Source organism: Vigna angularis, chromosome 7, assembly GCF_016808095.1.
Source record: "Vigna angularis cultivar LongXiaoDou No.4 chromosome 7, ASM1680809v1, whole genome shotgun sequence".
Taxonomy (NCBI): domain Eukaryota; kingdom Viridiplantae; phylum Streptophyta; class Magnoliopsida; order Fabales; family Fabaceae; genus Vigna; species Vigna angularis.
Genome location: NC_068976.1, coordinates 20,422,412 through 20,483,841, shown reverse-complemented (window position 1 = coordinate 20,483,841; position 61,430 = coordinate 20,422,412). Strand labels below are relative to the sequence as shown.

At 31.5% G+C, this 61,430-nt stretch overlaps 9 protein-coding genes across 17 annotated transcripts; 3 read left to right on the top strand and 6 right to left on the bottom strand.

The window, feature by feature from the left end:
- Positions 1 to 3,177: 3,177 nt before the first annotated feature.
- LOC108337211 (septum-promoting GTP-binding protein 1) lies at positions 3,178 to 5,808 on the bottom strand. Its single transcript, XM_017573682.2, has 6 exons — positions 5,200 to 5,808; positions 4,753 to 4,873; positions 4,516 to 4,612; positions 4,369 to 4,408; positions 3,960 to 4,043; positions 3,178 to 3,641 (listed from the first exon to the last, which is right to left on the bottom strand). Exons 1-6 carry the CDS (start codon positions 5,536 to 5,538, stop codon positions 3,477 to 3,479), a joined length of 846 nt encoding a protein of 281 aa, XP_017429171.1. The 5' UTR covers positions 5,539 to 5,808; the 3' UTR covers positions 3,178 to 3,476.
- A 4,425-nt stretch (positions 5,809 to 10,233) lies between these two features.
- On the top strand, positions 10,234 to 12,879 carry LOC108337243 (chloroplastic lipocalin). The gene is made up of 5 exons (XM_017573727.2): positions 10,234 to 10,368; positions 10,923 to 11,049; positions 11,403 to 11,645; positions 11,946 to 12,236; positions 12,462 to 12,879. Exons 1-5 carry the CDS (start codon positions 10,310 to 10,312, stop codon positions 12,738 to 12,740), a joined length of 999 nt encoding a protein of 332 aa, XP_017429216.1. The 5' UTR covers positions 10,234 to 10,309; the 3' UTR covers positions 12,741 to 12,879.
- A 2,601-nt stretch (positions 12,880 to 15,480) lies between these two features.
- On the bottom strand, positions 15,481 to 18,338 carry LOC108336385 (uncharacterized). 5 transcript variants are annotated; one of them, XM_017572819.2, is made up of 2 exons: positions 17,997 to 18,338; positions 15,481 to 16,972 (listed from the first exon to the last, which is right to left on the bottom strand). In XM_017572819.2, exon 2 carries the CDS (start codon positions 16,931 to 16,933, stop codon positions 16,412 to 16,414), a length of 522 nt encoding a protein of 173 aa, XP_017428308.1. In that variant the 5' UTR covers positions 16,934 to 16,972; positions 17,997 to 18,338; the 3' UTR covers positions 15,481 to 16,411. The 5 variants fall into 5 exon arrangements, with proteins under 5 accessions (XP_017428308.1, XP_017428309.1, XP_017428310.1 ...); XM_017572820.2 differs by having other exon boundaries at positions 18,157 to 18,332; XM_017572821.2 differs by lacking the exon at positions 17,997 to 18,338 and adding an exon at positions 17,853 to 17,992.
- Positions 18,339 to 20,241: 1,903 nt separating this feature from the next.
- LOC108338257 (DNA polymerase I A, chloroplastic/mitochondrial) lies at positions 20,242 to 27,847 on the bottom strand. Of its 4 annotated transcripts, none has more exons than XM_052880294.1 (12): positions 27,696 to 27,847; positions 26,277 to 27,150; positions 25,939 to 26,187; positions 24,378 to 25,057; positions 23,705 to 24,146; positions 23,088 to 23,183; positions 22,723 to 22,815; positions 22,448 to 22,642; positions 21,770 to 21,862; positions 21,475 to 21,687; positions 21,233 to 21,322; positions 20,242 to 20,877 (listed from the first exon to the last, which is right to left on the bottom strand). In XM_052880294.1, exons 1-12 carry the CDS (start codon positions 27,794 to 27,796, stop codon positions 20,716 to 20,718), a joined length of 3,288 nt encoding a protein of 1,095 aa, XP_052736254.1. In that variant the 5' UTR covers positions 27,797 to 27,847; the 3' UTR covers positions 20,242 to 20,715. The 4 variants fall into 4 exon arrangements, with proteins under 4 accessions (XP_052736254.1, XP_017430519.1, XP_052736255.1 ...); XM_017575030.2 differs by having other exon boundaries at positions 25,939 to 26,130; XM_052880295.1 differs by lacking the exon at positions 22,723 to 22,815.
- A 1,300-nt stretch (positions 27,848 to 29,147) lies between these two features.
- On the bottom strand, positions 29,148 to 31,560 carry LOC108337206 (probable serine/threonine-protein kinase PBL23). The gene is made up of 5 exons (XM_017573678.2): positions 31,065 to 31,560; positions 30,691 to 30,872; positions 30,394 to 30,583; positions 29,926 to 30,317; positions 29,148 to 29,560 (listed from the first exon to the last, which is right to left on the bottom strand). Exons 1-5 carry the CDS (start codon positions 31,186 to 31,188, stop codon positions 29,309 to 29,311), a joined length of 1,140 nt encoding a protein of 379 aa, XP_017429167.1. The 5' UTR covers positions 31,189 to 31,560; the 3' UTR covers positions 29,148 to 29,308.
- Positions 31,561 to 36,661: 5,101 nt separating this feature from the next.
- LOC108337521 (disease resistance protein LAZ5) lies at positions 36,662 to 38,566 on the top strand. Its single transcript, XM_017574069.2, has 3 exons — positions 36,662 to 37,378; positions 37,574 to 38,077; positions 38,164 to 38,566. The coding sequence occupies exons 1-3, from the start codon at positions 36,921 to 36,923 to the stop codon at positions 38,369 to 38,371; spliced, it is 1,170 nt and encodes a 389-aa protein (XP_017429558.1). The 5' UTR covers positions 36,662 to 36,920; the 3' UTR covers positions 38,372 to 38,566.
- A 2,927-nt stretch (positions 38,567 to 41,493) lies between these two features.
- LOC108338489 (uncharacterized) lies at positions 41,494 to 47,825 on the top strand. 2 transcript variants are annotated; one of them, XM_017575395.2, is made up of 7 exons: positions 41,494 to 41,880; positions 43,326 to 43,466; positions 43,568 to 43,933; positions 45,296 to 45,541; positions 46,017 to 46,109; positions 46,652 to 46,852; positions 47,314 to 47,825. In XM_017575395.2, exons 1-7 carry the CDS (start codon positions 41,563 to 41,565, stop codon positions 47,527 to 47,529), a joined length of 1,581 nt encoding a protein of 526 aa, XP_017430884.1. In that variant the 5' UTR covers positions 41,494 to 41,562; the 3' UTR covers positions 47,530 to 47,825. The 2 variants fall into 2 exon arrangements, with proteins under 2 accessions (XP_017430884.1, XP_052735924.1); XM_052879964.1 differs by having other exon boundaries at positions 41,500 to 41,880; positions 47,278 to 47,825.
- Positions 47,826 to 50,587: 2,762 nt separating this feature from the next.
- LOC108337123 (taxadiene 5-alpha hydroxylase) lies at positions 50,588 to 53,155 on the bottom strand. Its single transcript, XM_017573582.2, has 4 exons — positions 52,506 to 53,155; positions 51,656 to 52,097; positions 51,151 to 51,338; positions 50,588 to 51,067 (listed from the first exon to the last, which is right to left on the bottom strand). The coding sequence occupies exons 1-4, from the start codon at positions 52,995 to 52,997 to the stop codon at positions 50,765 to 50,767; spliced, it is 1,425 nt and encodes a 474-aa protein (XP_017429071.1). The 5' UTR covers positions 52,998 to 53,155; the 3' UTR covers positions 50,588 to 50,764.
- Positions 53,156 to 54,370: 1,215 nt separating this feature from the next.
- Positions 54,371 to 57,282, bottom strand: LOC108336436 (protein FATTY ACID EXPORT 5). Its single transcript, XM_017572888.2, has 3 exons — positions 56,928 to 57,282; positions 55,296 to 55,383; positions 54,371 to 54,765 (listed from the first exon to the last, which is right to left on the bottom strand). The coding sequence occupies exons 1-3, from the start codon at positions 57,124 to 57,126 to the stop codon at positions 54,693 to 54,695; spliced, it is 360 nt and encodes a 119-aa protein (XP_017428377.1). The 5' UTR covers positions 57,127 to 57,282; the 3' UTR covers positions 54,371 to 54,692.
- Positions 57,283 to 61,430: the final 4,148 nt, after the last annotated feature.

The window sequence follows — 61,430 nt, the reverse complement described above, 5'->3', positions numbered from 1 at the left end:
CTTTTCTCCTTCCCTGACTGGAGCTTCTCCTTCCTTGCATCTTCGTCTCGTCCACCGCCCTCGTCAACTCTTTTTCCACCTCATCATCTTTGTTCCTGTCCACTGCACGTCTCCTTCATGGCACAACTTCTATGTTTGGGAATAAAAGTAACCAACTTTGCATCCATTCACAAGCAGAAAAAGAAACTCAATGAAAAATTAACCAAAATTGAAGGGACAAATTGTGGAATTGGATCACGAGTCTAATTGAAGGAAATCCCACAAATTCAATTTCAGACAGACAAACAAAATAAAAATAAAAAACAGACCTTTGGAAAAAAAAACCTAATTTGCAAATTGGGGGCAAAAGCAACAGCTCCTTCAATTGAACCCGTGAATTGGGACAATGAGCTTTCAAATGATTCTAGTGTAATTAACATGTCACCACCGTGGATTTTGAATGAAAATGCAAATTACGCATGCATCGTTACCGATTCCGAGATTGAGCAAAGCATATAGCGAAGCGATTTGCAAATGAGCGTCTTCCAAATCGAGCATTCCGACGAGAGGAGGAATTGTTCCGAGCATTGCGAGATTCGCTCTCGCTTCGGCATCCTCCTTCACCAGCGACCTCACTCTCTCCACCCCGATTCTTCGCATCGAGAGGTCTTCTTCGTGCAAATCCTTCACCACTTGCTTCAGCTCCGCCAATGCCTCCTCTTTCCTCTCCGCCTCCACCTCCACATCCGTTTTCGTCTCCGTCACGTTCAGCAGGTTTGACAGATTCTCCGATCTCTCCTCCTTCTCTGCATGGCTACCACCAAGCTAAAGTCATCAATGTTTCCTTCGTCGCTGCCATGCTGGCGATAGCGGTAGCGGAAGGTGTCGCCGCAGCTGACGACATCGTAGATCAAGCGACGCAGCACATGGAAGTTTGGAAGAAAACACCTAAGAGAAGAATGTGCAGAAGATGCAAGGAAGGAGACGGTGCGGAGGGAGAAAAACCGGAAAAAATTTACTGGGTGTCAGAAAAAAAAATTTTAACGCCGTTAGTTTTGGAGGACGAAAATTATAGTTTTCTTAAATAAAATGATCAAAATGTAGCTTATTTTGAAAGAGGGACTAAAAACAAATTCGCTTAATAATTTAGGGACTAAAAACATATTTAACCCTTCAATTAAAAATCATAGCTTTTTTAAGTACTCAATAAACTATTAAAATTTAATAAGGGTTTATTTTTGAAAGTTTTAAATTTACGATGAACTTGAAACTTAATTAAACTTTAAAATTTCGAATTGGACATAACAATAAATAAAAGAAAAATTATAATTAAGTTAAAAGTATAATCATGAGCAAGAGTGTGATTCAAATTGAAGTTAAATTAGTTCAGAAAAAAAAAACTGAACTTGATGGAGAAAGATATAATTTTCTTTTAAATATATAGAATTTGATTCAATTAATTTGTTGGTTAAATAGGATCAAATTAAAAAAAGTGAATTGACACTTAACTCAAATAGCAATCATTTATCATTTTATTTTAATTATAATTATTTACTATTTTTAATCACACATGTTAACACCTTAACTTTTTTAAGACTAGGATTTTATTCAGTAACATTTTAAACTTTTTATCACTTCTCACATATGATTAATATTTATTAAAATAGGTGAACTTAATATCATGAAAAAGAAAATTCAATTAATTTATTTTAATTGTATTCTAATAAATATATGAAACATGTCAAAAACTCTGAGTTAATATATATATATATATATATATATATATATATATATATATATATATATATATATATATATATATATATATTATCATAATGACACTTTAATTAAACTTACAAGCAAAAAGGTAAAACATATAGATATTCAATACTTAGGTTTAATTAAGTTTAAAGTTACTCATAAATTTGTATATTTTGAACTGATTTCATGTTAAATTTTTTTATTTATTGTATACTAGAAAAATTTATATTTTTCAATTGAATACATGTATTTAATATTTTTCATTAACTGAGTAACGTAGTTGTTATCCTATTCATTATTTTGTTTTCTTGTATCTATTATGAGATAATTTTGTGATTAATATAAACAATATAAAAGTTTAATGTTGCTTTATATTAAGGTTTAATTATTTGGAGATCTTCTCTTCAATAAAAAAAAAGTGTCAACTTGGTCTTCAATCAATTTTGTCGTCAAATTTGTTAATGTGTATTAATTAAGTTGTTTTTTTGTTGATATAATTAAGAACTAAGTAATTATACACTATTAGTGGTAATTGATGTTGATGTGAAACATAAGTATATTGTCATGTGAAAATTTAGACTGATAAAAACAATTAAAAACAAATTGAAATTAAAACTTTGTTTATCTATGAGAAGATGATTTAGGGATAAATGAAGTGTGGAAAATTTTGTGCGATTTTGGAGTAAAGCTTAAAAATCAAGCTTAGTTTGATTTTCAATTGAAGGTATGAATGTCTTGAACACGTAGAATTGTGTGTATAAGTTTTGTGTTTTTCTCATTATTTGTATTGTTGAGAACATCGGTGGGTTTAGGGTTAATATTTTTTATGTTTTTCGTATATTTTAATACTTGAATAAATTAAGGTTTAAAAACGAACATACTTTTAAAGAACTGAAGAAGATAAAAACATCATATCAAATATATTTTTTTCTCACTTTAAAAATTAGTTAAGTAAATGATTACGTGTTTGATTTCACTTAAAGTAATTGATTTATAATTAATTCATAGTTTGTTTTAACGTTAAAACAGTTTTAAATAATTGTGTTACATAAAAAAAACATCATCCTTTTCCATATCAAGTTAATTTGCTTTTAGTAGAAAAACATTCAAAACATAAACTACGTCTCTTCAAAAGTGAGTTGTCTATCACAATCAAATTTTCAAGGCTCAAATTTATTATATAACACTTTCATTAGACAAATACCACCAGCATTTATCTAATAATTATAAACTACACATTCATGGAAATTTTAAGTTTAATATACACTTTTACAAAATTTATTTACAAATTAATTTTTTTTATCAACTTGTAAATTGATATTATGTTTAATCAAAATAAAACATTCAACATCAATCATAATTATACAATAATAAAAAAAATTGTTAGATATTATATTTCTAGCATTGGAGAAACAAAAAAGAATTACAGAAAAAATATGCAGAAATAGAACTTCTCTTTCTTTATAAGTAGAGGTGGAAAAATATGAATGCCTGTGGGCTTTGACCTCAGCCACAACAGGGGAAGATAGACAGAAAAACCGAGACACAACATCTCACGTTATCACTCTCTACAGAAGTGAAGTCAAAATGGCCCGTTGAAACATGGAATTTGTAGGTACCTAGGTAGTCATAGATTCCTAGTCAATAAGAAAAACTGGACATGTTTTCTTTCTCATTCTATTTTTTTATTCTCCTTTTCCCTGCTATGTACACATAAATAACTATGTAAAGACAATTTAGAAGTCAATTATGGGTTCTCCAACTCTCAGATTTCTTTCCACTGTCCATGGCAGGTTAAAGAGCTTGGCCATGATGAACTTGAAAATTTTGTTCACATTTATGTTGTGTGTTGCACTTGAAAAGAAAAGGGTTGCCTTCATTGCCTTTGCATACGCCCTTGCCTGTAGGAATAATGTGTTAAATTTCAAAAAGCCAAGGAATGTGATTGAAAGTAAGACTTCAATTAAAGTCATAACTCGTAATTTGTGCCAAAAAAGGAAAGTAATGGAATTTGAACGTCACTGATCAGACTTTAACAGCATGTAGGTCCCAAAGTTAATGCTAAACGCGGAAACACACAGGTTGATAAATTTCATGCCGAGGTTTCAAATATGACTAGCATTTATTACAACAATTTTTCTCTGTTTCTGAGTCAATCAAGGATTCATCAATAGGGGAAAATGAAAAATGACCAAACCTGGTAATTATTATTCATCTACCTGTGTTACAATTGTCCACTGCACATCTGGGGGTAGTCTAACAAAATCATCAAACTTGGTTCCTATCAGAATCGGGATTGCACTCTGTAAAATGAACAAAATGACATAAAAATGTGCCAAAAATTGTCATTATGGTATCTTAATTAGTATACCATCAGATCCTCTCTCTGTTTAGTGTTGATGCAAAAATCAATGCTTCTGACAATATGCAGTTATAATGTAATAATGCAGATACTGTATCTATATATGCACTACTTCGGATCTTGTCTCGTTTTTTTAAAAAGAGTTTCCATGCGAAAAGACTTTGGAAACTACACTTTAATTTAAAAAGTGGCAATCACTTTATGAAATAAATTGAATTCAAACAGTACTACTACTGTACAAGCCCTGCAAAATTAAATTATGGTACCTGATTCCACTTTCTTGCTTCACTATACCATCCAACAACACTGCAGGAACATTGCAAAGGACAAGAAACGCAGAATCATTATTTCTGAGTTACGTTTCTAAAAGCACTACACCAAACTCATCACACAGATAATATCTCTCAGCCTACCTATTTAGTGTACAGCGACTGGTGAGATCGAACATAATCAAAATTGCAACTGCATCTTTACAAGCCATGGGAATTTGATCCAGGGACCTTTTATCACCTACACACGCCACATGATACTTCACCATCAATGATCAATTAACACAACACACCCAGAAAACTAAAAAGAATAGAAACAGGAAAAGCAAAATGTAAAAAGTACACATAAAGGAAAAGAAAGGTAAAGTTTAAGCAAAGCACCTGCAACATCCCATATTCTAAACGAAATGCGTGCTCCTTGAACAGACAAAGTTTTGTCCATCAGATTCAATCCTTCCATCTGTAGACTCATCTTTTCTTGTTCATTCCCTACATACTTGATCTGGTAACAGGAATTCACACAACAACCGCAAGCTAGTTAGACCCTTTCACTGCTACCACACTTGACCCATTTCAGAAGAAATAAATAGCTATCTATGTACGCAAAATCTAACCCGCAAATAACTTCAAAATCACATCAAAGTTAAATTCTAATCTATCAATACGATAGAGTTAAATTTTTTATCTTCAACCCAAATACTGATTCTCGTATTCAAATTATTCTTTTACAGACATACGCATAACCTAAAATCGAAACCAGACCTTTAAGAAACATAATTATATCTGAATCATACGATGTTTTGAATGTAAAGTTAGAAACAAGCGTACCACAAAAGTAGTTTTCCCAATATGGCAATCACCCAACAAGCTGATCTTGAGGTTCACCAAATCGGAGTCGGAGTCATAGCCGCAAGTGGCGGCAGCGAGGAAGGTGTCGGAGTCGGTGGCGAGAGGCAAAGAGGACGATGGGTCCCGGAGCGGTAATTTCCGGTAGTGGGGTGGCCTTCCGGCGACGGAGCAAACGATAATTCTATTCCAAATGAAACGAAAAAATTGGCCGACGAAAGATACCCTTTTTAGGACACCCCACCGGACGTCGACCTGAACGAACTTGCGGCAGAGCTGAGACATCTTTCTAGTGGTTCGGTGAATGATCTTGGCCATCATGGAGCATGGTTTCCTGTGGGCAAAATCAAAACTTTCGCAAAAACAGATACTACTCAGTACCTATTATCTTCTTCTTTCGTGTAGTTGTTCTTCGTTGATGATGTTCCTGTTGTTGCGGTTCGTTTGGTCTTGTTTGGGTTCTGGTCCCACTGTTTGATATAGGGGACAGTTGACCGGTATTTTTCACTTCGCTTTCCCAAACGCTCCCTATTGCCGCCTTCTTGGTTTCTGCGTAGGGAGGCCTTACTGGGTGAGTACTGATAAGAGCAAAACACTTCACGTAATTTATACTATTTTTCACACAAAAATACTATTTTTACCAAAATATTCTTCAAAGATCTAAACCATCATTTCAGTTCATCACGCACAAAATTTCTCACAAGTTATAGCAATATCAAAAGATTCATTAAATAAAAAGTGAGACCAATTAAAATTTTCCATTTTTAATCAATTTCAATAATTAATTAATAAAAAAAGACCATCAATTTTAGAAACTAATTTATTACATGCCACTGTGTGTTACACTTTTAAAAGCTAAAATGATGACTTACTTACCTTTTTTTTATCACATCAATTACTTTTTGTGAAATTTATGTCTTCTTTTGTCATGGTTTGTTGTATAAGAAAATGGAACAACTGTGTTATGGAATGTGGTAAGAGAGAAGTATATTTATGTCTGTGAATCGGAGCATCTTGTGGAGTGTGGTGTTTAAGGATAGGATAAGGCCACGTGGCTTTATTTAATTTTTAATCCTTATTCGTTAATAATAATAATTACAACAACAACATCCATTGATGACTGAAAAAGTAGGAAATAATATTAATTTCACGTATTCTTCTTCATTATTATTAGCATTCTAGTAACAGTTTGAATCGAAAGCCTAAAGAAAATGATTACATGTCTTAGAGTCTATCAATCAATATTGTAATGACTTCATTTGATGCTAAAATGACAAATTAAACAAACAATTCAAAACAGGTATTGAACCATTTTTATAAATTTCAAAGTTGAAATTTAATTATATGCGATCTAGTTTGAAAATATTTACTATATTCAATAATGGTAGTAAACTTAAACACAAATATATACCAAAAAAGGTAAACATTTAATATTTAGCGTGTTAATAACACAAGAATATTTAGCATGTTGGACACGTCTAATTATATTTGAAGTTAAACGCGCTTTTGAATTAGATTTGGAAAAGTCAATTAGAAATGATAAAGGTAAAATTAGTTAAAAATAAAAGTGACGATAATTGGGAATTTGCAATGGTAATTATATGATTAGTGGAAGTGGGTATAGTAGAGCATCAATTTGGTTGTATGATTAGTGACAAATTACAGAAATGATAATGTGATTGGTGGATCTGAATCTACAGAATATAAAAGTTAAAACTATTTGATAAAGGAAAAAGGCTGCCACACCTTCTTTAACTTTTCTCTGCAAATTTAAAACATTCTTATTTTGAAATTAAAATATATACCATAATAGAGAGACCGTATAATTTCAGTATTTGAATGATTCTATATGTATATACGGTGTCGTCCGAGGAAGTTGACGTTGATTTGATCACCGCAACTACATAGGAAAAACCTTCGTACGAGATAAGTTAGTGGAAATCAATTTCACTTTGTCGTCGCTTTTGGAGAGATGGAGAACACCACATGAGATCTTAAACCTATTATTTAATTAACTATGGAATCTTGGTAATTCCAAAAAATGTTACCCTAATCCAACCTAAATCCATCACTAACCTTAGACTTCAACTAGGAAAATGCTACATTCTTTTTAACGTGGTCCACATATATATATAAAATAAAAGTGTAGCTATGGAGCTAGAGCAAGGCATCTAAAGTTTTATTGATTAATTAAATTAATCCACCAACCTATCTTTCTATAAGAATTTTTTATAGTTTTTAATATGAATTTATTTTGTTAGTTACACAGATGATGGGTTTGGGATAATGAAATAAATGGAAAGCTTCATACCAAACTGATCATACTCGTAGAGCAGTATGTAACCACCGCTAACCACTGCCAATATAATTCCACTAACTTTTTTTTATATATAATAAATATCTTAATGAATATCTAAAATTTAAGATATTGTTTTAGTTAAATTATGCTAACTTGCACGGAACTATGAGGAGTGTGGTTGATAATGTTTATTAATTATGATACAAAGTGAACCAACTTCAGTGTAGGTTTATTATAGATGTTGATGGATAGTAGTAGCAGAAGAAGAAGATGACGAAGACACGTGGCAGAAAGAGAAAGAAGATGAAAATCAGACGGCTTGAAATTATGGTAATTGGATGACGTGTGATTGAGTGAGTATGGTGTTATAGGGTGATTGATTTTTGATGGTGGAAGTTTGGTAGAGTTTGAAAGTGGGTTTTGCAAAGTTGGGGTGTTCCTTTTCCTGAAATTCTATCATGCGTCTACTATACGTGAAATGCTTTTGCTCCATTTGCATACCATCTTTCTACAAAATCGTCTTAAACTTCCACGTTTAATTTCTCATCAAGCGTTTATATTTTATTAAACTTTCACATTAAATGTATTTTTCCCTTTTTATGGCTTTAATCTATAAATGTATTTTATCCAATTCGAAAAATAGTTATGTTTTGATTTAAATTTGGGATCTATTAAATGAAAATCGAAAAATACTAAGTTAATAGAATAAGAAGTTCTTAGTAAAATTAGTTAGCCGATGAATATATATATATATATATATATATATAAATATTATAAACAAAGGTATATTTTGAGATAGTTATAATCATATGTTTTTAAGTAGATTTTGAACTCTTGTTATATTTTTCAAGAGTAAAAATATATAAATAAATAATATAATGATTAAAATAAATAGTGAATTATAGAAGGAAGGATATATGGCTTTTCTTAATTAAAATAAATAGTGAACATAAATATGTATATTGTATGTAATTAATTATGTATTTTACAAGCAAACAAAACATATAACGTTGATTCTCACTTCATTTTATAATAAGACGTATTATATTTGGAATCGTGTTGAACAAACTTTTGTATATTTATTATACTGTTTTCAGTTCAGCACACAATTTTTGTTGTTCATTGATTAAGATTGGATTACATTGACCAATTCGAGGAAAGTATTGAACTATTGAAGAAAAGTATAATCTTTTTTTAGATAAATAATTATTTTCTTAAAAAAATGTGGGGTAGTAATTTATTTTGAAGGGATTCCCTCAACGAACTTGATCGAAGTATTGAAGAAAAGTATAAATCTTTTTAAAATAATAATAATTTTCTTAAAAAATATGCATGAATTTATTTTTAATTGAAAACAAAAATAATTATAATAATATTGAGTTATATTTGTGAAAACTGTTAAATTTATTATTGTATTAATTGAAGTGTTATAAAAACAAATTTATAAGAGTTTGAGAAAAGAAACAATATCTTATCACTATGAAACCTGTGTAAAATTCATGCATTGAAGTAAGTTTATAGAGTATATAATAAAGCAAAAACCACATTTTTAGAGGTTTTTTACGTTCAAAGGTTGTCTATATAACCAATTTTTTCCCATATTTTCTTCAATTATTTCACACGTTGTCTACAAATTTAGGTTTAGCATTAATTTTCCCGTTAACTTTTTGGTTTTGATCTGGTCGGTTTGATAGAGACTGAGATTGTGCTTATTATTTATTTCCTTATATAACCCAAAATAAACAATGTGATTAGCAACTGCAACAAATTCACTTACTAAGCTTAAATTAAATATAATTTTGTTTATAAATTAAAATCAACTTACACAAATTTCCAAGGTAGTTTGATATTATTCTTATAATTTAATCTTGGTTGTTTGTGTGATAATATTTACGTATAAGTTATAAGCCTTCGATTTTAATCAGTAAATAGGACAAAAAAAAACTAGGAAAAATGTACCTAAATTATTTGTTTTTATATATCTCATCTAAACTTCGCGTTTGAAAATCCAAGCAAAATATTTTTTTATTACACTTTTTCGAAAGTAAAAATGTACCTAAATTGTTTCCTTTTGACTTTTTTTTTGTTACTAAATTTATAAAATTGTGTTGCTCTATTTAATTTGACAATTTTTTTAAATAAATTTAACGAAAAATACTTATTGAATTTAGTATGGGTGTTAGGAGGAAGTCATTGTTCAATACCAACTGTTAGTTAACTTTAGAAGAAGAGTAAAGTAGCAAGCTAGTTAATAATGAGGTTGTATAGTTTGTTCAGGCAATTTCTTCATATACCTCATAAATTTTTTAACATATTTTCATAATTTTTTTTATTTTTTTAAACATAATTTTTAGATTTTGGATTTTATATTTTGAATTACAAAATAAAAATTCATTATGAATTGAATAATTTGAAATATAACATATTTTGAATTATACAATATAGAATATAATTATTTTTAATTTAGTTTGTACATTTTGAAAATATAAAAAAATTATATTTTTGATTGTATATTCTGGTATACAAAATAAAAAAGGCATTCTGGAAATACAAAATTTACATTCTAAGGAATACAATAATTCATTGAGGTGCAGGAAGAAACTGCCGTTGATTGATAGAATGGGCCTTGAAGTGAAGGCCCAGAAATATTAGGCAGGCCCAGTTTCATTCATGGGACCTTAGAGGACGATGTTTCAAGAGGATCTTTTGTCACAGAAACCAAACCTTGGACATTAGAAAGAAAGTTCAGAATGGGGCAACTTTGGACAAGACAACTAGTGAAAACACAAAGACATGGTAGAGGTTCTTCTACGAGCATCACCTCCTCCACCTCACTCTTCTTCTTATCCCAGGTAACAAATTTTACTCTTTTATCTCCTTTACACTTAATTGATCCTTGTAATCAATCTGTTTGCTCAAAAAGCTTTTCTCTTTGTTATTATGTCCCTTTATTTGTTTTACAATTCTGGAACACCCCTTATGTTTTTCTCCTAATTTGAGGTATTTTAGTAATTAGTTGTGTTTTTTTTTCAATGTTTGTCGAAGAAGACTCTCTTTTTGTGCTTCAATTTCCTGATCATGTTATGTAGCTTTTCAATGTTCATGTACTCACCATTACTGAATGCATTTTCCATTTTGTACTCCCAGAATTTTGTCTTGTAATAACCAGCTTTTAGTTAGTTAGATGGTACACTACTTTATCTTTTTTCCCTCTCATTGTGGTCCTCCTCTTTCATTGGGATTTTGATGGCATTTTCTGCCACCTTAAAAGTAGATGCTGTTAAATATCAACTCTTGATTTCCAAAACAAGATGCGCAATCTGGGACTGTTTGAGTGATTTTTTTGTAATTTGTTTTTCGGTTTCATTATTGTTCAAATGGGATGACATTTTTTTTTTTGTTCCAGACAATGCAGGACAGTTTCAGGAAGAACATCGGTAAGGTGCTCGTTGGAAGTCCCAAGTAAGGTTCTGACCAAACATGTCTTATCTGGGCTTGCTGCTTCTTTGATCTTTGTTTCTCCAGCAAATCAGGTTTGTATCTTTTTGTATTCAACAATCCAAGAGTGTTGCGTTTTACAACTCAATTGAGCACGCAATTCCATGAAGTCATATCTCAAATACCGATCAGGAAGACTTATCTAACATTTTCACAATATTGTTTTCCTGAACTCATGATAACAAGGTTTTAAATCACGGTCACAGTTTTTTAAAACATGGCATGACAGTAGTTTATAGAGATAATTTCTGTTACAAAGGTGGGATATTATTATGTAATTGTGGCAAATAGAGAATATTTTTAACTCAAAAAAAAAATCTAGAAATAGGTGTTTATTATTATGACGAATGAGTTGTTTTAAGTATTTGTTTATTTATTTCATCAACAGTCTGTTGCAGCAGATCTATCTCGTGCTCAAAATAATATATGTCAAATTGCCAGTGCCAGAGATGCTGCACTTACTTCACCATTTGAGAATGGATCTGATGAAAAGGGTGCAAATCTAATGATGATGAGAGGTATGACAGCCAAGGATTTTGACCCTGTAAGATATGCTGGAAGATGGTTTGAAGTTGCTTCACTTAAACGTGGATTTGCTGGACAAGGCCAAGAAGATTGTCACTGCACTCAGGTAATGCAAAAATAAATATAGCAGTGAATACACTGTACAATATTTGGTTTAGAAAAGAGCTGATTTTATTTATGATCTTCCAACATCTTTCCCTAGCCATCTTCATATTATTCATAACAAACTGTTGAATTTGGAGGCACTGACAGAATCCTAAGTTTGGCTGTTCATTATTTATTATGCATGTGTTGAATGTTCTGTCATTCAGTAGTAGTATACATCTTAGAGATAAGATTTGTCATTTACCTTATTTGGCATTTCAAGCTTCTTCATAGTAATTTGCGTGTACTAATTATATTTCAGGGTGTATATACATTTGATAGGGAAGTACCATCTATTCAAGTTGACACCTTTTGTGTTCACGGAAGCCCAAATGGGTTTATAACCGGAATTAGGGGAAAGGTTCAATGTGTTTCGGAAGAAGATTTGGATAAAAATGAGACACAGCTAGAGAAGCAGGAGATGATCAAAGAAAAATGCTATCTCCGCTTTCCTACATTGCCATTCATTCCTAAGGAACCTTATGATGTGATTGATACTGATTATGACAATTTTTCTCTTGTTTCAGGAGCTAAGGATAAAAGTTTTATCCAGGTATTTACTGAACCTAAAAATACACTTCAAATATTCTTGAATCTTGAACCGTGTGTTAAGCAAACATTATAACTTTGTAGTCATTGAACTTCATTCATAAAAGCTTTATCTGAATTTTCAACGATGTCATGTGTGACATCTAATGCTATTTGTTAGTTTAGATAAAGAAAAGAAACAACACTGCATCACCCAGTTCTTTGATTAATAGTTATTAATGAATATCAGATATATTCAAGGACACCTAACCCTGGACCTGAATTTATTGAGAAGTACAAGTCGTACCTTGCAAAGTTTGGATATGATCCAAGCAAAATTAAAGATACACCACAGGATTGTGAAGTCATGTCCAATAGTCAGCTGGCTGCTATGATGTCTATGTCTGGAATGCAGCAGGCACTTACAAACCAATTTCCTGATCTAGGACTGAACTCCCCTATTGAGTTTAATCCTTTCACTAGTGTATTTGACACTTTGAAGAAGCTTGTTGAGCTTTACTTTAAGTAGTAACTATGTTTTGTTTTAAGATATTTACTCCTGTAAACAATAGCTAGCTGCTATCATTGATAGCAACCTATGTGTAACATGTAAAGTATGACCTACCTGTATCTGCTGTAATCCTCTGGTATATCGCGTTTTATCTGTCTATGGTGTTTTAACAGAGTTTTGTATGCAAATCACCATGGTGTGGTAGGATTTTACAGCCTCCATACATTTATTAGAATGTAAATATGTTAACCATCTCACACGTCCGAGAAGAAAATGTTCTGTAATAGAATCATAACAGAAAAAAAGGAAAGATGCTGTCTTTTAGCATTTGACTATAGGCTAAGGTTTTGACTGTGTGCTGGTTAATATAGTGGAGTTTTACTTAAAAATTAAAAGTTGGGTTTAAATCCATGGCCTAAAAACATAAAACTGTTAGTTCTTGATCACAATTTATAAATTTGGTCATCAGAAAGTTATTTCCTTTGCTAAAATTATAATATTGGTTTATAATCTAAATTATAATTGACAGAATGAGTGGTAGCACAGGTTTTTAACTAAAGTGTTGTTCTTGTTCTATGGTGTTGTGTCTCTTTTTTTCTTTTTTCATAGTTTATGTGCTTCTTAAATATATATTCTTTATAGCAATCACTTAATCATAAACTTATATTTCATGATAAATCCTACAACAAGCAAACTGAATCATATCAATAATGTCTCCCAAATCGAAAGCTCATCAAGTAAAAGTATCAAATTCTACATCAATTATTGTTTTAATTAAACAAAAATAGATTTTGGTATATTAAAACTACAAATGGTAGAAAACATTTTTAAGTCGAAGTATCAAATCTGAAAAGATTAGCATAGTAAAATCCCGTTGAATAATGTCTGCTTATTAATTTAAGGTTTTGTAAAATTAAATATTTTGTTTCAAATAAAATAAAAGTGAACAGTGTAAGCTAAAGAAACAAAATAATAAGATAAATAGTAAAAGATAAATATAAAGAATATATTCTCTCTACAAGTTGCTAAGCAGTTTTTTAAGCACTTGAAGAATTAACATGTAGATTAAAAAGGATGTAATAGAATATGATATGTAAAACATAAGGTTTGGGTTTTAAAAAAACTATACATATATATGAAACATAGTTTAACACATAAAAGAAATTAATAGTGTAATTAAAAAACTAACACTATAATTAAAAAGGTTATATCTATTATTTTTAAAGTTTTGAGATAAAAATATATCAAAGTTGGAGAAAAAAAAATTATAATTTTAATATGATGGTAACATTATTTGATAAAAAAATGCCTCAAATTATAACTCACCCAAATATGTGAGATGGATTTCATATTGAAACGTAACAATCCAGAGAGGTTTGTCTTTTTAATATTTTATTATTGCTCAGAGTTGTTAGTTTGATTAATATAAATAAATATTTTTATTTATTAATTTATTAATATGTATGTTTATAAATATGAATCTAGATTTTATATTCTGTCTATTTTAATATATTTTGTATATAACATTATTTTTTTTACTTGTAGTAAATAATAGACTATTACTTTTTAAGTTTTTAATGATTGTAATTATTATATTGAATCTTAATTTTTATAAGATAAATAAACTTTGGACAAAAGAAAAGTTATAAATAAACCTTTTATTTTTAATTTATGTGAATCGATACGTAATTATATAAGAGATTAATCGTGAGATATTTTTTTCATTAGCCCATCCTAACTTATTTATGATGAAATATGTCAAAATAGAATTGATCGACCAACTTCGTCATCTTTAATTACAATATTAGAAGAATTTTTAGACTTGTATTTTTGAAAAGAAATAGTCTCCCTATCTTATTTCACAAGGGAAATCTTATTTGTTAAATTATATTCTTCATTTTTTGCTTTCTAAGTGTTTTTTTTTTCATAACATATTTCAGTGTCAGTTTTTTTCTACTATTCAAATTCATTTTTATTTTGATAAATAAATTTTATGTTGATACGCACAAGCAATAAGAACGTTTTTTGTTTTTTTTTTTATAATTTATTTCTAAGACACATATTTAATTATTTTTATTTGTTTATAATTATTTAACATTTATATAATTATTATTTAATATTTATATAATTATAATTTATTTATTAATTGATATTTAATATTGGATGAAAGAGGTGTATATTGAATACTTGATATTATCTTTAATATTTTTTTAATTTTAATTTTTTTTGTAAAAAAATTATTTACTTATTATTTAGAATAGTAAAAAGTAAAAAAATAAAATTATATATATATATATATACATGATAATTGATAGAGAGATGAGACAAAAAATTTATATAATGATAGATGATAATTTTTACTTCAAACATAAGAATAAGATAGTCAAACCCACTAATATCTTTTGTTGTTATCCCATCATGATTACATGTAAACGAAATCATTTTGAATGGCCCATGACAGGAAATAAAAATAGAAATTTTCTTCTTTAATTTTTCACCACCTTCTAAACGATTTTAGCATATAACTATAATAGAAATTGGTCGACTTGACCAAATTAATTTATTGGAATTGGTTTAGGTTGGGTAATTTAAATTTTGAACCAAACTAAACTAAACCATTTCGATGTATCTAGGCTTTAATTTTGACATTATCAGATTCGCCAAACCTATGGCTAACCTATTTATAGTTAGTTGTATTATCTCATCAACAACAAAAATAGGTATAATTTTGAAAGAAGTCGCAACAAATTCATGCAGATAAGTAGAACAGATCCAAGAAATGGATTCTATAATACCAAGAACAATTAAAATGGATAACATACTATAATACTACAGTTGCAAAACAGAAAAATTTGTCAAGATACATGAATCTTGCATCCTGGTTTTCTTTCTAGGTTGTATTCAAATCACAAGACTTTTGAGTCTATGTATGTGATTGTGTGTGACAAAGTGATTTTGCTTTCCTGATTTAGGTAGCCTATGGATGTGATCCTACTATCCCACCTAGCTGCTACTTTTATCTTTCACATGAATCCCATCAGATCCTACCATGTACTTAGGAACATGATGAAACTTAAAAAGGTGGTATAGTAGTTAGGAACTACACTGTTATAACTGCAACCACATGAATGCAGTTTCACATCTCACAGACCTGTGCCATGCATTTCAGATACACAACATAAAGTGAAGCATTCTTGTGAAACCACATCTCCTGCAACACAAGAAATGCCTCAGAGTCTCTGCAGTTTTCCCACTAGAACAAAATCACAAACAACCCTGCATAAATCAAAAGATCATGCTTTCTCCCCAACACAAACCAAACATAGCATGCATAAAGCCACTTCCTTTGACTCAAAAAATATGGCTGGATTTCCCCCAGTGGAAATAGGAACCCGAGGCACAGTAGCATCCCTCATAATGCAAGAAATCGAGTACTTCAGCAGGATTGATTCAAATTCACAAAGGAACAAGTCTCAAATCACAGAGGTGGGTTCCTCCGTTAGTAGTACAAGTTCTAGAACCACAATTGCATCTACAGTAGAAGAAATTACAAAGAAAAAGCGAGTGAGTAGCAGCAGGCTTTTACCAAGTATGTGTTCTGTGGTTGATGTATCAGACAATGGTAGGCCAAATGGGACCTCAGCTTTCGGTTACAGGAATCTGAAGTCTGACACAAAAAAATTCCAGGTTTAGATTATGCTCTCGGATAGCTTTGAAAACCCAAGCTTCTTTAGACGACTTGCTAAGGGTGTAGCCCAAGCCTTTTCTGCACTCCCACATCTTATGTCCACAACTTCAACAATGTTAGGTATTTTCTTATCATTTTTCTCCCTCACTGGAGTTCTGCTCAATGAACATTTATCAGAACCTAGCATGGGTATTGTCTGTGTATTTCTGCCATTTGTTTTTGTTTTTGTTTTCTGGGGCATGCCATTGCCAGGGCCTCTACGGTTTGTGTTTCTACTGCTTCCACTGCTACTGGCTTCAACCGATGATTTTCTTGGTTGTAGTCTTTTTTGGGTTGCACTGCCACAGGGAACTGAAACAGGAAGTGTTTGAGTTTTAGTCCTTGTTGAAGATACCAGCTTCTTTGGGGCAGAAGGAACGTGATCCAATTCCCTTGTCATCAAGGAGCTGATTGTTCCAGTGGTGCCAAGCTTGATGGATCCTCCTCCACCTTTTATAACCTCCACAGTCTGAGCCATGCTCATATTATGAGATTGATGCCCTCACCAGAATTATTCAACGATCTGTTACACAAATTAGTGTCATCAGTGATCTGAGATGTAAAGCTATAAACTTCTCACAATTTTTTTTAATTTGGTTATTCTTCTTTTATTTACATGATTGGACAAACTTTTATGCAAACAAATGACTTACACAAGTTAAATTAACTCTGAACACCTAATATTTTTCATCAATTACGAGAACTTCTGTAGGAGATGAAGTACATAAGTTAACTTTAACTCGTACAAGCACTCGATTCATTTGATATTATTTTCTTCTCTTGTAATTCTTTGGGGAAATTAATCAAACAGGACTTGAGTTAGGATAAAACAAAGAGAAGTGTAATAAATTCTGCAAGGGTAAGAGGGATGGAGAGGGAAGTTGCTAGATTCACTTACAAAAACATGGTTCCAGCATCAAATCAAAAACAGCAGAACAGCAATTCCGAAATAATTAAAAAAAGTAACCCCCACTTAAAATAGATGATGATTCAAGTTGGTTCATTCATAAAATGCAGGTTAACAAGTTGAAGCATCACACACTGTGCATCACGATTTCATAACAAGGTGTTCATAACATCATAACTTCAGGATGAGAATTACAATTCAGCTATAATGAATCAACACACAAAGCAAAAAAAAAGAAAGAATGCCAAATCACAATGGTTAGGCGAAAATGAATCAAATATAAATCACCATTCCTGGTTAAAAAAAACCCAGAGAAGGGTAAAAGGAACCCAACTCACCAAAACACAAGCAAAATCAAACGAAACAGTCATCAATTTTGACAACTTGAATAAACATGCATATATATACTAAGAAAACCAACGATATAGTTTCTTTGAGAAAAAATAAAAGCAAAACAAGAATGTATTTGACTTCCAATTCAATCAAATTGCCTCACTTCAAAGAGTGGCAATCTAATTCGAAGAAGTAACAACCCATCACTACACCACAGTGCAGAAGAAAGAAACAGCATTTTAGATCCACAAGAGAGGCATGAAAGATGAAATAAAAGGGGAAAACAAAAATTGGGTATTGTACGCACTGCAAGTTTATGGCTCCACACTTTTGCAAAGTTGCAGATTTGAAACAGACCCATCAGAGGAGGGAACTTTTTGTGGTAAAATTGAGTGAAAGTGAAAGTTGGGAATGAAGAAGATGGAGAAATTAGTGTTCTACAAAAAATCATATCTAATCCAACCTACTTTATTTGACTCTCTCTGTGTGTCTTGTTTTGGACCGTGCGCATCCAATGCTCTTGATTTGACTCATAAGCATTGTCGTGCAAAGGTTAACTTCGCCACCAAATTTTCACAACTCATTATGAACAAATCAAATCATAATCATCAAGGCAAAACACTATGTGAAAATTATTTTTTATTACTTTATTCAATTCACTTTTACGATTCTATTGAGTTTCTTTCATAAATCTTAATATCTTTTTTTCATAAAAAAAAAACATGCAACTTCTAGAGAAAATTATGTAAAATAAGTTATCCAAAATCGAAGTTTGAGATCCCAAGAGAGAAAAGTTCAAAAGTCAGAAAATGAAAGTTGAGAGTTTGCTAAAACACAGATCACGTGGCCTACAAACCGCCCAAGGAGACAGGAACCCACTTGTTACTTACCTGTTCCAAATACTATAATGTGTTTTTTTTTAATATATATATATTATTACTTCAAAATTGCATCTTTGAAACAGACCCAAAACCAAACTGATATCTGCATTTTGGGATGAAGGAAATGTATGCAGTGACTGAACTTTTCATTCAAAAGAAAAAGTATTTTTTATCTTACGTTGTTTCATAAATAATTAATATTATGTGAGCTTTCTGAAAATGTTGCATAATTTTTCAGCAATTTGATGAGTTTAAAAAGCTTTTAATTTGTCTGGTAGAAAACTCCCTCACTCAGTAAATAGCATCGATTGTTGACAGAATGTGATGTGTCTGTCATAGCTTAGCAGGCATTATTTGACAAACTCTGCTCGTCTCATTATGGAGTGTGAACTCTTTGACAAATTTGTTTTTACAAATTTATATTAAATTAATTCTTTTAATAAGAAAATTATTTATTTTAAAATAAATGATATAAATTCAGTGATATTTTATAATTAAAAATTGATATATATATATATATATATATATAATTTTAATAATGATTATTATAATGGACTATAATTTTATATAATTTATTATTAAATTTTAAGAAATTAATATCATATTAAAAATAAAATTTAAAATATATTTACAAATTTGTATCATATGTTTAAATTTATTTTTGGATTTTTCGCATACTGTCAGATATGATTTATTTTTTCTGGGCCCTACATGAATTCTAGTGTCCGTTCTTGGAAGAAGTTAATCACAAGATTAATACCGATTTTATAGATGAAATAATAAAATAAAGAGGAGTAGCAGAATTCATAGAAAAATAGTAATATGGTTTAATTTACACTGTTAAGATTTACTTAAACAGATAAATATTTTTAGTAACCTGTATATTTAATTTTTAGTAAAATTATCCATTATACTTTGTTAATTGTATTATATTTAGGATAATTTTTCTATAATAATGATATTCTCTTAGGATTAAAATGGTCTATTACTCAAACCAGAATAGCGTGTTTGCTCAAATTATAGGAAAAAGAAAAAATGAAGATATAAACGAAAATAAAATAAACAAGTGAGAAAATGAAAACAATATATCACTTTGAAATGCATCAAATATAAGTTCATGTTGATTCACAACATGAAAATGTCATCGTTTTTTTGTCTTTCTTTGATAATGTTTCTTACAAGGATTCATTGAAGCACTTTGATTTTAATCATTTCTCTCATTTTCTTAAAGTATTTCCTATTTTTATACATGTTTTCACATTCAACTCTAGAAAAATAACCAATAAATAATCCCATTCAATAAATATATAAACTTGTGACTACACGATGCAAGATTTTTAAAAATATTATTCTAATAAGATTAATATCGTTGTTTGATTACTACACAAAATCTGTTTGATTCTTTGATACAATTTTAATTGTTAAGTGTTCACATTTTTTTGTTACATATTAAGAGTTCATCCTTTGGTTCCCATTTGCTCCTATTCATAAGGTCGTTATCACATAATTCATTTGTACAGAATATCATAAATTCACAATACTGTTCTGATATTACTGAAAATTGTCAGTGGTTATGAGATGATTTGTGCCTGAAAAGTGCTGTTTGCGGTGCAGATATCATACCATTATATGATGTTTCTACAATCAACAAGTGTGTTTTTGCAACAGATAAATAGAAATGTAGACAAGTTCATTTTATAATAATCTATATACAATATTGATATGGTTTGCATCAACCAAAAAGACCAAACTGGTACATGATGCAAGGCATAAAAGAAAGACATGACAACTGAAGTAAAAAGCCGAGGCCAGTAATTTTGGCCTTTTTCTTCCTTCAAAGTTTCAACGCGTTAGGCTTTGGAAAGACCAAAACATCACACTGGAAATTCTCTAAAAAAGTGCCATGCTTTGGTGTTACCAAAATATCACACTGGAAATGACTGACTTCCTAGGACGTACAAAACCTCTATAAAAATCAAGCACATGAAGATATTTATGGCTTATTTGCCTTGAAAGTAGAGGCAGCAGAGTAGTGGCATCTTTGGTTTGTAATCACCAAAGGAGGAGCAGCAAAAGCTATCTGAATGAGAAAACATCTCTAAACAGAACAGCAATGGCTTTTTTGCCGTACAAGGAAGGGAGTACCTATTTCCCAGCATACCAGTTCTGAGCACACTTGGCATCAACAGATAGATCAACTTTAAGAATGTTCTTGCCATTAAAGGGTTTGGACATGCACTCAACAACTAGGGACTTTGCAACCTCAGCCGATTCAGTTGGTCCTTCCAATATGACCTCATCATGAACCTGCTTGGCAAATCCAAGATTTTAAGTGAAAATGTAACAAGTTTGGAAATAGATATCTGAAAATATTCAGATATGGAATAACTCAAATATCAAAACATAGTTATAATTTATTTTTTCTTATAGGCCACTGCTATGAACATTAACAGTACATGTGTCAGCCAAATTCCCAATTGGTACATATACTTAACCCCCAGTTCCCCTACCAACTCCGGGAGCAAGAATGCATAGAATTGATTATTGAATCAAGACTCAAGTAGAATATGGCAAGTGAGAGCAGGTGTAATTTGAACACACGTTCCACTAAAATGAAAGCAAGAAAAATTAAAAATGAAAAATAGATGGAGCACTAAATTACCTGTAGAAGTAATTTCCACCCAAGTTCCTTTAACTGCTTATTCTTGGAAATTTGCAACATGGCACACATGGCAACATCAGCTGCACTACCCTGTTGAATACCACAAATCAGAAACCCAAAAAGAAAGGTCTGCATGTGGTAATGGCATCTCAACTGAAAGCATTGAGCTATTATTATGAGAGTAAGAGGAGTGAACCCCTGTTTGGTCATGCAAGTATGTATTTATTTTAAGAGTTAAGGACCTGCACTGGAGTATTGATAGCAGCTCTCTCAATGTGACCTTTCTGATATTTGTTAGCTTGGGCCATCAAAGGGAACCGTCGTGCTCGCCCTAGCAATGTGTGTACACAATGTAACTCGTGAGCTTCCTTTTTACGCTCCTCTTGCCATTGTAAAACCTCTTTTCTATCATTGTACCAAAGGTCAACTGTTTTCTTAGCATCTTTCACAGAAACCTGAGAGTGGACAATCAAATAATAAATCACAGACACTTGCCACCTGGGCAAACCCCTTATAATAAGTAAGAGTTCAGGGTACCTTCCAATCCTTGGAAAGCCCAACCGGTGTCTTCCCATATGCAATTGAGAAGTTAAGCATTTTAGCTTTTCTTCTTTCAGAAGCAAAGGCATCCTGACATGGAAAGGGAGAAAAACTAAAAACATAATCAAATTATAAAACAGTTTTTATAACTTATAACAATAAACTGCTAAAACAGGCTTTTCCATATCTTGAGGGTCAGGCATCAAATGAAAGCCAAACTGCTGAAACGAGGTTTAGATATTCCTGGTGTTTCGTATTTACTTCTATTAATATAAATAAACATTATTAAAAGCATTATACGTCGAAAAACACTGAATCCTCATGTTTGGAAGCCTATCTATCACAAATAAACTGCAATCCTTCTATTATCACTGTTCCATGTTATGCTTTCCCCCAAAACAGTGTTCTGACATGCAGTACTTGTTAATTATTTTTGTGGGGAAGTTCACAAATTATGTGTCTTTGTTCCAATTCTTAATGAAATATATTTATGTTATTTTGCATTTGATGGATCTATGCCCAATCAGAACATGAATTTTTCCTCCCTCATGCACTGCAAGCACTCTGGTTCTCACTGTCTTATGTCATCAACAACGAGAATTACCAAATTAAAGACAAAGACACTACGTGAACGTCTCTATGAAATGGTATTTGGTACTAGTAGCAGACAGTTACCTTCAAAAGAGGAACTGGGGGTTTATCTTCACCAGGCTTACGATGCCACTCAAGAAGCACTTCCTTTATCTCAACTGCTTCACGAATATATGGGTACATATTCATTGCAGTCCTTGAATGAAAATCTCCACCAGCTTTAAAAGCTTCCAACATGCTCTTACAGTCTGCAAGGTGAGCCAGAATCCTAAGTTCCAGCTGTAACAATACAGAAGGCTGTTAACTGAATGAAAGTTATTGAAAATAGCTTAGTTAGATAGACAATATAGACTATCAACCTGCCCATAATCAGCAACTATAAGGGAATTCCCAGGTGAAGCAATGAATGCTTGACGGATTTTGTATCGGTCTTTTTCCAGAGCAGGTTGATTCTAATTCACAAAGTGTATGTGTTAGATTCTATACCGTTTTAAAATTCAATGATTAATCTACTAAATGTAATACCCATATGTGAATGTCCAAATGCAAATTGAAAATGACTGTATGACACCAATTAGTGAAAACACAAGCACACATATCAAGGTAAATGGTCAAATCTCAATGTATAGTACTTAAAAATATCAAGTTCACAATTACTGTTAAAATGAAATTTCCTAATCAAAATCATAAGACTTCTCTGATAAATATTGAAAATTAGAATAACCTGCAGATTTGGCCTTCTTGCTGACAAGCGTCCTGTCTCTGTGTTGATATTTAAGGAACAATGAACACGAAGATCTTTGCCAGATATATTTTGTCCCTGACAAAGAGAAAATGAAGCTATAAGAGAGCACGTATAAAGTGCTTCATTGCAAAAATACAGACATATATTTACTTAATTAAGCATACAAAAAATCAGCATGAACTCAAGGAAATAATTTCTCTTGGCATATCCAAGCAATGGAGAACCGAATACCGACCTTCTCAAATGAGTATTTTAATAGCTCAAGGTACTATGGTACACTTGTTAAGTTGTTAAGCATTTCATTTGGCCTTCTCAAATGTGGGTTTGTTAAGTATTTTAATACCAAATACATTTGGCCTTCTCAAATGTGGGTTTGGTGCCCAGTTGAGTTGTTAAGCATTTCATCTGCCGAAGTTTCATATGATTAACAAATAACTGTATAAAAATGTCCTCTATTGGAAAATGAATAGAAAACGTCTTTAATTTTTTACAGACAATATGTATTCTGTTGCAGTTTTTATACAGGGTTCAAAATAAAGAGATTTAGAGCAAGCTCAATAAACTTCAAATTGGAAACCAAACAATAAAAAAAGTACCTGAAGGGGAAGGATGAAGTTAGATATCAAAGAGTTGATAGAACAAACTTGACACAAAGCAGCAATTGCATGACAAGCTTCTCTCCCTTCTTCCTCTGTTGGAAAGGCAGCGTAGGCTGTTCCATAAGCAGATGAATCAATTTTTAGGGGTGCAACTTGATTTTGAGAAGTATTTCCATCTTCATCACCAAGTTCCAAGTTACAATCCTCATCAAAAAAGTCATAATCTGCAGAAATTTTTCCAGCCATGGCCTTTAAGACGTCACCACTAACTGACGGCCAACCAGTTGCGGTGTACATCTCAGTCTTCAAGTTATAACCTAGGCTCGTCACCTTTATATCACGAAATTTTTTCGGAGCCTTCTTGCCTTCTTCAATCACATTATCAACATTGGGAATTTTGAATATTCGTTCAGTTGGAAGTGCCAGATTGGAGTCCTTCCTGTAAATGAAGAATGGGACATGAAAATTAAAGTTTTACTTCAATCTTACGCCCTTAAGCTACTTAGTCGTAAACAGCAAAGTTCATAAAATATCAAGGTAGGTACTAGTATTAACATTCAGTAATAAATTAAACTTACAAATAGCAAAAATACATCAGTTTTTTACTAGCAAATCGTTAATATATTAAGATTTTAAAAAATGCTACATGTAAGATTTTAAAAATGTTCACCTGTTCAAAGTGCCACCAAATAGTAGCTGGCGCAACTGTGAATCACTTCCCACATTCATATATTGGGCATCTGGACAATACCTACTTGCCCATTTCCGGAATCTATTAGCAGCTATCTCTTCCTCTACTTTGGCCACCTTTTCTATGCTTACAAGATAAGCCCGATCAACCAGCATTCCCTCAGATTCCATCATGACTAGAAGCTCACCAAATGGCCGCCAATATTCATTATAGAAATCATACATGGTTTTCCCATACACTGGCACACCATCGAATTTCCAGGGCATGTCTGAAAGATGGCCTTTTAGGCTCTCATACAGCTTCAAAGTGCTGCTAGCATCCAGGGCAGAATAGCATATCCAAGGTATACGCTCATTTCTCTGTAGCTCTTCAACAGGAGCAATGACACTTGTTTTACCCTCGGATCCATCCTTTTTCAATTTTTTCTTACTAAATATAGTTTTCATTGAGACCTTACCAATCAAATCCTTTTGATGGTTCAGCTGAGTCCTAGACATGACTCTTCTGTCACCTGTAAGCCCTTCAAGAGAATAACCTCCATCTAAAAGTCTAGAAGAATCCCATAATCGTGCCATGTGCATTGTATCGGCATGGAATCCAGAAACTTTGAACCCATAATTCTCTATAACATGACAGTCAAAGCTATAATTATGCCAGACCTACAGAATATACCAGTGACTCAGTTATTTCAAATGTGGTTGGTAATCTTTGTTCATGTACATAGACGAACCCAGAAATTTAATGGCAATATGATTTTATAAAAAAATAGACTTAATTTTTTTACTCTTGGTAGAATAACATCACCGGGAAATCCTTCACTAATAAAGAGGCCTGGGGGAAAAAGTAAAGAAGTTTTTCGTCCCACCAATTAGCACATTGAGGAGAGGAATGGGTGAATATTTGCAAGGCTTAACCCCGAACAACTCTAGACGAGTATTTTAATTACCAGGGTCTACAAGGAAACCATTACCCTGTCCTTCAACAGGTCATACTTGCATGACCTATGGAGAGGATCCAGCATTCTGCATGCCGGTTTGGGAGAGGGTTCATGGATGAAACTGGAATTAATTTATTGTCATGCCATATGTGCTTAAGTAGTGGAATGAGTGGAAAAGGAATTGGACAAAAAAATATATCAAGTCAACAAAACAGAAGCATCAGATTGTCTGGTATGGAATGGATTAATACAGAATGAGCAACATTTTAATATCTTATGAACTGAACAAGGAGTAGTGACTTTTTTATAGCTATGTTTATGCAAAAGAATCAGGAAAAGATAAAAGGTAACATACAACTAAACCCATAGTAAATCAATATGGATCGCTGTATAATATGACAACAAACTTTTAGATTACCCACGGTAATTTTAGACCAGACAGTAGCTTATTTTCAGATTATCAGATATCATAACTAGTACATATCATAACTAGTACGGCACATTTCATAGTACCAACATATAGTTAAGACTTGAGAGGTTGCACATTGAGGCGAGTAATATGATTAAGACATAGAATGGAGGGAGGAAGAAAGAAAAGTTCACCTTCCTTATGGAAGAGTCACTAAAAAATTCGGCAAATTTTTCTAAAATCTCTTTGCCTCCACCATCAAGAACATCTACCCAGATACAGGACTTTCCACCTCCAAAATCAGCTTCTGGACCACAATAAATGCTGAAGCATATTATCTCACCATGATCAACAGGAGTTTCTTGTTTGACATCTATCTTGGCTACCTTTGAAGACAATAAAATCGGCAGATAATGTCCATAGTACGCAAACAGATACACACACTAGAATAAACGAGGAGATAATTGAGCTTCATAGACTCTAGCGAAAAGGAATAACCATAATACACTAAAAACAGTGAAAAGATTAATACCTCGGTATCACATGCGTATATAAGATGCCTGTACTTTGTTGTGAGCATCTTGGAAACTTCCTCTGCAAGAGATATATTATCAACAACCAGAATATCCTCATAGATACTACAGAGCCTATTCCGAAGGTTTATTTTATCAGTACCACCTGCCTGTTTAGCAGATGTTACATTAATTGAATCTTTTGCAATTCCATCCAAACCATGATCACCATTGATTACAGTGATTTTCTCCTTACTAATTTCCAAAGTAGATTCGTTACACTGGCGGACCAACCTTTCAGAATCTACAAACACCTTTGATTTGTTTAATACAGAATACTTAACAGCAGATGAGACATGATCCCGATGATCCTGCAGTATAATATTACTGTCCCCATTCTTAAAAACAGCCTGGTTCTGACCAAAGGAAGCAGCTCCATTAGATGCATTAGAACAACCATTTTCCCTGTCAAATTTATTTGAGCCGTTCATTTCCTTTTTGTTTTCTGTTAACTTATCTTTTGCTATAGTCCAGCCCCTACAATCACCACCAGACAAGTTTTTGCCCACAGTGCTTGCGGAAAATCCATTATTGCAAGAAGCCACATCCATCATCCTAACTTTCGTTTCACATGAACGCAAAGATTCCAGCTCTTCTTCCTCTGTCATCTCCTCCAGTGTGCCAGTCGATGCATTTGCAATTTTCATAGATGAAATGCAAACTGGACTTTTGCATGGAAAATCACGCTCATACCTTACGCCATTGTATTTACTTAGCCCTGTAGATGTCCCTTTTGTACAGCATGAAAAACCTGCTCTAGATTGTACAGAATTTTCAAGCACAGAGCTGGTTCGGAGGCCATTGTATGAAATTTGGAATGACTGATTTTTTCTTCTGCAGTTCACATCACGCAACCAAAATAAAAATTCCAATCAATTAATGTAAAAGCATTTTATCCAGCCATGTACTGGCCAAGAAAAAGCTCCATCTGTAGGCATCTATGGTAAAAAAAAAAAAAACAACACACTTTATATCCCTTATTTCTACAATTACAAACAAAGCTGCCGATAAAAAAGAAAAAAGAAAAGAAAAAGATAATCCCAGGTGAGGGTGACATCCCTAATAACCCATTTCAGGTTCAGTAATCAACAAATTGGTAAATAAAGAAACAAAAAACAATACAACTAATGTTAATGCGAGGGTCAACCTTTCAAACCATTGAAGAACAACAAGCACTATGACCCATTAGACTGAAAAACACAATCAACATAGCTTACCATGTGATAAAAAGACATTAGTTTCTTAAGAAAAAGAAAAAAGAAAAGAATACCCAGTTATAAAAGATGCAAAATTTGAAGATATTAAAGAGATGAGCAAGGTGAAGGCAACGAAAAACATGAACTTTGAAATGAAATAGAGAGAAAGAAAGAAGGGTAAACCGTTGGAGTGACGGAGACGGTAAAAGGGAAGGGAGAGAGAAGGGGCGCGAGAAGCTGCGGCGGCATAAGGGACAGTGTGGCCTCAAAGCAGACATCTCCATTGAGGCAGCAGTCACCTCTCAACCAGTGCTCCCTCCACGCTCAAACAGATTACGAACCATCTATATATATATATATATATATATATGTAACATAGTTTATAAATATAATCAACAAGACAAAAAAGAAAAAATTTGAAAAATATTGGCCATTAACATTATTATTAAATAAAAAAATAGTAAATACGATTTTATCAGATTGTTTGCCACGTAATGGAAGGCCAGGATGGCTCTAACAGTTATCGAAATTTCGAAAAGAATTATTTTCTGTGTGTATTTTAAGTTATTATTGTGTTTTTTATGGAAAATTTAGTTGAACTTGCCTAATTTTTTTATTCATAGCTTTTAGATAAGTTGTATAATATAGATAATCTTTTCCTTTTATTTATTTATTTCAGCACACTGTGTTTGGGTTAGAATATTTAAAATGTACACATTGTAAATAAAACCATATGGTTAAAAAGAAAACCTTCTCCAAAATTTATTAATAATTTTTAATAAAAATTATGAATAAACAATTATCACAAAATAAATAATAAACTTAATTTTAGGAAATGAACGTCAGTAAATCTATCATTTAACTTATCAAAATGAGTTGGATTATTTTTTATAATTTAATTATTTAATTCTGATAACTCGACTTCCATAACTTGTCAATTAATAGATGAAGAGAAAAGGTTAAAGTTGGATTCAAACATCAGTGTTAAACATTTTATAATTTTTTAGTTAAATATTATTCATTTTAGGCTGTTTTATACAAATTAAATATTAGTATTATAAATATTATAATTTAGATTTTTTTTTTGTAAAAAGGAATGGAAGTATTATTTTGTAAACATAAATTTTATAAAAGTATAATAGGTTATGTTATTTGGTTGTTTTACATTTATATTTTTCTGTCGATAATGGAAAACTGGTTAATGTTGGATTGGCTTAATTTGGAAAGGATATAAATTTAACTTTCCATCATGTTATATTTCATTAATATTTAATTTAATTTCAAAAAATTTAACATTGACTTAATAAAAAAGCGTTACAGATTAATTTAACTGATCTCAAAAAAGAAAACATTACAATTTTTTACAACAAAAATATGCATTACATAAAAAATTGAAAATAAATAACATTAGATTAAACAACAATTTAAAGTAAGTTTGTTTAATTCAATTTTTCTTCCTCAAATTAGGTTATATACAGTATCACCTAATCGTTGTGTTACTTTTGTTTCTCCATCAATTTATTAGCACTGTTGTTTAGATCAGAGAATCACATTAAGTAGGCAATTATGAATATGGTAGCAATCTTTTCATTCTATTATCAAAATCTAATGCTACTAATCACTAGATCATGAACAAGGAAAAACTTGTAATAGTTCTGATTTTCATCATGACACCAAGTGGCATCATGCTATAGTAAAAAATTGTTACAGATTGATTCTCAAACTTCTTTGGCAGCTACATTTTCATTCATTGTTCTTAATCTTCTATAATCCTATACCATTTCAGATTCCTTCTGTTAGCTGCGTTCTTTGTCCTCCAAAAAAGTGTCTGTTGCATGTTGCTGTTTTCCCACTTGCATCTGCGTCTTGGCTAAAACATCAATGGCTGTAACCACGTCACTGATCAAAGGTCGAGTATGTGCTTCCTCCTGAAGGCACATTGCTGCAACTGCTAGTGCTTGGTGTAGACCCTTTGCAGGGTAGTTCCCTTTCAGCAATGGATCAGCCATTGATGTAAATTTCCTTCTGTCTTTGAATAGTGGCTGTGCCTGAAAACAAGAAACACTATCAACTCAATTGCTCATCATTTCTGCATATTGGTCTAAACATTATGAACTCAATTTATATTGGACATGTTATAAAGTTGGGTTAAATATGGTTTAGTCATTAAACTTAGAAGCAAAATTGAAATTCATCTTTGTTCAAACACGTTTCAGTTCAAATATCAGTATGAAATATTGAAATATTTAACAAGTAAAAAATATTAAGTCATTGGATCAAGAAAATTATATTTATTCATTTTTTAAGTTTAAGGATCAATCTGTATCAAAATTTGAAACAAAAACGAATTTTGATTTTGTGTGAAAGTTTAGGACTAAAAACACATTTAACGTTATAAAGTTTTGTGACATACCCAAGTGACTAAGTTTTGCTCCTCAGATGATCTTGATTGATCAAGAACTCTTCTTCCTGTGATCATCTCTAGAAATACCACTCCGAAGCTGTATATATCTGATTTTGTAGTCAATTGGCCTGTTGAGGCATACTCAGGAGCACAATAGCCATAAGTTCCCATGACCCTGGTGGATACATGAGTTTTATCACCAGTTGGACCAAGCTTTGCAAGTCCAAAATCAGAGAGCTTTGGATTGAAGTTTTCATCCAATAGTATGTTTGATGATTTGAAATCACGGTATATCACTGGTGGATTTGCTACCTCATGCAAGTATTCAAGTCCTTTAGCTGCACCTGCTGCTATGTTCATTCTGGTTTGCCAATCCAAAGGCTTTCTGTCCTCAGGTAGTTCTGTCAATCATTTTTCTTTTGTATAAGTAATAAATTTCATTTCAAGACACTGTTTAATTAAGAAGCAGTTACTTACCAAGAAGGTGATCTTCTAAAGAACCATTCACCATGTATTCGTATACCAAAATCCTTTGTTCACCATCTGCACAATACCCTACCAAATTAACAAGGTTAGGGTGGTGCAAGAGACTCAAAATCAAAACCTCTACAAGAAATTCCCTGTTTCCTTGGAATCCATTCCTGTTAAGTTTCTTCACAGCTACAACCTGCATGAAAGTAACACAACATCAGAATCAGAAGGTTACTATTTATTAAGAACTCCAATGGATTTCTTTCTTGTCATAACATTCATATAGATGTGAATAAACGCTACCTTGTTTATGCTTTTAATGCGTCCTTTATACACCCTTCCAAAGCCTCCTTCACCAATCATGTTCTCGGGGTGAAAATTCCCAGTTGCAACACATAGCTCATGATAAGAAAAAGTCTGAGAGGTAATATTCCCTCTTCCAATCTTTGCAATTTCTTGTTCTATGAACTTCCTCTTGCTGTTATCTGAGAGATAAATTGTCCAAGTTTTAGCCATTTGTAGGAAAAAACATGTCAAGTGTTTGATAAGTTTTAAATCTACTGTATAGGCTCACTCTATGACCACTTTGCATCAGCAGCATAGCAATCTAATGAGATATTAAATTGAGAAAAAATTTCCTGAAAAACAAAAATTTGCATTGGGGCTATGAAAAATACCAGATTTAAAACACATGGTACCACATGATGGCATAGATTTTGCATGATTGAAGTCCCTGCTGCTCCCTCTGAAGGAGTTCTTGTTGATCTTCTCAGATGATGTGCAACATGAAAAGAAACTCATCTTCTCTTCCACCACTAAATATTTAACATAATTTCAAAGTTGATGCATCTGGTTTCCAAATGCATGCAACCTTTGACACTCCAGAAGTGGCTGAAAATCAATCTAGGATATATTTTATTGAAACAATGGCTGTGCAGAAACCAAATTGGTCAGAAGTTCTGTTTTCACAGAAACTTCCCCCCACATGACATGGTTACTTTAGCTTCAATGGTATTCAAAGGCCATAGTTAGGAAAATAATTATGACTTTGTCAAATATGGTAATCTAAAAATGACCGATAAGGAGTCACTTTTCTTCAATATAGGATTTCATTAAGTGTTTTCTCTTAGCCTGCACTTTATTGTGCCAACCAAAATGGAGGATCACTCCTTTATGAACCTCCTTGAGAATAAATTATTCACAACTATTTTATACAAATATCAACGGCTTATATCTACTTTCTTTCTTTCCCATCTACCTCCCTTATATTCTTTTTAATCAACCATCTACCTAATTTTCTTTATCATCAACTTAATGTTGATTTAAGCTCACTTAAATCTTCATTAATATACCCATCTATTTAATCATGCTTTGCTGGAATATTTTATCATGTCATTGCATTTTTGCATCATGATTTAAGAAAGTCTATTTCAATTACTTAGCATGTTAGATTGCTATAATGGTAACAAAATTAGCTCCATGAAAAAAAAAATTAACTGTGTTTTTCTCCAACACACTATTGTAAAAATTGTGTTTTATTTTTAAACATCATTTTATGAAAGTCATAAAAAACATCTTCTTAATAAATAACATGCTATAATAATGTTATACATTTATAATTTAGTTTAGGATGAAACACAATTTTTCATAATTCGGAAAAAAAACATATTTAATCCTAACCTAAATATTTAATTTATATTCTCTTTAATTAAATGATTTCTTTTGTATTTCTGTCAAAGAAAAGTTATTTGTAAGAAGAGAAGGTTGAGAAGAAGAGGGAAAACAAATAGGAAACCCTTATTTTTAGTCTTATGAAGATTAGTGTGTTATCAGATCTTCCAAAATTATGATCATCAAATTTGATCCTTTAATAATTTAAAATGTTGCGACATTCTTCCTTATCAAGAAATATGGTGATATAAAAATATAAAATTAGTTTTTTTTTTTAAATTTGAATAATAACTTTAATTTTTTTGAAGGAGCAACTTAATTTGTTTGGTTTTACACACAATATATATATATATATATATATATATATATATATATATATATATATATATATATATATATATATATATATATATATATATATATATATATATATATATATATATATATATATATATATATATATATATATATATTCACTCCAACTGTAGTCACTTCAAATACATTCTTATAACCAGCAGTGTTGCAATTATTTTTTTCGCCTTTCTTATTACAACCAAAAGTTGAAAAGCTTCACCTTTAATTTGAATTGTTGAAACCAAAGGCAAGAAAAATTAGCTGGCTCCAATTAAAGATAATTTACTGGGTCTAAAATGAACAATAATGAGGAGATATAGGTTGAACAGTGTCTGTTCTTAGATGAGTGAAAGCTTGCACTAATTTAAGTTGTAGGTATCTAGATCACCTACTGAGACAGAAGCTGTAAATGATATGCTGATAAAATTTGAGGTCTTTCATTAACATGGCAACTTTTTTTAGGAACCCTTCACCTGCCTCAAACTGTATTCAATGTTTTCATGTACAATTAAATCCACTGCTATCTGCTTATAATAAGTGCTGGAGGGCCACACATAACTGTTAGGAAACTGGTAAATATTCAGTTTTCTTCACTCAGCCATCCTCATAAAGTTACAGTCTTGAGATAAAACTAGTTTTCAGTGTATAAACAACGCCAAACTTTATTTTACAAACTAATAAGATTGAGTTCAGTTTAAAGTCTGTTTAGTAAACGATTTTGTAGAATTCACTTAGATTTAAAGTATATTTTTTAACCATTTTTGGACATCTATTGAAATTCACATACACCTGTACATATAAGACCAAAACAATAGAAGTGATTTAGGAATATGAACTGGTACGACAATACTTCTGAAAAGTACATGCAATGCTAAGTAAATTGTAAGTTTTCAAAAGGAACGCATAATAATGGCAACTAAAAGCATATAAATTTGCTAAGACTGTATACTGACACGGTATTAGAAAGAACTGATCCAATTTATCATGTTATACCTTCTGTATCCGTCTGCATTCAGTGAAGGATCTTGACTTTTCTTAGATTTTAATGTTTTACAATGAGGTGAAGCCATTAACTTGCACTTTTCTTCTGAGATTTTAATGTGTGCATAGGAATCGAATCCATTTATATGTAAGTGTAAGGAAAAAGAAATCATCAGTGCACAGTATGATACTAATCTAGTCACAAAGACTAAGCTATTTGATAGAGTTTCACTAGATGAGCATCATAGCATTCTATGGTGAATCTTTACTAATGGTTTATAAGCAAATCATTGATCTCTAGATTTTTCAATCTCTTTACCGATTTCACTGTTTTAGGAAACTCTCACTCACACATCTGTGTAGTCTCTTTCTACCTCTAATGGATTATTCTCCATACTCTTTACAACATTGATCACTTGGCGTGAACATCACTGACAAGACTAAAGCTTTTAACAACCATGAAATCCAGACCCATAAGCAGATACATGGAAGCTCAAGACTCAAAATACAAGGCTTAAGGAGACTCATGATCAGTGCAAGAACTAAATTAGTTTAGGAAACTTTACAAAAGATAGTAGCTAATTTAATGGAAGTGCAATTACATGATGGGGTCCAACATGTGGAGGCTCACATGAGAGAGGTGTTACTGACATTATTGCTTGCTTGCTTGGAGTGAAAAACAATATAAGATCAACAAACTTAGTTATGTTGCTTTTTCCTTTGTAAAAGGGTATAAATACTTTGGGGAATGACAGAAGGTTTTGAGCTATCATTTGAGATGAGAAAACTTCTCTGCTAGGGTTCTTCCATGCACCATTTGATTTCTTAATTCTTACTGTGACTCTATTTTCTGTTAGCTTCTCTGCTGCTTTGCAAACTGGCAGAAGGGAATGTTGGACGACATACATGGTGTTCCATTGATGTTTGTAATAGAAACAATTTCAAACGTTAGTCCTTTGCATCCAGTTTTCTTCCAAAGTAGCTGCTGCATGTTGAATGCATTAATTGGTTTGCATAAAAGAATAATGTTGCGGTAGATGTGAGAGCTGTGAATTACAGAACTATTTCATGAAGCTACCTTAGAAGTTATAATGGACAGAACTCGTTAAATTATGAATTTTGTTTCTGGATCATACACATTCATACCCTATGACGGTAACAGAATTCCATGCAGTAATTGACAAGAAAACAGAAAGCAGACTCTGAAAAAGTTGACTCATCGATCATTTTAATTAAAATAAAAATATAAAGCTATTTTAAAGATAACTTTTTTCATTTTAGATCTTATGTGTTTTCTTCCTACTTGTAATGTTTTCTTATTTGTGGTTTGACGTCTGAAAAAGAGATATATTTAACTCTCTGGTTTTACACATATTTAATATACCTAATAGATCGGTATGAGAATGATACACTAACAGCATATTTGGCATTAATGGATGATTTTAATTTTATGTTCAGGTGGTATCAAATGTATTGGATATACAAGTCATAAATGTATTCAATGAGTTGAAAAAAAAATCCATGAAATAATTTGTTAAACTCAGAGATTTAATATATATATATATATATATATTTGTTATGACAATATAATTTTGGATGTGTTTTTTATCTCGGGAAAAAGGTTTTAAAAAATAAGAAAATGGATTTGAGAGAGAGAGAGAGAGAAAATAATTATTTAAGGGTTTGGTTTTCTAAAATTGGTTATATAAAAGAATTTGAAAAAAAAATTGTTGTTATTATAAAAATAGCCTTTGTATAAAAATTGAATGAAAGATAGAAGAAAATTATTAAAAAAAATGGATGTTTTTTCTGGTATGGTTATTTGTTCTCACGGAGAGTTGGATATGATTATAGTATCTGAAGAAATATCATATATATTTCGAATTCCTAAACTCTGTATAATATGTTATAAAATAAAATATAACAAAACTGATCAAATATATTATAATCAACATGATAATAATACAATAATATATTATTTAATTAGATTACGTTGATATATGATATAAAATAATATTCGTGACATAATTAAACTATTTCATTTTTAAATTCTTTGTCAATCACATCATTATATTCAATATGATATCTATTTTATAATTGATTTAACTACTTTTTTTATGAAAATTTTGATATTTTTGTTGAAATATAATTGTGAGTCTAAATTCCACGTTGAATAGAAATGAGAAAGTAGAGCAGTATATAAAGATGAAAGACTCATTATTTTATTGTCTTAAAGTTTTGAGTAAAAAGTAATATCAATGTGATTGGACTTAGATTTTATCGATGTTTGTCTTCATTGTTCCATTATCTCTCCGGTAAACCATTCTTCATGACATTTTTGAATATATGATTTATTTCATAATTTGTTATTCTTGTAAAATATACAATAAATATATTTATATTTTCTAATACTTCATTTACCGGTTATAAGATTTGAATTTAAATAAACTACAAATAACTATCTAAACATGTCCTTGGCAGTTTTGAAATCACATGCCTCATTTATCAAGTCTTTTAAGTTAATTGTTATTTTGTTCTCCTCAATTGCTTCTTTAATGTTTATCTTCAATTCTTGATTTCTTTGACTAATATTTGACAAAAGACAGTTAAATGATTTTTAAAGAATTATATGTTTGTCTTATGCATCCATCTTATAAAGAAGTATTTGATAAAATTGTTCTTCGGACATAACATTTCTTTATATAATCTCTATGATTTACAACCAATAAGACATAAAATGCACGAGATGACACTTTTGAAAGCAGCATTGGTCTTATTGATATCATCCTTATAAATTTTAAGCCCTATTATTAACCTTATTAACCTCCAATTCTATAATAATTCTCGATTTCTGAAATAATTTCTTTCCACCTATCCATGCCCTGAACACATATACTTTGATTTTTCTACTTATTTAGCTGAGTTTAATTAAGAAAAAACTATTCATTTGTTTTTTTTATCTAAATAACATTATTTTTCCGAACAAAATTTCATCGGTGGAGCTTATCGAATATGAAAAGCTAAAAGCTTCAACTCCGTATTGTCCAATCATGATGCCCCCACTTTCTCGGAAGCAGTATTTCATAAATCAACACTTGTCTTTGCTCTACAAACTAATTTATTTAACGTAAGAAAAGTATTTATTTTACAGAGGATATCATAGACTTAACTTTGAATTTCTTTTATATAAAAAAGAATATATAAATAATAGCATTTGAAATATAGTACGATGTTGGAATGTAATAAATAAAGAGAAGTTCTGCATTCTGTGGAGAAAGATAAAGCACAGAGGTATTGGATTCTGTCTGAAAGCATAATGACCAAAGGAACACCAAAAAAGACGACAACATGAAGGAACGAACAAGTAACAGTATTCAAAAACATCTTGATGGTACCTTAGACAATAAGTTCTCCGAACTTGCTTCAAAAACTTTAGTTACGCGCTTACTAAAGTGATGAGCAGAAGCTCCTATTTATGATGAGTCTGGAATTGCGAGAGTGGAAGGTGTGTGAGTGAGAGGCATAGCATGGAATCGGAACAGTGTCACGATGTTTATCTGAATTTGAAAGGGAAAATCCACTACGGCTTCGGCGGAAATCTGTGCAACGCGCTGCGGAAGAAGGGGTTCAAGACTATGATGAGCAAAGAGGGAATGCAGAGTGGTTCCCAAGATTCACCCTTTCTTCTGAGAGCAATCGAGCAATCTAGAATCTCGATCGTTGTTTTCTCCAAAGACTACCCATGTTACACTTGGTGTCTGAAGGAGCTTGTCAAGATTGTCGAGTGTATGGAGACCAAGAACCAATTGGTTTTCCCAATCTTCTACAAAGTCAACCCCTACAACGTCAGGGAACAGAAGAAATCCTACTGCAATGCCTTTGCCAGACACGACAAGAAGTTCGGGAAGGACTCCGACGAAGTCCGCAAATGGCGGTCTGCTATGTCTCGAGTCGCCAATTTGCCTGGACTCGTCGCTGGATCTGGGTAAGTAAACTTCTCTAACTCAAATACCTAAGACTTTAATCCAAAACAATTTGAATCAGTAGGGTTATTTTAGTTCATTCAACACTCACATTTGATGTGTCAAAGTCATACATTATTTGTTTGTTAAAGTACTAGGTTGTGCAATTAATTAAAAGTTGCGTTGTGGTGTGTTGTGTTGTGATCTTAATTTGATAGGTATGAATATGAGCATCTTGAAAAGGTTGTGGAAATGGTGACTCGATCCTTGTCTCGGTACGATATCTTTATCAGTTTTAGGGGACCAGATACTCGTCACTCCTTCACGGGTTTTCTGTATCAAGCACTGTCCCGAGAGAGATTCAAAACCTTCATGGATGCTGAAGAGTTGAAAGACGGGGACAAAATTCCATCGGCTATTACTGAAGCCATCGAATCGTCAAGGCTATCCATTGTTGTTCTTTCTGAAAACTACGCAGATTCTTCGTCGTGTCTTGATGAACTTGACACCATCATGAAGTGTATGAAGAGCAAGAATCAGTTAGTTTGGCCAATATTTTACAAAGTGGAACCCACCACAGTAAGGAATCAAAAGAACACTTATCACCAAGCCATGGCTGCACATGAACAAAGATATGGACGTGACTCTAGTAAGGTGTCGAAATGGAGACAGAATTTGTCTGAAGTTGCTGACTTGAAAGGATTCCTCCTTCAACGTGATGAGTAAGTGTTACATTTTCCTTTACTTGAAGGGGACAATAATCATTAACAGATAAATTAAAGTTGATTTTTGTTTATTTATTTTGTAGGTATGAATATAAACTGGTGGAGGAGATTGTGAAAAAAGCCATTGAGAATGATAATGGAAGATACTCCCATGTAACAAGTCTTGACTTGAGTGGCATGAACAATGGTGATGAAAATGAGTTGGCTAGTTCGAGTCCTAGTACTAGCAGGAATCAACACACCGATAACAATGATGATGAAGATTGTTCCTCTGAATTAAGTGTGGGCTAGAAGGAAAACTTCTTACTTCTTTTTACAGGGCCAAAGTTAAAAAAGGTGTAGTAAGTAATCTGATATATAGATATACTGTATACTGATAGCATTTTCTACAAAGTATATATATATAGTTTGTGTGTGTATAATGATAACACTTTTTGTAAGAGTAAAGAGTTGTGTTACTGCATATTTTTAGATAATATTAGTTTCTAGCCCTTGATCTTTAATTCCTCTGTTCCTTACTTGCACCATAGGCACAATATTTATCTGTGATACTATTTTTTTAATAGACAACTAATCTCTCATATCTTGAGTTAAATTTCTCAATTTTTCAACTGATAAAATATTTTGAAAACTCAAAAATTAAAAAACTACTTTGAACATAATTAACCATTAAAATTGGTAGTAAGCTAAAAAGAAATAATATAACACATAAATCTCGTTAATTGCATTATAATTTTATACTATAGGATGACAACGTGAATGAAACGAAAAGCGATAATCTACATAATTTTTACTAGAAAGGTGACGATAATTGTAATGTAATATTTCTCTCAGGTGCTGATTTCTTTGTCTCATCAATGGCTTTTTTTGGTGGACATAACAATGATAGCTCTTGGAGAGTAGTTGCTAACTTGTTTAGCTTTTGTGACTACTTGTAGACAAAATTGTGATGAGATATGGCGAATCAAAATCAAAATATGTTACTTGCACGATTAGCCAACCGTGGCAGCAGTTTTGAATGAACTGATAAAGGAAAAATATATATAATAGGGATAAAATAATTATAGAAGTAAAATAATCTTAAAAAATAATTTTTTATATTTATAAAACAAAAGAGAAAAAATAAAAAAATAGTATTATTATTATATATATAATAATATATAATGGTGGAAGGGGAATATACCAAACCTCGTAGGCTTCAAACAAATCATTATATTCAAACAAATCATGTTCAACATGCCTTGTTATAAGATGTTCACCATGATTGATTATATGGAGCTTTTTGATTAAACAATTCCTCGGATTAATTAGCATTGTCATTATAGTTTTTAATTACTAACCATTGTTTTAGGTTAAACATTTTTTACAATATCTTATTTTATTATTATTAGCATTAATAACTTGATCTCTTGGTGGTAGTACCACAGTATTTTTGGGGAGAAGTACACTGAAAACAATGTAATTATTAGTTAATATTGCACTCATTTACCTACGATTTTTTTTTATTTTTTTAACTTAAATATGTTTTTCCTCTTTAAATTACAATAAAATATTATATTTTATCTTTAAATTAAATTACAAAAGAATTTAGTTATACATTGATGTAAAACATATTTTCTAATAAATGATAGGTGGAATTTTTTTTATGTGACAAAATTTATAGTGAATTAACATATAGTTAGAAAAAATCATTTATATGACTTTTTTTTATAGTGGGCTAATATAAAGAAAAAAATGTTTTATACGACTTCTATAAATTAAAAATAAAATACTTTATAATTTAATTTAGAAATAAATCATAACATTACAAATGTAGAAATGAATTACTTTATAATTTAATTTAGAAATAAACCATAACATTTTATAGTAGTTATGAAATGAAAATTCATATTTAATCTTTATTTTCTATAAATACACAAAAAGTGTAATATAATATATTTTCCAAGTAGAGTATTTTTCATATAATAAATTATAATATAATTTTCACGTATGAAAAAAAGTTTTATATAACTTTCCTATAAAGACAAAATAATTTATAATTTAATTTAAGAACGAGATACAATTTTTTATAATAATTTAGGGAGAAAAGGAGATACATAATATATATATATATATATATATATATATATATATATATATATATATATATATGAAAATAACATATGATATACAAATTAATATTTTTATTTCTTTTAATCTAAGCTCATTATTACGAAATTAAATTGTAAGGTAAAAATTATCTTTAATTATATACCAACGAACATTCGTATGTGGATCCTTAAATCTAACAAACTTTGTAAAGATAATAAGAAATAAATTTAAACTAACTCATTCTACAAACTTACTTGAAAAAGAAAATTCTTCCACTCATATACTATAATAATCAGAAGGTAAATTTAAGTTTAATTCATCTTATAAGATAAATTATTAAAATATATGTTATCTTTATTTATATACTATATATATATATATATATAGTATGAATATAAGATCTTCAACATTTTATTACTAATTATATGTACATACCCGGTGATATGTACATAAGTATGTGAGTATAAAATATATAACACATCAATTAAACATAAAATTTTACAAAATTAATATATATAACTTCTAAAAAACCATAAACATCCAATAATTATTATGTAAATCCATTATTATAGCTTATAAATATTGTCTCATTCTATCATATAACTATAATAGTTTAACATACATATAGAGCGAAATTGTTTAAATTTAATTATCATATAACATATCATATATATATATATAACTCTTGATTGGTATTTTTGTTTGTTACTTTCCAAAACGTTATAGAATATAAAACACATTGTTGGATCATTGATTGAGTGATCATAGCTTAAGACATGTTCTCACATGCCTAATAAATGATATGCATCTGGTTTAAGTGACAAGCATCATCCTTCCCAAAGGAAATAAATAAGTTTTAAAGGAATAATCGAAATATTTTAAAAGAAATAAACTTAGAAATAATTATTCTCATATTGAAATATTTCCTAAACTTATAAATAATTGAAGGAAATAAGTTTTAAAGGAATACATTTTTTTAATAAAATGAAGAATGAAAGTTACTACTTTCTTTATAAACTTTTTTGCTCTTCATATATTTAAGATTTATCTTTATATACAATCGAGAGCTGACTGTGTTTACCTAATTTACAGCTTTTATTTGTATACTAACTTCAGTAAGTAATATACATATATTTGCATTGAATTAAGATGGTTGACCAACAAAAATTCTGTTGTCGTTTTTTAATAAAGAAAAGTTTGTGTAAAAAGGGTGTGTTGATATGATATCACTTCTGGAAATATTACTAGGTAAAAATTCTGTATTTAATTAAATAACATAAATATTTAATAATATATATATATATATATATCCAATGATTTTTGATCCAAAGAAAATGGTTTGAAGAACAAAGTTGACTCTCCAAAGCCATTTGTTCAGCTTCGATCGTGCCATGGCGAAGAAGAAGGAAGCGTGGCTGCTGCTGCTGCTGCTCCTGATATCGGTGTCCGTGCCGGGCCTCCAAGTTTGGGCCCTGAAACCGCCGTTTCACCTGCGAGATGTGCTTCCGCTGCTGCCGAGGCAGGTATCGTGGCCCATCATGACCCGCCTCCACAGCGCCGTGGATATCCTCCCCGTCTTTGTCGGCGCCGCCTCTTCTCCGGACAACGTTCTCGAGTGGAAGGGCGCCTGCTTCTACGAGAACAAAGCATGGATGGTGTTTCACAACAAGAGCCAAACTGAATATGGCGGCGGAACCCTTCACATTAAGGTTGCTTTCTCTTCTGTTTCAATCTCAAGTTTTGGAAAGCTGGGTCACTTCTTTGTGCCAAAAAAAAAATCAAATTTTATTTGACAAGTTTTGTTGACTTGTTTGTTGTTGTGAATTTCTATTCGCTCCTCATGTCTGGCACTCTTTTGGGTGTTCATCGCTTAGGTTTTACCCTATCAATCTCAGAATTCAAACCAATTAAGTTGGCTTGAAATTTGGACCTATTTTGATCCAATTTGAACCAAACCAATTAAATTCAACGGTGATGGGATCGGTTTTGGTTTACGAACCCTAACCAAGCCAATTATATTATTTTTTTGTTATTATGCCTGGAGTTTTATGATAATCTAATTATTAAAAATATATTGTTTTTACCTCTTAGTGACACAGATATGTTTGAATTTTTGGACTATCATGTATTTTTTTTCATCTGTTTAAAATAGAATTTTATATTTCTGTGTAGCATAGGACGTGATTGATTTGAATCGAATCCACCCATTCGCTGGTATGGTTCAGGTGTGAAAAAATTTGGAAAATGAAAACTAATCCAAATCAATAAAAAGATTGGTTCTGATTTTATTTTCCTCTAAACCTGATCCAAACTTACCCATAAGATTAACAATAGATGTACTATTAGAGTAATGTCACTCTCTCAATAAATGTTATTACTTTTATTGAGACAAACAGCGTAATTTTAATTTAGAGATAAATTAAAGTTTAAATAATTCATATTTCATTGAAAATTGCGAACGTCAATCAAATTTTTTTTTTTTTTTCTGAAAAGCTAAAACTGCAGTAATTAAGATAGTCAGTAAAAGACTATGTGAACTTCGATTGATGAAACTGTGAGCCTGAAAGATACTTAAGACCAGACATATCTTCATATCGCTTGGTTAAGGGAAATTCGTCATATTCATTAGTGTTTTGTTGTTTTTTTTATGGTTTAACTACTCAGTCCCAATAGCCAACTTTTCTTTCAGTCCCTGTACCTGAAAACTCCGCCGTTGTCCCCTGCTTGTTAGATTTTTCGGTAAATGAAGAAACAAAGACTACAACTTAAAAAAGAAATTGTTCATTTATAACTAAAACGCAGAGATTTTGGATACACAAACTGAAATGAAGAAGTTGATGAGGTAATGGGACCAAATGATTAATCAAACTTTTTATAATTTAAAAGTAATGCTCAGAGTAGTGTGATTAAGAATGTTTTCTGAATATTAGAATGCGTAGATTATGTTATGCGATTGAAGCGTAATTTGGTGGATATTGGTCATTTGAAAGGTTCAGAAATCTGCCTCTGGTGGTTCTGTTATACTGCATTAGAGGAGTTAAGAAAAGTTATTGAATGTCAGTATTTTGCATTTGTTTTCTCCCTCTCTATCTGTGTCTGTACGGATTTGGGATTCAGCGGGAGCTGATTGATTTATACCTATGCGCTGATCTAGGTTAGCAATGCTCACAGTTGGACGTGCATGGATCTTTATATTTTTGCTACCCCATATCGTGTAACATGGGATTACTATTTCCTGGCCCGGGAGCATACACTTGAGATCAAAGCATGGGAAGGAAAAGCTGAGTATGATTATGTAAGTGGCTTTCTTTGTTTTGTAGACTGTCACTAAGTAGTGTTTCTTGAAACACGGAACACATTTTTGTTTCAGAGATCCTTAACCTCTTTTGCAAACAGGTGAAAAACCATGGATTATCAATTTTCCTCTTGCAAGCTGGGATGTTGGGGACCCTTCAAGCACTTTGGGAGGTGTTCCCTCTATTTTCAAATACTGGATGGGGCGAGAACTCCAATATTAATTTTTTGGAGAAACATATGGGATCTTCTTTTGAAGTGCGCCCTCAGCCTTGGGTTACAAATGTCAGTGCTGATGACATCCATTCTGGAGATTTCCTTGCTGTTTCAAAAATACGAGGTCGGTGGGGTGCTTTTGAGACTCTAGAGAAGTGGGTTAGTGGAGCTTATGCTGGTCACACTGCTGTTTGCCTAAGAGACGCCAATGGGAAGCTCTGGGTTGGAGAGTCGGGACATGAAGATGAAAAGGTAAAATGTCTAACTTGCTTTACATGTACTGGTTCTGCGCAAGATTTATTATATATTTCATTGCATTGTTCTCAATATCATACGAATCACGATAAAGAAACGTACAATTTGATTCGAGCAGCTCGTGACTTGAATCCTTGAGCGAGTGTTTGGTGTTCCAATTGCCCCATGGATAGTAGGAATCACATAAGAATTGCAGGTTGCACATGAACATTGATTTTGGTGCAAGCAACCACGCACCAAACTAGTTTGGATCATTGTATCCTGTTCATGTTTTCCACTCATTTTTCACTTCAATCAATCCCAGGGAGGCCCCATTGTATCCTTTTCATGTTTTTCACTCATTTTTCTTGTCTTCTAGTCTTCTTTGCCTCTTCCAGTCTGGCCAACTTGCTAATTTGTTGGTCCCTTGTTCTCTGGGGTGACCACACTGTTGAACTTGAGGAGCCATTGATCGTTTGTCCTTGTGGCTGTTATGATTTGGAAATCTTAATTGTTTTGTAGCTTATATGTCACTCTGTCATCTATCTGACTTCAAAATGCTAATATATGATATGGGAATATATATATATATATATATACACACATACATACATATATATATATATATATATATATATATATATATATATGTATGTATGTATGTTTTTAATTTTGATCTTTGTAAAAAAAAATTTGGTTTTGGTTCTTGTTATTTTATTTTAATCCCTCTAATATTTATTTTCTTGTTTTTCTCGTTATTTGCTTTTAGTCCCTTTGATTAAGGGGCTAATTCATAGTGAAAAAAAAATTTATAAGGAATAAAACAAAAATAAATAAATATTTTCAGAGACTAAAACAAACTAACAGGTACTAAAAAAATAGAAGGACCCAAAAATAAATGAAAAAATCATAGGGACCAAGCTAAAAAACATGACTATATTTCAAGAACTAAAATTGAATTTTAGTCTTATGGTTCAATTTGCGATCTGTAACACAGATCTTCCAATTCACGATTTGTACATTGATTCAACTATCATGCTTCATAGTCATTTCATGATTATTTCATTAATGTTTTATATTTTCATCCTTGGAAAGTAATATTTCTGGAGTCCTATGAAATTTTAGGTTTTTATATAATTTTTTAAGTTTCATAAGTTAACCATGTTATAATCAGAAAACAAGATTATGCTAAGTTTAAGTTTGAAAAAGTTATTAAAATCAATGCATATCATGTTAACGTATATAGATTTTCTTTTATGACAAATAATTCATTGTGGTAGTTTGATTGTTCGGTGATGGTAAAAGTACAGTGGTTTGTCAACTCCTCAGCTGCAGTCAAGTTGCTAGCTTTATATTTCCTTCCTCGTCTTTTGTTTGCAGGGAGAAGATGTAATTGCTTTGATGCCATGGGAAGAATGGTGGGACTTTGAACTGACTAAAGATGATTCCAATCCCCACATTGCATTGCTTCCGTTGCACCCTGACTTGCGTGCCAAGTTTAATGAGTCTGCCGCATGGGAGTATGCACTGAGCATGATAGGAAAACCTTATGGTTACCATAACATGATCTTCAGTTGGATTGACACTTTAAATGGAAACTATCCGCCGCCCTTGGATGCTAACGTGGTATTGATTTAATCAGTTCTGCATGAATTTCATTTTATCTGTGTTAACACTAGATTCAACTATATTGAGTTTTTGCACTGTTATGCCAAACTGGACCATTTTTTTTCTACAATTTTCTAACAATTGTAGGAATTATTTCAAAGAGAGAATAAATAAACCACCTTACTATCTTGCAGAAGTTCAACTCGAACCTTGTACTAAATTGTTTAAATAGTATAAACTTTTGTTTGAATTAGAGTACCACAGGTTCATGTAGCTTTATGTATTATGGCCACAAAGGAAGACCATTGTTATTCAAGAAAATGTTCATTCTCATAAAGAAAAAAATGGATAGATTCACAAAATGTGGTACCGATTATTGACTGTGTGGTCTCTATCTTCTGCCCGTGCCATCTTTTCTTTGTTTTAGCCACATGCTACATAGCTTAATGATTTATGAATGAGTCTTTGGAGCATTTATTTTATTGCTATGCAGGTTGCTTGCGTTATGACAATTTGGAATCAACTCCAACCTGAGTATGCAGCAAATATGTGGAATGAAGCCCTGAACAAAAGACTTGGAACTGAAGTATGCTGCAATCTGGTTTCTTGCTCCAATACACACACTTGAAAAAGGAGAATAATAAGAATTTTTTTTTCTGAAAATGTTCTATAATTTGACATATATATATATGCTAAACTTAGCTAAATTAGTGCTCTGAATACTGAAATCTCTTAAATGTGGAAACTAGAAATTTAAATAGTACACAAAGCTAAGTGGACAATATTCAAATGTTACAAAAATTTAACATTTTATTCTCACTTTCCTGGCAAAATTATGATACACAATCTAAACATTTTTGGCTTCTGATACTGAATTTTATTCTATTATCTAGAATAAGTGATAAGATGCTCGTGATGTGATCAATACCATTTATATATATATATATATATATATATATATATATATATATATATATATATATATATGATTATTCGAGGTATTCTTGGACCTTGATATAACATATGACAGACTAGGCATCTCATTCTTTTATAACTGCTTTGTCATGATATGAAATTTCCCCTTAGTTAAAATAAGTGAACCATGTGGCCTTTTTTCTGTTTCTACAGGGACTTGACCTTCCAGAAGTTTTAGTAGAAGTTGAAAAGCGTGGATCATCTTTTGATGAACTGCTGACAATTCCTGAACAGGATGATTGGGTCTATAGTGACGGGAGGTCAACATCTTGCATTGCTTTTATACTTGAGATGTACAAGGAGGCAGGGCTGTTCGATCCAATTGCTAGTTCTGTTCAAGTGACAGAATTTACGGTGAGAGTTTGCTAGGAAGTTTTTTGGACAGCAATACTCAGGCTTTTTAATTTACTCATACACAAAATTTTACTCAAGTAATTTACTGTCATACCCTTATGTGGAATAATCAAACCATTAGGCTCAAATATTTGAATTAAGTACAGTAGTTTACAATTTGTATAGTCCACAAACTTTAGGAATTTTTCCTTTACTCCAAAATCCACATGATTAGAGGGGAAATAGAAATGGGAGGAGAAGGATTTTGTCTTCTTATTTCAGCTCCAAAATTTTGAACCAAACAAGGGATTTCTGCAAAAATCCTTCCCCTCTTCAACCAAACGCCACTTAGGTAAATTTGCGAGGTGAAATAAGGTTATTTAGCAAGGTTGATATTAGTTCATGATACAAGTTAAAACACCTCATTATTGTAGTTTCTTGACCAGGCGCATATGGAGCTTAATTTTTTGCAATAAATGCAGATAAAAGATGCTTACATTCTCAATTTTTTTGAGAACAATTCTAGTCGCTTACCAAAATGGTGCAATGATGGAGACACTGTGAAGCTTCCTTATTGTCAAATTAAAGGCAAGTATCGAATGGAATTACCTGGATACAACACCATGCAACCATACTCTCATATGAATGAAAGGTGCCCGTCTCTTCCTCCTAAGTATTCCAGAACCAAGGATTGCTAGCACTCTTCAATTTTTTGCTCTAATCCTAGGGCGATTACATCATCAGATTATTTCGTCTTCTAGACTTGGATTGCTTAGGAGACGCCAAATGAATTCTTGTTGTATCCATTTGCATGTTAGAAAAAAGTCAAACAATTCGATATTGCGTGTAAATATATATTCTTGGAACTTATGTTAGACATTCACGCAATCTGGATCATCTATGTACCTAAAGTAAACAGTGTAAATATATGTGACTTGAATATCTGTATTTCCTGCAAATTAAATTTGAATAAGTTTCATATGTAATTTTTTTTTATAAGCCTTGCATCTGCATTTTTTTTGTCTGTTAAATGAGTTTGGCATCTGTGAATGAATTGAGAACTTCAAGATTTTGCCGTAGCAATTGTTGTTTGCTCCAATTCAGCACTTTGAATGTAAAACTTGTAGGCTCACCCTTTTATTGGAATTAAAATGTGAGTTAAAGATGTACCGAAGTATAAAAAGCAATATTTTAAAATTAAATCATTGGTCAAGACATTAGTTCAAAATTTAATGGTTAAATCCATGTGGAATCCATATTAATAAAATTATCTGTAACAATTAAAAATAGAGTTAAATATGTTTTTAGTTCCTAAACTATTGGTCGTTTCTGGTTTTCGTCCCTCTTTCAAAATAAGATACAATTTAGTCCTCATTCTTTTCGAAATTTTAGTTTTAGTTCTCGAAAATGTGCTAACGTGACTAACGGTAGACTGACACAATTTTTTTTCTTGCGTTGAACCTTTTCAACCTCTCTCTCCCTTGTCTCTTCCTTCCATTTCCCCTCCAACCTCCCCACAGGTATCACCTCCCGCTTTTCTGTGAGGTTATCTCTTTAAAAACTCAACTTTTTTTATTAAGCCCATGACCAATTGGTCACCAAGGTATAGCTTTATTATTGTGCTAGGGTTCACCCTCCTCATTTGTATTACAGATCCTAAATATTTAAAATAGAAACATTTGATCTGCCTCCAAAGTTCAAGCTAAATGTTAATTACTTTCCATGATTTCTTCCATTAAGGTGCTATAACTATGGTCTTTTATCATTGCGGGATCAACAATGTCTTCACATTTCTTTTTTTAAATTATTTGTTTGATTTGATTCTGTAATCATCTTTTACAAATCTTATCTTTCTAGTCATAATCAAAATACGGAAGTGAGAATCCTGAGTGCTTTGAATCTCTATTTATTTTTTGTTTTGTAATTCTTGGTCTATTGATGCTTTTAGCTTTATATAATCCTTCTGAACCCTATACTTAAGCATACCTGGCAATGCAGGTTGCAGAACGAACTCTCTTTTTGTGGAATAATGAGCACATTGTCAGCTTAATTGCCCAAAATAGGACTGTAGTATTACCAATCATATTCGAAGCATTGGAGAAAAATATCCAGAGTCATTGGAACCAGGCTGTTCACGAACTGACCGTGAACGTATGGATGCAGAATTATTTGAAGAATGTCAGAGACAGTATGCAGAGAGGGAGGCTAAAGCAAAGGATTTAGAAGAGATAATGCAACTTAAAAGTGCAGTTGGATAATCAGTTAGACGTTGTTAGCAATGTCTGCAGATTAAGAATGTTTAATGAAATACTTTCTTGTATTTTTTTTTTCACTTACAGAGAGAAATACGAATAATTTTTTCGCACAAAATAGCTTTATAAACCTCAAGATTCAAACTCTTCATCCAAATTTCTGCAATACATGCATCTTTGCTGATCAATTTTATAATAAATTTTGTACACGCACTACGTTTGATCAGGTTCTTGAACAAGGCTTGTATCAGAGTCCAAGAAGGGACAAACACAAAGGAAAGCGCATGAAGATTATGCAGTGTTGGGCAAGTTGAGCAAGTGAAGATATTGCTATCGGTTATTCCCATTTTCTTGTGCACCATCGTTTTCAACACAATCTTAGCACAACCGCAGACATTCTCAGTCCAACAAGGGAGGGCCATGGACACCCATCTCACCAAATCCTTTAACATCCCTCCAGCGTCGCTTCAGGTCGGTTTGGCAGAGGCAACGGCACTTAGCTTCGTGGGTGGCGGCAGTCTTAGAACTCGAAGGAAAGGGAAAGGGTATCCCTTTTTGCAGAGGGTGGGGAGGTTGGGTGGAAGATGGAAGGAAGAGACGAGGGAGAGAGAGGGAGAAAATGTGAGAAAGACTGACTCAACGCAAGAAAAAAAATTGTGTCAGTCTACCGTTAGCCATGTCAGCATATTTTTAACGGTGTTAGTTTTCGAGGACTAAAACCAAAGTTTAGAAAAGAACGAGGACTAAATTGTACCTTATTTTGAAAGATGGACGAAAACCAGAAACGGCCAATTGTTTAGGACGTAACTTTGTGATGCTAAAAACTAAAATAATACATAAATTTATAAGTGTTTAACATTTAAAAGTTTAAATAAAATTTATGTGTCATACTTAAATTGAAATCTCAATAATACGTATTAATATTTGTAAAAAAAAGTGTGGAATAAAAGAAGAAAACGACTGATATTTTAAGTTGATTTTTGTTTTAGTTGAGAAAAAAGTTATAATTGTGATTTTTTTAACCTGTTATTTAGCAAATTGATTGGTTTTTGTGATTTAGTTTGATAATGACTATGTGCATGCCTGAACTGAATTTGACAGGACGCTCAGAATGATGGTAATGTTTGGGTCCTGAGTATCTTGATAGAAGAGATTAAGTAAAATATAAGCGAAAAAGTTTCATAGGTTTATTGTTTTAGATTGGTCTTGAGTGTTTCGGTAGAAATGATAACTAACATATAGAGGAAGAAGTCTCAAATTTATTTAGGTTGAGTGTGCTGTCATATTCTTTTATAAGGTTTGTTTGTGTTCCATTGGTAAGAATCTCTTCAGTTTTATCTCCGCAAATTTTCAGAGTTTATATTTTTTGTACTGATAATCTCTGCTATGGTTAGTGCAGTCTTGATTAGACAGAAATTTTTAAGAAATTTTTCCATTAAAAAATGAGATAGTTTTCCAATTCTGTCAAATGATGGAATATGCAAATTAGGAGATACATGCGAAATGATTTAAAATAGTGTAGTTTAAGTGCTTGCTTATTCTTCTTTTTGTTCCTGTAAGATTGTAACTCAGTTATTTTCAAGTGTGAATACAAAATAAGGTAATAATTACTCCCTGATTATTAACATTGACTTATTTTTGGTACATCGTATTATAAGACCAGCTGTTACTGAAATGACCATTAAGAAAGTCTCCTTGGCCAAATTTGAATCAGTAGCCCTTGAGATGGTACTGGCATTGGATCCCTATTGAAGAAATTGTCTGAACATAGTTTCCAACTGAATCGGGTCACTAGGTAATGAATTGCAACTAGAGTTTCAAGCCTGGAAAACTCATACCCTGGACATATTCTTGCTCCCCCACCAAATGGAATGAAGCAGTAGGGTGGTACAGATGCTTGGTTTTCAAATCTACTAGGTTCAAACTTCAATGGTTCTGTGAAAATGCTGCTATCCATGTGGGTCATTGCTGTGACCCAGAAAATCTATAAACGTGTAGAAAGGATTTGATCAGTAACATAATTGCATGGAAAGAAGTTCTAATGACAGACAACAGAGTTTCAATTACCTGCCATCCTTTGGGTATGAGGTATCCATCGTATTCAATATCTGTTTCAGCCTTTCTGAAGCCACCAAAAATAGGAGGAAACATTCTAAGAGTTTCCATTGCTACTCTCCATGTGTACTTCATCTTTGAAAGGTCTTCCCATGTGAGTGCCTCTCCAGAGGGCTTGCCTTTTGCTATCTCTTCCTGTTCTGCAAGCATGAACCAAATGAGTTTAATTTCTAAGCATTGTCATGTTATAACAGTTAACAAACTCATTATAAATGATGGTTTGTGATTGACTAATTCTAGATTGTTAACGCATATACTGTTTAATCCAAACAAGTGTTTAATTTCTATGCATTGTCGGTGTAAGAAACCATGACAAGTTTTTCCTGTTTTAATTTATACAAATAAAAGAAGTAATAACTCAATAGTGGTATCTTTGTAAAGAGAGGTACTGTAGCAGGATAAACAAAAATTACTCTTCTTGCGCTGGTTCACACACACACACTTTGTTGATGCATACCTTGAAGAACTGCTGCATAAATAGCAGGTTCGTTGGCTAAGAGTCGGATGATGAAAGTGATTAGAACAGATGAAGTGTCGTGTCCAGCAACCATGACAAGCTTAATGTTGTCAATGATTTCCTTCTCAGTCGTAACTTGTTTGCCATCTTCATCAACCGTGCCTAACAAGCAACTAATCAAGTCTTGGCGTGCAGATGCTGCATTTTGCTCGAGTTCAATCCTCTTCTTCTGCACAGTCTCCTTCAGCATGGTCTGGATTCTTGCACTTGCTCTAAGGCTACGATTGTAACGTGTGAAGGGCACGTTAATTGGGACTGACCACATTCCTTCTATCATCTCTTGGAAGGAATCCAGGTATTGATCTCTCTGTTTTCCACGCTCAAGACCAAACAAAAGAGAGCAAATTATATTGAACGTGAGAGTCTTCATCAGAGGCAATACCTGAAAGAAAAACGAGAATAACGAGTGACTGAATATTGTTTTCCCAATCTAGACTTGCTTCTTCTTAACTCCAAAAGGAGAGTGTACATATATAAAGATAGTAAAACTTAAGCTCAACATCAACTAATCTTATCTATCTAGCTAGGGTAAGCTCTTGATCGCATTAAGAGAATGAAGTTTAAGTTTAACATAATCTTATAAAACCAGTTGATTAGGTGAAGATTACATTACACCCAGTGTGGTCTCCAACAATATCTATAACAATATCACAGTCCAGCATGCTCTTTGGTTTGCATTTTGTTAGGATTTGCTTCAAAAGTCTCTAATTTTCCCTCTCTACATGAAAAATTAAACTGCCCTTTAATCAAACAGGTATTGGGTTGTAAATTGCAACAACAAAGTACAAACCTTGACTTGCTGTTTCCCCTGCCAATGCATCTGAAGGTGATTCCTGACTTCTTCATCCATTTTTCCCACATATCTCTTCAACGACTCTGGCTTCAAAAATGAAACAAGTGCACCTCTGACTCGGCTGTGATCTTCACCACTCAGTTCCAGCAAGGTCCGGTCACCTAGGATCATTTTGATGGATTGTGTTTGCTGGTTAGCAATTGCGTTGCCGCCACTAGAGAATATAAACTTATTTGCAGCCTGTCCATAGATTAACACTGTTGGTTTTCCGAATAGGCTTAGCTTTGAAATGGGACCATACTTGCTGATTCTTTCTTGAACCCACTTTTCTGCGGTGTTGGCACGCATAGCTCGAAGAAGGCCAAGACTTTGGCCAATAATAGGTATTCCAAGTGAACCAGGAGGAACCCTTTTAGAGGGGTTTCTTCCTCTTCTCAGCAGAAGAAGGATTGGGATGAAGAAGAGAAAACCCAACAAAAGAAGATTCATGGTTGAAGTTTTCCTTTTTCAGATTCTCAAGGTAGCAATGCTCTTGTGAGACTATTTATGTTTGACTTTTGTGAGAGATTTTGATCATTTGCTTTTATCTCTAATTGAAGGGTACAAATGAAACTCTTTGATAAAGCTGGCTTTGTACATTATCAAAACTGCAATCTGATATAAGAATGTTTTCATACGTAGCTATGATGTTATTTTAACATCATTTCTCTAATTTTATTTGCTCTAATTTATTAGCTATACACTCATTGCATTCTATAGCATCCACAAATTTATTTGTCTAATTAATGCTCTAGTTGTAATTAAATAAATTCAAAATTAATATGAAATTGGTGTCACCTAGAAGTTAGGTGTAAGATTTGTGAACTGATCAAAAAGAGTATTAAGATTTATGCTATAGATGGAATATTAAGCACGTTAGTCCGAGTTCCTTGACTTGATTCTTCTTTTTGTCCCATATATGTATTGAAAACACGGAACAAGGAGCTTAATTTCTCTTGAAGGATAGAGACTATCAACAGGTATTATTTCTCAATGATAACAAAAAAAAAAATAATCAAATGAGTTAAAAAAGTGTTATAGAGATGTGGTGTAAAGTAGAAACAAACAAACAAAAACGACATGTTGGTTAATGTGTGACACACAATGCATATATACATAGTATCTTCAATATCATTGTTATTCACGCTATTAAGTATCTCATATTTATAGTGCATAGTGTATTATTTAAACAAAAAACTCCACTTGCACTTGTATGTAAAAGCACAAGTTGAGTGTACCAAATTCTCAATCACTTAAAATGATAACTCTAACACGACTAAACATTCTATATCTAGTTTTATTTAACATAAATAAAAAGTTATTAATAGATAACCAACTAAAGATTTTAGATAAATATAGAAGTATTTGTGCAACTTGTGAAAATTTGTTGAATACATTTAGATTTTACATTCAATATAAACAAAAAAGTCGTCTTATAAATTTAGATGGGAGACAGTATCATAAAATAATGAGATGACTATCGAAACAGCCTTCACTTTAGAAGTCTGTAAAGTCAATTTTGTCAATTCGTAGGATTAATTTAGAAAGTCTATAATACATCTATTCGAGAAATTCAACTCCCGCATACATAGCCTAAGAATAATGTCAAAATTCAGTAGGAACAATCCATATCTTAGTAAGTATTTTATAAAATTAAGTTAAGCTTAATAAATAAACAAGTAAGTATTTTATAAAATTAAGTTAAGCTTAATAAATAAACACCCCAGTAAAAATTTAGGTAATTGGAGATAAGCGTCAGTACAAAAAATGGTTGAGAATGTAATTTGTCACACCCAGAAATGTGAATTTGTGGACTGGTCATATAACAAGTCTTAATACATTTCATTTGGAAATACAATGGAGTTTGTCAAGTATGCAACAAATTTGAGCCAGATTTGCATTTAAACAATCAGTGGTAAGGTATTCTAAGAAAAAGGAAAGGAGGAAATAAAACGAGCTGCTTCCAGAGTGATGGAGGACTCGCCCAATTCTCCTACGTGTATAAAGACAATGACAACAACTATCTTTTGTTCCATACACTTTGAAACTATTAAAGTACAATGATATATCTTAGCCATCTAAGGCTTACAAGTCTACCAACAATCTGTATTATAGAGTGAAAGTATATCATATATCATCATATCATCACTCAGCCTTGGTGGGGAGATGGTTGCCGCCAGTTGCCAATTTGTAAAGATAAAATAGAGTCATGAGAGCACTGCAAGAAAAAGACATACATATTCGTAATCCTATATACAAAAAAAAATCGTTGATCTATTAGGGATATACATCCACGGGCAACATTTTACAAAAAACAAACACCCTTAGTTGTATAAAAGTCTACAAATGCATATACAGAGTGCAGACACGGTTAGGATCAACAAGCAAGAAAATTATGTTGATTACAATAGTTCTTAGCGACAGGTGTGGAGCAATTGGACAAAGTATAGATTAAGTATGCAGTGCTTGATTTCTGACTTCGAATTTTGAACATAATAAATAAGCAATGTGCAGTTAAAAATAAATTGTAGAACACGCATAAACAAATTGGAGTGATAGCACATAAAATTATTTCTTTTTGTTCTAAAATTAATGAGAATGTTAAGCTTTGATTATTTAATAAGATTTTAAAGAAAAAAAATTATTTCCATGCATGCATTTACTTTCAAAAACCATGTGGTCATGGATTTATAATCTACAAACCATTTAAAATGCCTTTTGGGTACTTCTAATCAACCCTTCGATTACCTGATTCCTGCAACAAGACCAGCAGGCATAATCTTGGATGTTTCCAAATATCGCCGTCCCATAACCCCAGTTAGTGTGGCTGCACAAGCTGTTTCAAAATATACAAATTAGAAAAAAGCACAGAGCATCTCCTGCTAATGTGGACCATAATTAATTCAGTGATCACAGCGTGTCAGATGAATACAGAGCAATAGACAAACATTCCCAGTATAAACACAGAGATAGTCATAGATCCTACACATGAAAATGTAATTTGATACATCATTACCTCGGCAAAAGTTTCTGTGCATACCTTCTATTATTGAGTATGAGCAGTGCAAATCATTACAAAAATAGAGTATGCTTTCATTAAAGAACATACAATACAGCACTCAAAAAATACTATTCAAGCTGAAGGCTTATGTTTTTGCAACTACAAATCCATTGAAGTTATCAGATTGCTCTTATTACGCTATACGATTAAAACACCAAAACGAAAAGACATTTGTCCCATTGCATAAAGCTTACCCATTTGATTCCAATAGCCTGAGAAATTTTAAATACATATCCAGAAACTCTTGCGTTTTGCAAATAAGAGGCATTATTATAATAAACCACGCACCTAACATATCTTGATCCGTCGACATGAATTCATTGAAGTTTCCATGTCATTCAACAATATCCATAGACAACCTCTTTCCCAACTACTTGACAGTAAGTCAAAAATACAACTATGTATCACTTCCCCTCCCTCTTACTCTTACACCTAACCTAATAAATCCCCCAACATCCTCTTCCTCTTAATCACTTGAAATATAATGTAATACACGGAAAAGCACCATGGTTGAATAACATGGAAACTCCTAAGGTTGAGTTTAGATACACTTCTCAACAAACATTTACAGAAGACAAAAATAAAATGAATCCTAAAGGGCACAATGAGTCAGACTTCTCCCACACAAGTTAAAACGACATGTGCATCTTCACATCTCAACTTCTCTTTTAACTTTTTCATAAGTTGATGCTTGAGATTCGAGAAAATATTGTATGCAATGAGATTGTAAATGATTTTTAAACAATCATCCTACCACAACTTGCGATGTATGGTAAATTTATTAACTCTTACAATGAATGATTTGAAAGTCACGCATTCAAGACTTCCGATAGGTTCACAAGTTTTAGAATATTTGACAATGTTAAACTTTTTAACTGATAATGTATAAAAACTAAACTCTTGGTCTCACCTCACTGGAGAAATTTTATTCGACTTACCTTCTTAATTTTTCTTTCTTTCTTCTCCGATTAGTACTACAAGTAGCTCATAAAACAATCTAGTTTAAGAAACTAAGAGGATTATCGAGCTGATTCTTTAGGAGAAACATAGAATTTTTCATGGAAATATCATCACGACATCCTAACATAGAGAACATTAAAATCCAACATTTCATAAAATCCGAAACGAATCCGACAAATATCCACGTCTTTCCTCACATCCATCTCAACAAACTCATCAAATCACGAATTCTAGCACAGAACTCATCTCAGATCCAGAATCGAAAACAAGTCAACTGTCAACGCGACGAAGCCTAACATCTCCAAACCAAAACAACAACACTACGTAACAATAATGAAAGGTAGAGAAATAGAATATACCGGTCTCGAGAACGAGAGCGAGGTAAGAGTTCTTTCGTTTGCCAAAAGCATTGAGACTGAGATACCCGGCGATGATGAGAAGCAAACCGGAACCGGCGCCTCCGGCAAGAGAAGCTACGCTCCCTTTCGTTATGTACGCAGACAGTCCACCACAAACTAGCAACAAACCGTACGGTATCGTGAAGCAGAAATCGTGCATTTTGTCTTCCCTTTTCCCGGAAAATTCAGTTCAATCGGAAAAATGATTGAAAATGCGTGAGAGTGAGAGAGAGAAGGGAAAGGGAGCGTGGAACGCACAAGTCCAATATTAACACCTCAACTTGCTCGTTTAGAATTATTCAGACATTCAACACTTCATTTTTAAAAGTCAGAAAAATACACTAATGAAATTATAGAAATGAGATAGTGTCATTAAATAAGAGAAGACAAGATGAAAGATGAGAATAATGTTATTCAAAAATAAATTATTATTATTATTATACAAAATAAATTTATTAACTATATTTTATAATTTTTTATACTAATTGTTATTAACTAATAAATTTATGGGAAAAATCATATAATCAATGTATTTATTATACATGAATGCCAGTGAAGTTTTTTTATTTTTTGAAAATTAAAGAAAAACAAATGTTTTTTCTTTTGGTTTGACTAAAATATAACTCGAAGAAGATTAATTTGGAATTTGACTTATGTATTAAGACTTGGTTTATTTATTTCAATTTAGTTAAATTGTGCGTTAGATGCACACGTATTATTTTTATTTTCTGTTTGGGATTGTAAGAAATAAATATCTGTAAAGCCTCCACATAAATTTATTCTTTCAAAAAGAAAATATTTATGTGAGCATAACAACAAAAATATTCTTATTTACTTATTATCTTCTTATTCCTTAGTTAACTTCGCTTTGGGTATAAAATTTAAGGAAAGAATGTAATATTTCATCATTCTAATTGCATGAAACTGATAAAAACATATTTTATAGTTAATATTAAAAATAGTGTTATATTCATTCAAAAACGAATATAACCATGTTATCATGATATATACTGGAAAATGACCAAACTATAGAGTTTTTCAAAACTATAATGACAAAACAACGTTTTATTTTATGGAATCAAACAACAAGTTCGTCTTCATTTAGATATGTATTAACTTTTATACTATCCTCTACTTATATCAACAAGATAATTATTGTAAAGAAAAATCAAAAATAAAAAAACCAACAAAATAACCAACAGTAAGCTAATATGAAAAAAAAAATATCATATATCAATGATCATGTTGTATCATCAAAGTAATCCAAATATTTGTAAAGAAATAAGTTACTTTATCAAATATCCTTCTATACTTAATTGTCTAAATATGTGCACTTAAATCAAACTTATGAAGTTATGCATTTGTTGGGTTTATCGATGATTGACACTTCTCTCCACCCAAAATCTTAAATATCACTCTTAGGAAAATCAATGAGAGGGTTTACCAAGAAGACACAAACACCAATGAGATATGAACCCAAACATATAAGAGATTGACACCACTCTCTACCTAAAACCTTAAAGCAATTGGTTAAGGGGTCTTTCACCTTTATATATTACTTTATTTTCTCATTTTTATCCAATGTAGGACTTAGACTCATACTTTGATTCCTAACACTTTACACTTCATATTAGGGGTGGACAAACTGCACTATTTGCACTGTACTATAAACCAATTATAGTTAACTATTAAATAGTTCAAAAAAACTGGACTGAACTACAAAATAGTTCAAAAAAACTGAACTGAACTATTTTTTAGTTTAGTTAACTGCAATACAATTCAGTAAATTGTTTTATAATTCATAGTTTAGTTAACTATTTATTGTGCTGGGCATAATTAGCCTAATTGTACTAAACTATATCTATACTATAAAAACTAAACTATTTTTATTAAAAACTGAACTATACTCAGCTATTCAATTTAAAAAAAATTGGATTTTTCTATTAGCAGTTAACTATTTCATATGGTAAACCATACAATAGTAACCAAAATAAACTGCAACTCGTATTGGCATCCCAAACATACAGAAAATGCTGTTAAGAATTTAAATAATTTTTTCAAACTTATTCTGAAATAGTTTTAAGATAAAAAACCTTGGTCAAAATCTATTCATTGATTAATTGCATTGATTATTCTGAAATAATTTTAAATTTTTTTATCTATTTAATTGCATTGATTACATTAGAAAAATTGATAAGAAAAACCTTGGTCAAAATCTATTCATTTATAAATTTTAACAGCATAATAATTTTTAGTAAAAATAAAAATAATAATAAACGAGTATGATATATAATTATGAAAAGTAGGATATACAAATATAAATTAATACAAATAACTAAGTTACATATTTTATGAGAAAAAATAATTCATAACAATTTGTAAATAGTATTAAATGTGTTTTTTCTTTTCTTTTTTTATCTTAAAACTATTTTAGAATAAGTTTGAAAAGTTTATTTAAATTCTTAACTTAAATAAAATTTAATTGCATAGATTACATTAAAAAAAATTGATAAGAAAAACCTTAGTCAAAATCTATCAATTTATAAATTTCAATAGTATAATAATTTTTAGTAAAAATAAAAATAATAATAAACGTATATAATTATGAAAATTAGGATATAAAAATATAAATCAATATAAATAACTAAGTTACATGTATGAGAAAAAAATAATTCATACCAATTTGTAAATAGTATTAAATATTTTTTTTTTCTTAAAACTATTTCGGAACAAGTTTGAAAAGTTTATCTAAATTCTTAGAGTATTTTTTTTAAACTAACACTTAAACTTTTTCTTTTGGAAATTTAATTTAGGATATTTGTTTATTTAAAATCACTTTTCTATAAGTTATTTGATAAAAAAAAAATAAATAGTATGTTTTCATTATGTTTGGGTGAAGCAGCAATTTGTTTTAATCAAGTTGTATTTTTTTACTGTTTTAAAATAATTAACTGAGTTAACTCAACCACTAATAGGAAAGTTCAGTTTTTTTAAATTGAACTACAAAATAGTATAATTCAGTTTTTAATAAAAGCAGTTCAGTTTTTATAGTATAATATAGTATAGATAATCTATAGTTTAGTACAGTTAGGATAATCATGCCCAGCCCTACTTCATATCATACACTCTTTCAAGTATGTTGTACAACAAGTTAACAACATATGTACAAGCTATTTGAGATTTTCAATATAAAATTGTTGCTTTCTCAAAACTCTTAAAATTATGTTCTTACATATTCAAATTAAATGTAATTGAATCAAGAATGCCATGCAAAGGAATCAACTTAATTGAGTAATTGTAGAAAAATATATCAAACAAACAACAAAGGTCAAAGTTATCAACAACCTAAACTACAATAATCTTATACAAAAAACTACTTCAATTACAAACCTCCAATCGAATATTGGAATGGTCAATGTAAAGAACATTATGTCTTGGACCAACTACATAAATTTCAACTTGATTTGGCAGTTAACGAAGCAAGAATCTCATATTTTCCAGGATGACTCCCAACAGAAAAACTAAAAGATTAATCCAATATCAATTCCACCATCTAAGATCACCAAGCAAACCACAACATCATTTATCACAACTTTAACATATCACATATTATAATATCAGACTTATCAAATTTAACATATCAATACAAATCAAAAAAATCAATAATGATAAGTTGAATATCAAACATCATTCTATTTAAAACAAATAATTGGAACAAAGTTCATAATGTAAAAGTTAAAACTAGTTTTCCTCACTTGGCAAAGCAACTCAAAACTACTATAAGATCTAAAATCATGTTCAAACTTACAAAATGTTTTATATACACATAGAAACATTAATAAAATGATGAGATTATATAGCTGATAAGCATAGACTCACATTAATGACTCCAATAACTAATAATGTCTCCAATAACTAATGCAGACAAAGAAAACCTATATGTTAGAGAAAAAAACAGATTGAACTAAGAAAAAAGATAAAAAACCAACTTATTCAAAAGTAGAGATCAATCAATTATCTTTGTAAAACTTGATGCTTTAATTTAATAATCAAACAAATTAATGTGATTAGAAACTTAGAAAGAAGAAAAAAACCTTAAAAAATTGTTTGTAGAGGATGGTGTTATAAAAATTGAAATTCAACTATTAAATTTTTTTATATAACTTAAACTTTTAATTATTAAAATGTTATAATATTTTTTTTTATAGAAGTCATCCATGCTCTCAATCTATTATATAGATTCCCTTAGAGAAAATTATATTCCAACATATCATAATCCATAGCTTAATTATTTTCTATGGTTACCATTTTACAACAAAATACAATCACCAAATAAATATAAAGTAAAGCTGCAATTACAAATCATCAAATGATTTAACCTATCATCTCGTATATGCAATAAAATTAAACATTTGAATCATTTTATGATACTTCACACACCATTAACAATATATTCATAATTGA

Bases quoted from the DNA above. Each gene is read 5' to 3' on its own strand.
- LOC108338489 (XM_017575395.2), top strand. From the start codon at position 41,563: ATGGCGAAGAAGAAGGAAGCGTGGCTGCTGCTGCTGCTGCTCCTGATA. The intron at 43,467-43,567 runs GTAAGTGGCTTT...TTTTGCAAACAG, and splicing joins GAAAAGCTGAGTATGATTAT to GTGAAAAACCATGGATTATC. The intron at 43,934-45,295 runs GTAAAATGTCTA...TTTTGTTTGCAG, and splicing joins CGGGACATGAAGATGAAAAG to GGAGAAGATGTAATTGCTTT.
- LOC108337123 (XM_017573582.2), bottom strand. From the start codon at position 52,997: ATGAATCTTCTTTTGTTGGGTTTTCTCTTCTTCATCCCAATCCTTCTT. The intron at 51,339-51,655 runs GTATGCATCAAC...TCATGCTTGCAG, and splicing joins TTATGCAGCAGTTCTTCAAG to AACAGGAAGAGATAGCAAAA. The intron at 51,068-51,150 runs GTAATTGAAACT...ACACGTTTATAG, and splicing joins TCATACCCAAAGGATGGCAG to ATTTTCTGGGTCACAGCAAT.
- LOC108338257 (XM_052880294.1), bottom strand. From the start codon at position 27,796: ATGGAGATGTCTGCTTTGAGGCCACACTGTCCCTTATGCCGCCGCAGC. The intron at 24,147-24,377 runs GTGAACATTTTT...CTTCATTTACAG, and splicing joins TTTGGTGGCACTTTGAACAG to GAAGGACTCCAATCTGGCAC. The intron at 21,688-21,769 runs GTACCCTGAACT...GTCCACTCTCAG, and splicing joins GGCTTTCCAAGGATTGGAAG to GTTTCTGTGAAAGATGCTAA.
- LOC108337211 (XM_017573682.2), bottom strand. From the start codon at position 5,538: ATGATGGCCAAGATCATTCACCGAACCACTAGAAAGATGTCTCAGCTC. The intron at 4,044-4,368 runs GTACCATAATTT...TTCATTTTACAG, and splicing joins AAGCAAGAAAGTGGAATCAG to AGTGCAATCCCGATTCTGAT. The intron at 3,642-3,959 runs GTAGATGAATAA...TTATTCCTACAG, and splicing joins AGTGGACAATTGTAACACAG to GCAAGGGCGTATGCAAAGGC.
- LOC108336436 (XM_017572888.2), bottom strand. From the start codon at position 57,126: ATGCACGATTTCTGCTTCACGATACCGTACGGTTTGTTGCTAGTTTGT. The intron at 55,384-56,927 runs GTATATTCTATT...ATTTTGAAACAG, and splicing joins CGCTCTCGTTCTCGAGACCG to CTTGTGCAGCCACACTAACT. The intron at 54,766-55,295 runs GTAATCGAAGGG...TTTTTCTTGCAG, and splicing joins GGTCTTGTTGCAGGAATCAG to TGCTCTCATGACTCTATTTT.
- LOC108336385 (XM_017572819.2), bottom strand. From the start codon at position 16,933: ATGAGCATGGCTCAGACTGTGGAGGTTATAAAAGGTGGAGGAGGATCC.
- LOC108337243 (XM_017573727.2), top strand. From the start codon at position 10,310: ATGGTAGAGGTTCTTCTACGAGCATCACCTCCTCCACCTCACTCTTCT. The intron at 10,369-10,922 runs GTAACAAATTTT...TTTTTGTTCCAG, and splicing joins CACTCTTCTTCTTATCCCAG to ACAATGCAGGACAGTTTCAG. The intron at 12,237-12,461 runs GTATTTACTGAA...AATGAATATCAG, and splicing joins AGGATAAAAGTTTTATCCAG to ATATATTCAAGGACACCTAA.
- LOC108337521 (XM_017574069.2), top strand. From the start codon at position 36,921: ATGGAATCGGAACAGTGTCACGATGTTTATCTGAATTTGAAAGGGAAA. The intron at 37,379-37,573 runs GTAAGTAAACTT...TTAATTTGATAG, and splicing joins GGACTCGTCGCTGGATCTGG to GTATGAATATGAGCATCTTG. The intron at 38,078-38,163 runs GTAAGTGTTACA...TTTATTTTGTAG, and splicing joins TTCCTCCTTCAACGTGATGA to GTATGAATATAAACTGGTGG.
- LOC108337206 (XM_017573678.2), bottom strand. From the start codon at position 31,188: ATGAGTTTCTTTTCATGTTGCACATCATCTGAGAAGATCAACAAGAAC. The intron at 30,318-30,393 runs GTAAGTAACTGC...AATGATTGACAG, and splicing joins TTTAGAAGATCACCTTCTTG to AACTACCTGAGGACAGAAAG. The intron at 29,561-29,925 runs GTATGTCACAAA...TCTTGTTTTCAG, and splicing joins AGCAAAACTTAGTCACTTGG to GCACAGCCACTATTCAAAGA.